The sequence below is a fragment of the Cheilinus undulatus genome, linkage group 3, assembly GCF_018320785.1.
Source record: "Cheilinus undulatus linkage group 3, ASM1832078v1, whole genome shotgun sequence".
In the NCBI taxonomy this organism is placed as follows: Eukaryota; Metazoa; Chordata; class Actinopteri; order Labriformes; family Labridae; genus Cheilinus; species Cheilinus undulatus.
In genome coordinates this window covers 50,891,053-50,952,000 of record NC_054867.1, presented here as the reverse complement: position 1 = coordinate 50,952,000, position 60,948 = coordinate 50,891,053, and the positions used below count along the sequence as shown (strand labels likewise).

The 60,948-nt window shown below is 39.4% G+C and overlaps 2 protein-coding genes across 3 annotated transcripts in view; both read left to right on the top strand.

Annotated features, from left to right (window-relative positions):
* Positions 1 to 3,551: 3,551 nt before the first annotated feature.
* Positions 3,552 to 25,728, top strand: kctd6a (potassium channel tetramerization domain containing 6a). The gene is made up of 6 exons (XM_041783988.1): positions 3,552 to 3,673; positions 8,436 to 8,549; positions 9,820 to 9,989; positions 13,914 to 14,166; positions 21,719 to 21,877; positions 24,335 to 25,728. The coding sequence occupies exons 2-6, from the start codon at positions 8,523 to 8,525 to the stop codon at positions 24,443 to 24,445; spliced, it is 720 nt and encodes a 239-aa protein (XP_041639922.1). The 5' UTR covers positions 3,552 to 3,673; positions 8,436 to 8,522; the 3' UTR covers positions 24,446 to 25,728.
* Positions 25,729 to 55,361: 29,633 nt separating this feature from the next.
* The window catches only part of ccdc71 (coiled-coil domain containing 71), a 28,621-nt gene continuing 23,034 nt past the window's right edge, over positions 55,362 to 60,948 (top strand). Inside the window, exon 1 of one of the 2 annotated variants that reach the window (XM_041783031.1) lies at positions 55,362 to 55,478. The gene's annotated coding sequence lies outside the window, so the exon portion shown is untranslated. The remainder of the gene's footprint in view (positions 55,479 to 60,948) is intronic. The other variant, XM_041783032.1, reaches the window with a different exon arrangement.

Below are 60,948 nucleotides of genomic sequence, written 5' to 3'. Positions count from 1 at the left end.
AGGTTAAGGATTTGTACTTGAAAATGGCTCACTTCAAGTGGAAAGGACAGCATTCACCAGAAGAGGGATCTTCTCCACAGTTAGTTCAATCTGTGAACCCTTATGTGCTATAAGATCCTACAGGACTTGCCATGCAAGCGCTTGGTCTGGATGCTGTTATCCCAGTATCGACGACACGGTAATGTGTAAGCTGGTTGTGGGAGCTTGCCCAGCTTGAAGATCCAAAAGTTGACAAAGGCCTGAAATCAGTGGATTTGGGGAAGTAACTGGAGCACAGTAACATCCCCTTTGCAGACGCATGTGAAAGCAGCTGTTAGATACCTGTTACTACATGACATCAACAAAGAAACCCATTGCACTTTTAACACGGAGAAGGCCACCCCATTAAAACCTGTCATTGTTCCCCGCATGGAGCCGACTGCTGGTATGATTGCAAGTCAAATGGACAAAATGTGGAGGAAGGAGCATCTGCAGGAGTGTCTTTCAGACAGATAGTCTTTAAACTGAACAATACTTCTGTACTTTAGTACATATGGAATAAGACATCAAGGTTTTGAACTTTTAGCCAACGGGGTTTCAAAGATACTTAATGTGTCTAATCCGTCTCAGTGGAGATGCACAAGCAATCCTGCGGATTTGGCCTCAAGGAGAGTCAAAATGGGGACACATTGATGTCTAGACCTCATTTCCTCGTGTCACCCAAGGAGGAATGGTCTTTAAATCCTGATGACCCCTGGGAAAATCTAAGCCCATGACCCTGAGGTCAAGTTGAGCTTGGTGGTAAATGCTGTGCAGCCTGAAGGGGAGAAAGATGCACTGTCCCACCTCTATCCCATCCATCACCTCTATTTTTGGACCCAGTTGGTTGTATACTTACGTTCAGAACCTGCTACTGCACTTTTGTTTGAATAAAAACTGATTCTGACTTTTGCTCAGTCTTGTTTGGAGAAGGACTGACAGGAAGCAGATGGCAAAGAGATGAAATGCTTCAGAACTTCAGCTGCAAGTTGCTCTCTTTTAGTGAGTCATTTTAGGGCTGCAGAACCAAAGGACCAGCCATGCTTCATAGCAAGACACGGATAGGGTTGGAAATGAGACCAGACATTGGAACAAATTGTGTGGCTGAGTATGGGTTGAGGGACACAACTGACAGATTCAATCTTACCATTATCACCCAACCTTTAGAAAGTGAAGTGTCCCTTCACTTGGTTTTTCAATCCCCATAGCAAATCACATCTTGGAAGAGAAGGGGATTGATGAGGTTGGTCAGCAGGGTCCTGAATTCCATCCTTAAGGTGCAGAACCTTGATGAGTAGAAACTTCACTTTGTTCTCTGCATACAGAAGCTATCATGACATCACTGGAGCAACCAGTGACCCCAATGACTTCAAATCTCTCACTCCTAATCATCTTCTGCTGGTGGCGACCAACCATCTTTGCCACCAGGAACGTTTCAAAAAGGTTGACATCTGTGCACATCACAGATGGAAACAGGTTCAGAACATGGCTGACTCATTCTGGAAATGTTGGATCAAGGAACACCTTCCTCTTCTTCAGGAATGCCAGAAACGGTTCAGTGTGAAGCGCAACTATAATCTTGGAGGTATCGTGTTAATACTGATGACACAACACCTTGAACTGCAACTGATGGCTTACTGGAAAGATAACTCAAACTACGAAGGACCAAGCATGGCTATCTGGATGGGCCTGTCACAAAGGTTTACCTTCTTCTGGGGGCAAAGGAGCTAAGAGAGCATGCTGACCTTCAATCTTGTCAGGCAGGGATAAGATAGTGAGGAATTATGAATTGCGACCAAACGACTCGGCCATCTGTACCCCATCTGGTGATGTTTTTGTGTATGATGCTAAAGATCATTCTGGCCTAAATGCTTTTCCTTTTGCTTATAGAAGAAAAGGAAAATTTCTGTATGAACAACGGATACATTTTAAGTTTCACTGATTTCTTGGTAGTTGGGTAATAATTATGATATAAGATTATGGGCTTGAATGTCATTAATTTAAGATGGTTGTGTTTTCTATTGTTTGTTCACAATCATGTTATTGTTGGTGGTAGGCATATTCCCCAGAGCATTCATGGGAATTAAATGAATGACACTCACCTGTTCACCTGAATTTGGCTTAGATGGAGAGAGGGAGTGAGCCTGGGAGCAGAAGCTTTCTACTGACCACCCTGCTACAACCACACTGTGATATCAGGATGTGACAGAGTAAGAAATGTAGAATCATCTGCGATCCACTAACATCGATTTTAAGCTTGTGAAAGACTAAATGTTTGGAGAATACCTCTGACATGGAGGTGGATAAGTCAGGTTTTATCTGAAGAGCTTAAATCAACATAAAATTATTTTGATAAGTTTGTGGTAGTGCTGTCACAATAAAATGTCATAATAATCAATCTCAGAAATTTCCATAGTCAGTCACAATGAATCCATTCCTTTTGGTCACAATTTTACTTTTTTGCATTTAAAATTGTTTTTGTTTTATTTTCTATTTTTATAGTGGCTTTCACTAAAGGTTATTGACTTCCTGTTTGGATACACTTGCCTTATTTTGAAAGAAAATAATGAACTTAAGGTTAATTGAAGATTATGATGCTCACTTAAATCACGGTAACCTGTTATGTGTTGAAGAAGAAAATAAGAAAACAATTACATTTTTGATTAAACAAGTTGCAGATGAATTTTTGACTTGTCTACTGAGCTGTCAGTGAGATTGTTTTTAAAATTAAAATAACACAATAAGGAGCAGTGGTGGACTTTTTTTATTTAGATCACTTTGGCTTTACCAGTTTGTTGAAAGGGGCAACAAAGATTATGATTAATGTGATTTAAAAAGTAATTTTGGACCTGAATTAAAATTCAGGCATTAACCCCTTAAAGCCTGAAAACACAAATTATAGCTGGAAAACTCTATTTTTTTGGAAATGAAATGTCTATTTCACTTTCTACTGAAATAATAATAATAATAATAATAACAAATTTCCATAAAATGTATCATATTTTTTGTATCTCATTTGATACATTAGGTGTTTTTTAGTTACTGATTATCCACTTGAGGACATTTTTGTAAAACCATTTTTCAGATTGTATTCAGAAGGTTTTTTTTTTAAATTTATGATCATATTGATTAAATACAGGTATCATTTAAGCATGTATCAAATATAATACAACAGGCTTTAAGAGGCTAATGCTGACAGACCTACTGTCTGTATTTTTTCCCTCAGACTGTATTTTTCCTTCCTGTGGATGATCTTTTTACCTTCCCCCTGATTGAGATATGCCTGATATAATTTGTTCCATAGCCTAATAGGTTTAAAATCTTTACAGCAAAATTGAAATAGGAAACAATTTTCAGGTCAAAATTGTATTTCACTTATTTCAGCTGATATTTTTGTTATCTGATGTGCTCTGCTTTCGTACAAATAAATAATTCCCTCACAATATATTTTAAATTGTAAAAAATTTTTTTTAAAAAGTCTTTTTTTTTTTTTAAATGAAAATATCTTATTTTGATAGGTATCACCGGAAGTACTTCCTTCATCAACGAGCTTGACGGGGCAGTAGTGAAAGTGAATGATGTGGATAGAGCTGTTTTCTAGGAGCCTTTTCGTTCTTCCTTTCTCATTCAACCAGTCGTGATGAGTCGTTAACAGGTAGGACTTTCGGACATTTTTAAATTTTATTTAATTTGTTAAACTGACGGCGAGACGTTTTATTAGCATAGATGCAATGCTAACGAGCTAGCTGCTAACCGCAGCTAAACTCTGATTAGCCTCATTCAATCACAGAGAGAGAGAGAGAGGTGTGAGATCATTTATACCTAATTCCTGGTAAAGAACACCTTTATACACTTCTCTTGATATCACGTATATCAAATTCTTAACAAAATATCAAAAACAGTGACGAGTGTTAACAGCATCATTAAACTAGTCCTTAAAATGAATTGAACTGCTGACAGTGAACACAACATCTGAAGATGCTGCAGTGTTTGTCTTTGTGGATTCATGTTTAGGGAAGTGAATGTTTCTGCGACTGAATTAATGCCACTAGTTGAACTCAGATATTTTTTCTTACTCTAGTGAGTAAATTAAGGTTAAAGGTCTTAGTTCTAACTTTATGATCAAAGTAAATTTTGTTTATTTACATATTTCGAGCAGGTTTGAAGGTTGCTCTTTTCTGTGTGGTGTTGGGTTGTCTGAATGATCGACCAGAAGATGAATCTAGATCCTCATACAAGGTTTAAAACTTACCATGATACCTTCTGATACCCTGTTTTTATATCAATACAAATTCCTTTATTTTAAGGATAGATAGTAGCCAACGCTTGAAACACATCACATACATTTAGTTTTAATACAAAGATACAGAGCATAGTCTTAATTCAATATTCGCTTACTGGCAACTCTTAAAGACCCTTAAAGTGAAAATAAATCTGTATTTAGGTTTGTTGTATGACAGGTCACTGTGTTATGAACCTCCAGGCCCAATTCCAGTCACATAAAACATCTCTAAATTTATGAAATTAAGCTTCAAATTCATGAAAAATAAGGCCGTCAAATCTGCTCCAGGATGGTTTGGGTGTGTCTGTTGAATTTGCTGAAGCCCCGCCCACTCAGGAGAACTACAGTCCTCTCAAATTTAAAAAATGTTACAATCTGAATTGAGGAAAGCACTCATGCCATTAGTCTGTTTCTTGACCTTTTGTTGACCTTAGAAGAAGAGACAAAGTCAGTTTTCTGGCTGAAATTATTGTTATGATGTTTTTAATGATCCATAGACCACTGTGGCAAATTTACCCCACAATGAACCAAAAAAACAGCATTTAACTGACTGTCAACCTTCAATAAAGGCAGTGACATCAGCTAACAACACACTACTGAGATGAACTGCTTTGTGATTTTATATTGTAGTGTTAGAGGGGCGGGGTTATTCCTCACTGTGGGCTTGTGACATCATGAGCCCACATATTAGCCCCGCCCACGTTAAACCAAGCTTGAAAAGAGGTGAAAAAATTTCTAACAGTCTAAATCCAGAATTCAGTCCCATGTAGATCTCAGTTTTTTCAAGTTTACAGTAACCAGATTCCAACATGTCTAGAGTGTTAGGACAAAAACTTTGGATTTCACTTTACAGGATCTTTAAGCACCAGTGTTTTTATGCAAATTACTTGTTGCAGAAGTTTGCTTGCAAAAGGGTCAGTGTATTTTCTGGCAGATCAATTTCCTGGTTGAAACCAGACTGAAAAAAACAGGATAAACTCTCGTTATTCTGTTTTATTCATTTTTGACCAAAAATGGAAAAAATGAAAAAAAAAAAACAAGCTGTTTTTCTGTTGTTCCATTTTCAGTCAAAAATGGAACAACAAGCTGTTTTTTCATTTTGGTCACAAAAACGGAAAAAAGAATTACAACATTTAGGAAAAAAAAGGGGTCCAATTTATTGTTATTATTTTTTTCAATTCCGTTATTTTGTTATCTTCATTTAATGGAATTCTTGAGGAAAAGGAAGTCATGTGATGATTGGGAAAGGTAAGCATTTCAAAATAAAAGCCTTCATGTCAAATCAATGTCCTAGTACTGCAATTTTAAAATTGCAGAAGATGCGATTTTGCTTCAACTTGAAATTGTTTCAACTAGTTTAATGCATTTTTTTCTGCAGACGTCTTGCTCTACACATCATGCAATCATTCTTGCCATTTTGTTCTAGAATTGTTCGCCAAAAAATCAACTTTCCTGGTTTTTGTGTGTTTTCTTTACTAAAAGAGATTACCTTCAGTATAAAAATTCATATTGTATCGACAATATGAGTCAAAATGATCGCAAGTAGATTTTTTTGTGTGTTGTATTGCCTATGTTTGTAAAAAAAATACACAAGATGAGGATTTTTTTAAATAATGGGAAAATTGAATCACAGCTGCAATATTGGAAAAAAAAATTTGCTATTTGATATTTTTTCCAAATTGTTCAACCCTATTTGGTGCATAGATTTTGTTGTTGTTGTTGTTGCTGCTGCTGTTTTGAAATCATTTGATTTGCTGGTCTTATATCAAAGTTTACATTTCTTGTACCATTACAACCCTTTTACCAAAACTTCAGGTTGAGGTGCAGATGACTTTAGAATTAGGCCCAGTGAACCCTATGAACTTAGGCTGTAGTTCTCTAAGTGGACTTCCTGGGTTGCTGGTGTTATTCCCTAGTGTCTCTCCCATTTTATACTCTTTCCACATCCCATTAAGTTTGAGTTAAAAGGCTAAAATAAATTGATACAAAATCTGTATCACTTTACGCTGGATTGACACACAGAAATGTTCCTTCTAAGCAGTTATTAAATTAATTGAGAACTAGATTTTTTTATATTGATGTGTTTGATGTATGTAGACATAATTTAACTGACTGCTTTACATCTTTTAATTGTGTCACCTTTGACTTTATCATGTGACCACTAGTAATCCTGTGACCTGTTGAGAACTTTTAAAGGAAGCAGCTTGGCGGCCATTTTGTAACTGCCCTGATGAAGGCCTGTAAGGCTGAAACATGTTGGCATGTTTTTGATGATTCTGTAGCCCTCATGAAATAAAGGCTTTTTATCAACAGTCCCTCTGAGTGCCTCAGATCTCCTCAAAATTTGAAGTTGGATCCCCACACTGAAGAGCACCAGAGAGACACAAAATTCTTTTTCAAGCATTTTTAAACTTGTCAAATCCCATGCAGTACTCCTTGCAACTGCTTTTTGACTGAGGCCAAAATAAATCTTCAGAAATCTTTATAATCTTGAGTACCAACTTTTGTGGAAATCCAGGGATTTCCAAAGCTTTCATGATAAGGGTCTAAAACATAAATGTAGCAAAATATTAAATTTTACTGGTAAAAAGTATGAAGAAGTGCTTGCAGTTTTTTAGGAACTTATTCCTGCCCTACCATCATTAACCATTATAACCTATCATTAAAAGAATGATGATATGAAATTGATAAACTATATATATATATATATATATATATATATATAATTTTTATTTTTATTATTATTATTTTGGGCATTCAAAAATTAAACTGAAATGATAAAATAGGAAAAAAGTCATAATCAAGCAAGGAAGGCAAGACGAACAGGAAAACCACAACACAGATAGCCTAGTGGTCTAAAGCACTACCCATGTACGTGGGTGTCCTGGGTTTGAATCTGGCCTGTGGCCCTATGCTGCATGTCTCTCCCGTTTCCAGCTCTGTCCACCATCCTCCTCTGTAGAATGAAGGCATTATAAGGCCAAAAATAAATCTTAAATATATATATATATATATATATATTCTGGGGAAAAATAACTGCTGCGTGACACCATTGTTTCTGGGGGTTTCCCAACTGCAAGAACAAACATTTTAAAGACCTTAGAAACACACATCAAATACAAAGTGTACAAGCTAACATGAAATTTGATAATAGATACTCATAAGGCAAGCCAGATAAAGCTGTGTCACATATCTGTTGCACAGGATATATTTTGCTTCCATCTGGCAACACCCAAAGGTGCTCTTTGGGAAAGATCTCAGAGGGCGATTGGATGAACATTCTGTCTGTCATACTCTTTGCGGGCCAATCGGAGCAATAAAATATGTAAATTACATAACGTGAGCTTGACAAGCAGCTGCTATCATTGTTATCGGTGGTGGAGCCAGTCAATAGATCAAACTCTTGCTGAAGCTGGTCCAGAAGAGCAAAACATCCTCTCCACCAAGAACAGCTTTCAATGCAGTTTTGCACCTCTGCACATTAAACGTCATTACTGTGTACAGACATGAAAGGTCAACAGCCGACAAGACGAAGATCATTGCTTATATATGGAAGGAAAATGAGAAAAAGAGAGATAAGTCTCAAATCTTAATGAAAACTAAAATACACTAAAAGGAAACAAAGTGATAGAATAATCTCATGTTCTGAAACTGATCGGTATGATATCATTGCATCCCTGTCAGAATTCTCATAAATGGTTAATCAGTTATAATTCAGAGCACATCTGCTCTCTGTAGTGATGTTCTGCTACGTGAGCAGCAGACAGTGCTGAGAGGGTTGTTAAGCATGATTAAAATCGACATTCAGATTTTAAAATGGAGGTACCAAGAGAGTTTTCCAGATTCCTCATTGCTCAGCTCAGTTGGATTTTTGATGTGCGATTTAATCTGAGCTTATTACATGCTGAATGGATTTCATTCATGCTTAGCGACGTTCATTCATGTGATTTAAATCTGTGGGATTTAAGAGGGGAGGTGCACGGCGCCTCGTCTTGTTTTTCACTGGCAGTTTACGGACAGATCAGGGATGCCAGACTAATCAGCCAGATGATGTCTGGGCCATGGCAACGCAGCATCAGCTGGCTGCTTGTCTCTATGGCAACCGTCTCACAAGCTGTTTGTGCTCTTGTTGCAGGTGTTGGCGTGAAAACCCCCAGATATGATCTTCACAACAGTCTGACCCTGAAGAGAACCAACACAGAGAGACGGCCCGGAGCTGCAGATGGAGAATGGAGACCTGGGTCACATGGTATGTGTCTGTCTGTGTCTGTCTGAGTCTGTGGATGCCTGCAGCCTTTGCCGGTTGAAATATGTCTGACATTAGGGATATGCCTTTCTTCTGTCTGTATGCTTATCTGTCTTTTAAAACATATTTTGGTGAGTCCTACAGACTGTTCTAAGAAATAGATGAAGTCTGTTGCTTTCAAAGGTGAAGTCAAGGTGGAAGCATTTTATCTGCATTCTCTCTTATGGCCAGCAGAGGACGACTCCACTGGCTACTAAGATAACTGCTCAGAAGCCATTGAGAATATGGCACTACCTTTATGTTGATGTCACTGAGTTTACAGCTCCAATCTGTAATTCAACATCTTCCTCAACAAAGCCTGATAATCTTTTTTTGAAGCAGTGTTTCCCCTGTCGATGTTACCCCCACCACTCAAAACGAAAGGCACAAAAAGGCCTATTTAATCTATTTACTGTACATACTTTGGGCTACTTATTCTATTTCAATAAAGCCTGGCGTCTTACACATTTGGGTTTCCTGAACCTACAGTAGACTCTGCTCTGATGCTTTCAAGCACACACACAAAGGATCATCACATATTTACCCTGACTGTCCCCACTGGCTCTGTCTACTTTAAACATGTAAGCATCTAAAACATGGTATGGTGGGTTATTTTGGTAATGTATTGAGTAAATGTATTTTTACTAACAAAACCGTCTTTTATTAGTTTCACCTGTGCAACTGTGTATATCTAGTTATGAAAGTGATTACTTGAAAAATGCATCTCTGAAAAAAACATCACGAAAAAGTTCCTCTTTTTTTGCTTTGATCTAATTCCAAAATTTAAAAATCTATATTTTCTGGATTCATCCCATACATAGTAAAATATTTCAAGACTTTTTAAACATTTTTATCTTGATGATTACTCTTGTGAAGTGTGTCAAAGATTGTCTTCTTAGACAAACATTAAGTCAACAGTCTTCTCCATGTTTCTGGTTGTGTGTACTGAACCAGAGTAAGCAAAATAAATGTCAAAATATTACACGTTTCCACAATATTCCAAAATTTTGAAATAGTGGATTTTTGTGAGCTGTAAGCCATAACCATCGAAATTAAAACATAAAAGATGTTGAAATGTTTCACTTTGTATGAGATGAATCAAAAATATATGGAAGTTTAACTTTCTGACTTAAATCACAGCAAAATATGAAAATGTCATGATACTCTATTTTTTTTAGATGCACATGTATGTCCATTGTTTTAATGATTGTCTTATTGTTCCTGCTCTGTCCAGATGGGGGAGCCAGTGAGTCTGAATGTGGGCGGCTGTGTTTACAGCACATCTCTGTCCACGCTGCAGCGATACCCAGACTCCATGCTGGGAGCCATGTTCAGAGGAGACCTCCCCACCGTCAAGGATGCACACGGGAACTACTTCATCGACCGTGACGGCCTGCTTTTTCGGTTAGTGTGTGTTTATGCAAATCCATGTGTCACGAGGATCCATTTATGAATAGCCAAATCTCAGATAGCTGATCAGAAGAAGAAGCCAAGCTTTATTAATCCCTAAGAGGCAATTCTGTTTTACATACACAGTTAGTTTCTTCTGGGTTAGGGTGAGGAAAAAACTGTGATTCATCGGTCCAAAATTATTCGGACAGTGGAACAATTTTTGTCATTTTGATTCTGTGTACCACCAATGACATGATCTTGTGAAACCTCTTATGTTAACTCTTAAGTCTACACTTCAGTCACATCTTGATTGTTTTATTTCAGATCCACTGGGTTGAGGAGTAGAAGCAAAATGTTTACAGGTCACATATTTTACCCCTTTAAGACAAGTTAATATTGGTCTCAGAGGTTCCGTGAAGTTTGTTGCTGAAAAATCACTCCAATATTGGATTTTTGCATGTCTAAAAAACCCTCTTTTTCAGCATTGCTCAGAACGGGCTGTTTCTGTGTCTGTGTCTTTAATTGTTAGTGAGCTGTCTGACTCCGCCCCTGACCCCGCCCCTCTCAGGACATCATGTGGCTTAATGGATTTTCCCTCCTGATCCTCCTCTCCGCTTGCAGCTCAGAGGAGGATCAGGAGAGGAGGGCAGAACTTTCTTCCAAGTGGGCAGGGCCAACCAAACCCGGGGGGTGGTGCTAACTTCCCACATGACATCATAGGGGGAAATTCTGACGACGTTTTTTTTTCAGTACATATTTTCTGAAAGGTGGAGAAAGAGAGGGGATGGTTTTTTTCTGAGTCTTAGGAGGTTTGTGGACAGCCCAGAGGCACATATTTTTGCTATAAAAGCCTGAAAAAGTGATTTTTGCATAATATGTGACCTTTAAGATTGTACCACTGTCCAAATGATAACACACCCAACTGTTGGTTGGAGCATAAAGTTAATACTGGGGTTTGGTTTCACATAAGCACAGGTGGTAGAGAAGAACCAGCTGATCATAGCTCAGGTTATTTGAGTTATCTTAAAGAAAATAAAGACTATTTTATGTGAGTCAAATCTACACTGTAGCTTTGCTGTAGTGGCCTATGTCAATGTGAGCACTGCATATTTCTGGGTGTTAGCATGTCTGCATTGCTCTGCAATACTCTGCCCAAATGCAAGTCTGCAGTATGGTTTTTATGCCAGCTTCTAGTCCTTCTGCTATTTTTTCCTGTTTGTTTGTGTATATAAAACCATGGCAACTGAAACTAAGTAGATTTAATTTGAGCTAGAGCTGATAAATATTGATCAGTTCCAGAGCTGGTGCTGGGGTAAAGTTGAAGCTGGTTAGCTGTTGGTTCAGTTCAAGAACCATCAGTGACCCAGTTTTCTTTTTGACGGGCTGCAACTGGCCAGGGAACCAAGTCATTACATCACTGTAAATCTCTGTAAATGTCCGTGAGCATCTACATTTTCCCAGCACCACTAGCTCTCGTTTGATGTTCTGCTGACTACAAGTGGTGCTCTTCTTGGTTATTAGAACATTCCAAGCTCACCCCCAGCCACAGACGTAAACACACAGCCCCCAGCATAAGCACACTGACCCCTACATAAACCTTTTCGTTTCCCTGGACCAGCCAGGAGCTGGTGCCACATTGGAACTGTTTTTTCTGGCCCAGGGCTATGGAAGGATAGCGTCTGGTGCAAAATTAAGCACCAGCTCTGAACAAATCCTTATGCGTAAGGTTTTTGAAAACAAGTTGGGTGAGGAACTTTAAGAATAATTACATATTTTAAGTTCACAATTGCAAAAAAAAAAATGTACCTAGAATATCTTCTCAAATTGTTCAGCCCTACCAGCAAGTAGATTTGGCCATATATCACCAACTTTAGCCAATTATCTAGAGCAGTGGTTCTCAACCTTGGAGTCAGGACCCCATTGGGGGTCGTGAGACACTGAGAGGGGGGTCAACAGATGCCTTAAAAAAAAACCTAGAATATTTTTTAAATTACACTGTTGCCACTTTACACAAATTTTACCAAATTTTAACTCTTTTTCATCACCTTTTAACACCAAATTTGCCCATTTTAGCACATTTTTGCCACTTAAAACCCATTTGTGTCAATTTTATACCCTTTCCACCACTTTATTCTGCCTGTTTTTGTCACTTCTAAACCAATTCTTGCCACTTTCTGCCTATTGTTACCTTATTATTGCCACTATAAATCACGTTTTACACCCCTTATGCCCATTTTAACTACAGTTATCCCATTTTGGACAGTTTATATCAATTTTTCATTCCAGTCCACCTAATTTACCTCAATTTTTTCACTTTAAAGCCCTTTTCAGCTGCTTTTAAATCCACTTTTACCACTTTTGCTGTCTGTTCTTGCCAATTTAATCAATTTTTGGTTATTTTTTCGCCACTGTTATGTAATTTTTGCCACTTTTAACCCATTTATGTTCTTTAAAAATCAAATTTCACCACCTTTTCCACCTTTTTTTTGCAATTATTCACTAATTTAAGCAATTTTTCACCCACCTTAAATATGTTTCTAACAAAAGTTATTTAATTTCAAGAAGGCCATTTACTACACAAATGAATATCACAGGATATCACAGCTTAACATCCCAATGGACCATGATTTTGCTGACCTCCATCGGCCCCCAGTTTGGCTGGGTCCCAGAAACCTCCCCCTTTATCCCTCCTTATGGATGGCCTTGTCTCTACATGACTGTTCTCGAACGTGCATGGCTGTTCAACCACCTTCAGGTACAGCCAGGGTCTCCGGTCTCTGGCACCTTTATTTTGGGGGTCCCGGGCTAAAAAGGTTGAGAACCACTGATCTAGGGTACACACAGTGGCCCTCATTTATCAGTCTGGAGTAGAAGGTAGCGCAGATTTGGGTGTAGCAATAACAAGGTCCACGTGTGATTTATGAAACATGTAATTGGCCAATCACAGCATATGGGTGAGTGCTGATAAATGTTCCAGCTGAAAATGAACGTAATTTAGATATCACCTATACATTTTCATGTTCAGCTGGCCTCACCCCCAGAGTTTACAACATGGAGGTACGCGGTATGACTAACGAATGATCCTTTGAATGATGAGGATTAGAGCCAATCCTTTGAGATTGATAAACGCAAGGAAAACTACTACTGAGCTGAGCAAAATGATCTAGATTTCTAACAAAATGGATTTCCCATCACGAGTAGGGCTAGATGAACACCAGCTTAGGAAACATGAGTAAGATCAGAGTTTAGTGAGCTAAATCATGAAAAAACTGGATTCAATCAAACCACTTTGTTGAAACGGACCATACATGAGTGTTGTGTGACACTGCTTGTCCTTTCTTTAGACCAGGGGTATCAAATTCATCTCCAATGAAATGTCCAGAGGGACGGACTATTTAGGCCAGGAGTGACAAAGTCAATCGCAGATTGTGACCTGTCAGTTCAGTTCCAATCATGTGTGCCCTAACCAACTGACCACCAATCATTACTGGCCAGTTTTAATGAAAAATGCATGTTTGGTAGACTGTTATCAATGCTTCTACTCACTGATTACCAAAACCAGTCACCTGTGGTTATTACTCTGGTGGCAGCAACTGAGAGAAGCACTGTGTGGGTTGAATTGTAATTAAAAAGCCAATTTGAATAGTTAGCCATTAAGTGTAAAGCATTGTGATTAAAATTTAACTGAAATGCTGCACCTTCAACTGTCAACACTTAAAATCCCCTGCTTGCTCATCTGTTGCCATTGGTCAGTCTCATCCTCTCAAAGCAGTTGTGGGAAGATACCCTAAACTTTGTCATGAGTTATTTTAGTTTGAAGTTGGCAGCAAAAAACGTAACTGGAGCATCCCTTATTAAATTCAACATGCGCTATATGCATGAATATGACTAAAGACAACATGACCACCAGTCCTGTGTTTGTTCCTTCTCTCTCAGCTACATCCTCAACTTCCTGCGGACATCAGAGCTCACGCTGCCTTGTGACTTCAAGGAGATCGAGCTGCTCAGGAAGGAGGCTGACTTCTATCAGATTGAGCCCCTGATCCAGTGCCTGGGAGACCCCAAACCCCTGCTGCCCTACCCCACAGACACCTATGAGGAAGTGGTGGAGCTGTCCAGTACGAGGAAGCTGTCCAAGTACTCCAACCCTGTTGCCGTCATCATCACCCAACTTACCATCACCACCAAGGTCAGTGTGAAGAGTTCAGGTTAGAGCTGAATCCATAAATCATCACAGATATTTTCTCTTACTGTAAAACTTATTGTCCTCTAACAAAACAGAATTACAGGCTTTGATTTTTTATTTTTATCTAACCAAAACGTCATTGAAGTGAATCTCTTTTTTGCATTGAACCCCTTCATCAAGAGTGTCCTAGCCAAGACAGATAGACCGGTTAACAAAGTTACAGACAGAGAGACATACACACTATCACAAAACCCCACAGAGTTAAGTAGAACATCTACACATCGATGTACATACCCCCAAATCACCCAGCATCCTTTTAAACATGTCCTATAACACCAAGTTAGGAAGTTTAAGGTCCTTTTGTAATTCATTCCACGCAAAAGGAGCAGCAAATTTAAAGGCCATTTTTTTCCAATTTCAGTTCTGATCTTTTGGACAGATGGTAAGAAAACCTCTTTAGATAGGTTCTAGAGCTCCTCTATTTAAATTTTCCTTAAATCACAGCTCTTGATTTGCTGACTTTGACTGGCTGACACACTAGACATTTTAACTGGTTTTAAAACCATAGGAGACTGCTGACATCAGGACAGATTTGAGTGATTTTTTTAACATTATAATCATCTACACACACTGAAATATTTTGCCAGCGGGTTAAAGTTGCCCATTATATGAGTGCAATAATTTTCATAAATAGTGTTGTTCAGATCTGGCCTGGCAACTATCAAATAAAATGAATGTCATCATCCCTGCCTGCTCCCCATCTACGTTCACACATTAGTTTACCAGACTTTACATGCAAATAATTCTGGGGTTTGAAGGGAGAAGTCTGGGTAAATTCAGGGTGAAAATTTTGGTTATTTGTGTTTGCACAAAAAATTGCCAATGTTCTGTTTTAAATATTAATGGTGGTGGAAAGTTCAATGACGCTGTGTGGATTCACCTACTGTACACCCCTGGGTGACTTTATTTTTTCTCAACATATGCCACCACTTGGTGCAATCATTCATGGCTTTTTTATCACTCCTATGCACAGCTTTTCCTATCCTATCCATCAAAAGACACAACTATCTCAAGTTCACGTGACTTCGATTGCACATGCTCTTTGATTTACCTTCTATAACAAGGGGGTCAGACCTACCTGACAGAGCATCAGCACAGCTCCTGGTACAGGCGATTATAATATCCCACATCAACTACTGTAACTCATTACTGGAAGGCCTCCCTACATGCACATTTAGTCCTCTGTAGATGATCCACAATGCAGCAGTACGTCTGGTCTTCAACCAACCCTAGACAGCTCATGTCACTCCACTCTTCATCTTGCTTCTCTGGCTTCTAGTTGCAGTGCGCATCAGATTAAAAAAAAATCATAGTTTACAAAGCAGTAGCTAAAACCACTCCCGTTTTCCTGATATTTTTCATTCAGGTCTTCTTACCCACTGTGCTCAGCCAGTGAAAGGCACCTGATACTTCAAGTGCATGATATGTAATGCATAATGTCTCTGCAGCAAAAAACCGGTATTTTGACACAAATTTCAGGCTAAGGAATCATTGCACCTTCTGTGATTTGAAAATTGCAGCAGGCCATACTGCAATTTAATCTAATTTTCGATTAATTGCCAAGCCCTGCTTTGGACCAAGGCGTTGGCTAAATGACACTGTAACAATAGCTGCATTTCCATTACCCTTAGAAATGCGCAAAATCTAAGTAGCGCAATAAAAACTGGTAATGGAAACACCTGGAATTCAAAACACCTCTCAATTATCACTAAAAAATTTATACGCTCTCATGAGGAGGTTTTTCAGGTGTTTCAATATAGACGTATATTGCAAAAGTGCAATAGAAACACTTTTTCCCCATTTAACGTCACAGGATATAGCGTACAGTGTCACATGACCAGTTCACTCCGAGACAACATGGTGCAGAAGAGGAGACCGAGACTTTTCTTAACATCATATTTACACCCTTAAACGTGTCTTTCACCATAATACAGACTTTACCTCTGAACTATCATGTGTTGCCTTTGTCTTTTGGTCAGAACTATCAAGGCAACCGCTGTAGATGTAATCATAACTGTACCAAAACGCAACAGGTTTTGTGTCTCTAGCTTCCTTGCGGCGAAGTCTCGCAAGATGAGGTTTTACAAGAATTACAAGGCTCATGCCAAAAACTTCCTTCAGTGGCAGCACATTTAAAGCTCAATTGTACTTTGTTGCAATTTAGGAAATAGTGCTTTTATTTTGTGAGAAACTGTGACAGAAACACAGCTGCTGTAGCCCCCTCTGTTGGACAGCCCACATTCAGATGATGCTTTGAGCATACTTTCTGCATTACCTCCTCCTGGCCTGGAACCACAACTGCCACTTTTTTTTTATGTAGATTGAAGGAACTTAGACTTAAAACCAGATCAGACTACACAAATTTAGCTAGATTTTGACATGATTGTGTCTCCGCAGCCTGTCATTATTGTTGTTCCAGAATATGAATGCTGGGGATGACAAACACTCTTGCAATGTGATAAAAAATGCATGTAGGAGAATGTGTCTTGAACCAGGATTCGGATCTGCAACCAGTAGAGGACTGTAGATTCTGTATATGGGGGCCTGCTCTACCAACAGAGCTAAACTGCCACCCCAAATCTGGACCTAATAAATGGTTATGAAGTCCAGTCCTCAACAAAAAACCTAATTTCCAAGATGTGTGAGCACAGTATCGATGGCGTTGACACCCTCTGTGGCTTTGAATGCAAACTAGAGAGGAAGTGGGCTGTCTCATATGTGTGGCGAACCAGTTCCCAAAAGTATTAAAGTTATTAAACTATGGCATAACTTAGAGTTTCCAAGGTCCAAGAATGATGCTGGATCTCGTAAAACAAGCGGGATTGTCTCCTGTGATGGTTAGATGTTAGGAGTGTCTTGTTTTTTGTAAACTGTTAGATATCTAATGAGGACAATCAGCTCTGCTCACCCTGACTGCATGGTTCTTCTCACCTTCTCTGTGAATACAGCTGGCTGATCAGCTGGAGGCAGAGTTGACTTGGCAGCTGATTCTTTGTTGAGGAGATCAAAGTGAACATAAAAGGAGTTAACCTCATCTGGCAGCGCGGTCTCACACATGGTTGTGGCTCTTTATTCGGCAGCCTCTGATGGTGTGGACTTCCTGATGCATCTCCTCGATGTTGTTGGTGTTAAGCCCCTCCATGGTCTCTCTTAATGAATCCACTTTGCGTCCTTGATGCTAGCTTTTAAGTCACTCTACAGTGGCACTGTTAGCCTAGTTATCAACCCTGAGTCAGTCCACTCTGAGGGCTCAGAAATTAGACCCGATTTAAGTTATGTGATTTTTTTTTTTTTTTTTTTTTCCCTGCTGATCCAACCAGGTGGATTACTTAGCATATCACAGCTGTTCAGAATAATCTCTTTTTAAAAAATAAGAGGTTTCAATGAATAAAAATGATTTGGACTGAAGGTTTCTCAGTAAAGAGCTCAGTAACCTCATTGTGAAAGGAGAAGAGTAGGTCTGCATTTCAAAACAGTTCCTTTATATGAACCTGTGTCCACAGCTGCCATTTTTTGCGCTCAGTGCTTCTCAGCAGCGTTTATTGTTGCAAGGTTTAGAAAGTTTACTTCTTCTCTCCTTTGTTGTATCTTTACCACAACATTGGTTTTAAATAGCTCTGTGCACTTCATGTTTTTCTGTTTTTACTGGAATTTTCCCAACATAAAAAACATGTTGAGGAATGCTTTCCTGGCATTTACAGCAGCTGTAGACATTGAAGCTTTTTGTTGAGAAACAAATCCAATTAGTTTCTTTTCTGCCACTGGGGGCGCAGTGAGCACAACGGCAAAGACACAACTGATGCTAAGGTCTTTTGCACCTAGGACACTGAGCACTAAAAACACTGGACCACTAATTTGTACTGAAAATTAGCAGTGCCAGTGCTGAGAAAGGTGTCTGCAAGAGCACAGGCTCTTATGCAGTGTTTTGTTTAGAAGTCCATGGCAAATGCAAGCTAATGATCCAAAGAGTGTTAGCACAGCAGTCAAAAACTGTTTGTCCATTTGCAATCACATCAAACCAGACAATCATCTATATTTTGTCCTTTAACAACCACAAGACATTCAAACATGACTTGTACTGTTTGAATCCTTAAATAAAGACTGGGGCCTTTATTGATGAGAGCACCAGGCCTGTATAAGAAGAAGGCTCTTTATTTGGAGTCAAGCCTTCATTTCTGATTATTACAGACAAATATAGCTATTAATATTTTAGTTTAAAAGAGCTATAATGTAACTTAATAAATATCAATATATGAAAAATATAAATATGTCAATGTGACTTTAATATTAACAGCCTAAAATAACATTTTTTAGGTCAGGGGTTATATTATAACAAAATAATATTAAGATGATAAAATAATTTATTAATAATCTCTTTATTTTCTTGTACACTAGCCAAGGGCTTAAAGCAAGCTACACCACGTTACAAATTATTATGAAAATTGTATTTTTCTCTGATTTTTGTAAATAGTCAATGCAAATGACAGTATAATTTTCAAGTCATCACGTTAGAGCATTTTTTTAATTGAACAATCCTCCTAATGATAACCATTGTTTTTCCAAAAATAAACTCAAAATGCACTGTTCCACATTATTATTCACAACAGACTTTCAGAACATTTTATAGGCCCTATAGAACTGAAAATGGTCATTTGTTGAATTGGCAGCATCAGGGGGTCATATTTACTGAAATCAAAGCTATTTCAATCAAAAACATCTTAACAGGCCAAGGTTCATGTTAACATAGGAGCCCATCTTTGATATCACCTTCACAATTCTTGCATCCATTGAACTTGTGAGTTTTTGGAGAGTTTCTGGTTGAATTTCTTTGCAGGATGTCAGAATATCCTCCCAGAGCTGCTGTTTTGATGTGAACTGCCTCCCACCCTAGATCTTTAGCTTGAGGATGCTCCAAAGGTTCTTAACAGGGCTGAGGTCAGGGGAGGATGGGGGCCACACCATGAGTTTCCCTCTTTTTATGCCCATAGCAGCTAATGACACAGAGGTATTCTTTGCAGCATGAGATGGTGCAGTGTCATGCATGAAGATCATTTTGCTACAGAAGACACAGTTCTTCTTTTTGTACCATGGAAGACCGTGGTCAGTCAGAAACTCTATATACTTTGCAGAGGTCATTTTCACACCTTCAGGGACCCTAAAGGGGCCTACCAGCTCTCTCCTCATGACTCCGGCCAAAAACATGACTCCGCCCCCTCCTTGCTGACATCCTAGCCTTGTTGGGACATGGTGGCCATCCATCAACCATTAACTACTCCTCCATCTGGACCATCCAGGGTTGCACGGCACTTATCAGTGAACAAGACTGTTTAAAAATGAGTCTTCATGTATTTCTGGGCCCACTGCAACCGTTTCTGCTTGTAAGCATTGGTTAGGGGTGGCTGAATAGTAGGTTTATACATGACTGCAAGCCTCTGGAGGATCCTACACCTTGAGGTTGGTGGGACTCCAGAGGCACCAGCAGCCTAAAATACCTGTTTGCTGCTTTATAATGGTATTTTAGCAGCTGTTCTCTTAATCCCATGAATTTATCTGGCAGAAACCTTCCTCATTATGCCTTTATCTGGACGAACCCGGCTGTGCTCTGAATCAGCCACAAATTTCTTCACCGTACGATGATCATGCTTAAGTTTTCGTGAAATATCTCATGTTTTCATGCCTTGTCCAAGGAATTACACTATTAGAGGCTTTTCAGCAGAGAGATCCTTATTTTTTCCCATATTGCTGAAACCTGTGGCCTGCTTAATAATGTGGAATGTCCTTCTTCAGTAGTTTTCCTTTAATTGGGCTCACCTGGCAAACTAATTATCACAGGTGTCTGAGATTGATTTCAGTGATCCAAAGAGTCCTGAGGCACAATACCATCCATGAGTTTAACTGAAAAAAAAGAATGTTTATGACACTAAAATCCAATTAGCATAATAATGTGGAACATGGTGTAGTGTTTAAAAAATGAATATTTAACCAGCTAGCAGCGGTAGGCCTCTCATACTCATAATTTCTCATTTATTTAGAGTAATGATGTTCAATTCATCTTGTAAACGTTTTAAATCTGAACTTTAACAGTGACACAAGACCTTCGCCTGTAAACAGCTTATATGTTGCTCTAAAATCAGCGTAACTTTGTGGGTCATTGAATGTGAGAGAAATCATCAGTCAGGTTGGTAGTTCGTTTATTTTCTGTTTTCAGATCAGATGTGAGTCTGGATTACTACTGAAACACGTCTGCTTTATTTTGTAGTTGTGTTTGACACATCGTTTCATTCACTGCGGTGGTATTAAAACATATGAGACAGACTGGTTTAAACCACATGTAGCGTGAGGAAGAATGAGTATTTAAAAGTCCATCCATTTTTTACATAAAGCTCTGTTTATCTCCATCTTCTTCTCATGATCAAACCTCTCTACGGTCACTGACTATGCTCTGTCTATCCCTCAGTAAACTCTCCTGTCTGCATGGCTGCTCTGTGTGCCTTTGCATTTTTCCAGTTTTGCTTTTCTGAGGAAAGTATTTGATTGGCCAAGAAGCATCACATGTGATGATCTCTACCATCATGTCAAGAAAAGCTGCGCCATATTTCCTGCACTAGAGGAAATTGTGTCAGCAGCAGTGTATAATTGGTGCCTCAGTGTGTGATTTTACATTGTGTTGCAGACAGAAAAACAGGAAGTGGGAACTTCACATACACAGGCAGAGCACTGTATATCCGTGCTGGCTTTGCTGCTCTACAGTGATCCTTCCTCACATCTGATGCTGACTCATGGGCGTTAAGACTTCCCCCCACAACCCCCCTCTTTGCTGCAGAGTTGGTATACACACATCTTACTCTGAAGTGGCTAAAAGAGGCTTAGGTTTATGGTCAGTGGGAAGTGATTTTGTTCTGCTGTTAACCTTTATCTAATGGTACCTACAAAGTGTCAAAATGTATATATTTTTTTTTATCTTTAATGACAATTAGTGACATTTTGGAAGGGTTTAATGATAATGTTTTGTAAACTGACAGCATATATAACCTTTGCAAAAAGCAACAACATCAAAGTATATGTGTGAACATGAAGTCTTTCTGTCTGCTTGTTTTGTAGATACTTATTCTGTGTTGTTTTAAAACAAGACTACTGTTGACTGATGATGTGATGCCTCTTGCCTGTCCACTTGCCTGTGGTTAGGGGCAGAGTCAGACAGCTCATTAACATTTAAAGCCACAGACACAGAAACAGCTGGTTCTGAGCAGGGCTGAAACAGAGGGGTTTTAAGATATGCAAAAATCCAATACAGGAGTGTTTTTGCAGCAGCAAACTTCACAGGCATGTTTTGGGGACCTCTGAGACCAATATAGACTTGTCTTGAAGGGGGTTAAATATGTCCCCTTTAACATTAAAAATGAAATGTGGGTAACATTGTCCAGCAAAATGAAAGAAGGATCCAGCCATTATCAATAAATTTGTAGTTACTGGACTCTCCCTTGTTTTTTTACAGGTCCATGCCATTTTGGAGTCCATCTCCAGCAGTTTCACCAAGTGGAACAAACACATGATGGACACCAGAGACTACCAGGTGTCCTTCACCTTTGGACCATGTGACCACCAACAGGAAGTCAGCCTGCGAGTCCACTTGCTTGACTTCATCTCCAAAGCTGTATGTAGCTTCTTAAAATCTTTGTCTTCTCTATATCTAAATTTTATTTTTTGTTTTATGTGAATATGAACCAAGGGTGGGCTAGGACTTAAAAAAAATCATCAATTAAAAGTAGAAATACTCACAAAATGGTAAATAAAATAGTAACTAGCTATATGCACTCAAACATAAATTAAATATTTATTGGTCTTTATGATCCTTGCAATCCATTTTTTCCAGCTCTCATCCTCTTTCTACTTTGTAAAAGTCATTTTTCATACTGTGGTTGAACTCACGGTGCAGGGATTCCTCTGGAGCCAGCGTTTTGTAAATGCCTTTTTTTATTATTAGCAGCTTTGAAAAACTTCCAAAGATATGTGTCTCTTTTACTGAGACCTTCAGGAATTTTTACAAGGTGGAGAAAGGTGAAAGAGATATCAGTTGTAATACAGATTCTCTGTGACCATCAACCCAGCTCCTCTCCACAAAGGTTTAAGATAGGGCTGTCAGCATCAATGCATTAATCGTGATGAATTAGGGTTCATTTCATGTAGTTCATTTTTAAATTGCATGCCTTATTGTCCCTTTCAACACACTTTGTTAAGCCAAGTGAGTGTCTTCCTGCAGTCACAGTGATGTAAAATAAGTCCATCGCTGCTCCTTAATGTCGCATTTCACTTTAAAACTCACAGACAGCTCAGTGGACAGAAGTCATCTGAACCTTGTGTTATCTAACATTTACCTTTTTACTATTCACTAGGGCTGAACGATTTGGGAGAATAATCTAATTGTAAAAATGTTTTTTCCCCAATATTGCGATTGCGATTTGAAATGCAATTATTTATAAAATTTCTCATCTACAAGCAATATATCATTCTATATTATACCCAACACAATATTAGATTAAGCAAGGGCTAAACAATTTTAATCTAATTTTATATCTAATCCTGATCATTTTGACTCTTATTGCAAATCAGACATAAATTCTTGGATTGAAAGGAGTGATAATTTTGATGTCATTCTCATATTCAGTAAGAAAAACTTACAAAAGAAAGTAGGATTTTTTTGTTGACTGTTCTTTACAAAATGGCATTTAAATGATTGCATGACATGTAATGCATAACGTCTCTGCTGCATAAAATAATTTAAACTGGTGTTTTGGCACAAATTTCAGGTTAAAGAAATATTGTACCTTCTGCGATTTGAAAAATGCAGTGGTCCATATCCCGATTTAATCTAATTTGTGATTAATTACCCAGCCCTACTGTTCACTTATTTCATTTTCAGTCAGTAACAAGGTCCTTTTTCAGTAGCTGAGTTAATGTCAAAATCTTTGAACTACTCAAAGGTTCTTATTTCATTTCAAAATAAAAGCAAGTTTGTTTACAATCATAAAGTCAGTTACCCTTAGATTAAGACAAATGTCCAAAATGAAACTAAGTTTTAAAAAGCAAAGAGTGGATATTCACAATGCAATAAAAAGGGAACATTAATCATGAAACAATTCTGGTATTAATGACATTTTTAAAATGTATTGATTTAGTTTCACAGTCCTAGTAAAAATGTTGGCGAGACCAGAAAAAGGATATGAAATTGGCAGAAAGCTCTCTACACTCCCTCCAACAGCAACACTAAAAACTAGAGGTGTGATGAGACACTCAGCTCATTTGACAAAATGAAAATTTACACTATTTCAACTTTGTTTACAAAATCTGTGACATGTAGTAGTCTCAAAATGCAAATCAAAATGTTTAACTATCAAGCCTCTTGTACTAATAATCACTGCCTAAATATGGTTCTACAGTTTTTACGTTGGTACAAACGGATCACAGACCAGCTCCATATCTTCACTAACTGACAAACAAACAATTGAAAGTTTTGTGGCATATTTATCAGTAGTTTCCTATTCAGTATTGGACAATTTCATAATAGCTGCCATTGTGTACACAACTTGCAGTACATCGTAATCCCCCTGTAACGATTGCAAACTCATGCCAAAGCATGTCAGCAGAAGAGCAAAAACATGCTTTCTGCCATTAAAAGCATTCAGGGCCATTCTTTGCTCTCTAGTTAATTAAGACATGTGGTCCAGTCCTGATAAAACTGCCCCCTAACTATAGCTGTGTGCTAGCCAACTGCTACACCAAAGACAGCCTATGCTTTGGCACAGACGTTGTGGATTGGAGCTTTACAAGATGGATTTGCCTGATGACAAGGTTAGGTAGCTGCTGCCCAGCATCTGCGTATCCTGTTGATCTTGTTAGACAGTTCTCAGACGTACAACTGCAAGAAATCTTGTGACATTTCAATCTTTTGAGATCATCACATCTCTGGAAACTATTTAATTTGGATGCTTTTAAACATCTTTTCTCAAATTATCTTATTGCCAAAAAGCTATTTATATCAGAATGAGACTTCTAGCAAAGTTAACATGTTTGTGTTGAGATGCTTCAGTCAGATTTTCTCATTATTTTCCAGGGTTTCACGATACGTAACACACGTGTTCACCACATGAGTGAGCGAGCCAATGAGAACACGGTGGAGCATCACTGGACCTTCTGCAGAAGAACTCACAAAGTCAACGACTGATGTAAAACTCATGGACGGCCAGAGTGTCTGCTGACAGACGGAGACTCGCTGTTGATTGTGTTGTTCTGTGTTTCTATGATGTGTTTTTTGAATCATTTCCTGTTTCCTCTGAGCTAAAGCACAATGTGAGATTACTTGAAGGCTAGCACATTAGCCACATGATATTTTTCTTGTATTTGCCTTTCCTCTACATGTACACAAGATGGCAAAAAACCTGTTGACTGCAGACTGATCTGTTTTCAAACTGAAGCCCCTTTTACATATGGACACTTGAGCATTTCTTGATAGTTTCTAGAAAATCTTAGGACAGTTTGCCCATAACGTTTTCCAGAGTTGCCCTTCAGATGTCTTTCAAATGTGAGATTTTCTCTGACAGGCAGGATAAGGAGTCTCAAGAGGATGCCCTGGATGTCACACTGTTATATTAAGAACATGACGCTATGATGACAGTTTTTGCATCAGTGCTATTTGTACCTGGAATATCACAGTATTAATGGATGAGAGGGAAAGAGCAAACAGAGGAGTACGAAACAGGCTCTCTACGTTCAGAAAGATCCTCAGGTTTCTAATATAAACATCCCACCCCCACTCACTGACTCACGCTGAATTTTCCCATCTTTGATTTTGTCGGCTGACCTTTTTCTTCTACAGTTTCTTCCTTGAGCAGACTTTTAATGGGGTTGGCAGGAAAAAAGTCCAGATAAAGTTGTGGTGAAAATATGGGCTGTTTGCACCTAAAAATTTTCAGGAGTGTAGTGTGTATGTAAAAGTGGCTTTGGTAGGATTCAAACTTAGTTTGTCAAAAGCCCTGTCCTCTTTTTATATCAGAATCAGGTCTTACTGACTTCAGGAGAGAAGCTGGATAGTTCCCAGTGAACATGCCTGAGCAGGAAGACCGTCCAGAAGAGAAATATTTGGTTGATGTGTAAGAACTCGGCAGAGGTCTGATGTGAATCCTGTCCAACATCAGGAACAATATCTGTTAGCCACACCTGATCACCAGCTCAGGTTAATGATCGTATAACTGAATGTGTGCAAGACAGGTTCAGCATCTGAAGAAGAGTTCGGGCTTTTTAACAGCAGATTAATGCCCATGGCTTTACAATCAACTCTTTCAGCATTATCACATTTAGCTGCTATGTCTGGATTAAAGTCTACATCCCTTCAGCTGCTTATTATGTGGTACAATAGGACATATCTGGCACATCAGTAGGAGTATGAATCTGTTGTACATCAATTATGATAAATTAATCTTAATTGTGAATAAAATAATCTGGAAAACATCTAACATGGTAGTTTTTGTTAAGCTTACCCTGTCTTTTCTTGCCTCTTCCTGTTCATACCAGACAGTAAGAAATCTCTTCCACTATTTTTTCCAGTGTAAGTGATGAGGGCTGTATTAACAGTCTGTATCTGTGTAAACATGCATACTGAGATTACATGTTTAAATGGAATACAGTGACTGTAATGCCTCCCAGTGGTGATCTATGAAGAGGATTTAGCTTTAATTAACATCTGCGTGAAGTGCAGCTAGCAATATTCAACAAAGCCTTGCTACACCCGGCGATTTTTATTCCAATATATGTAGAAATGTTATGATGATAATTGAAGTGTACAGGTCAATTTAGAGCTGTTAAGTTCTAATTTCTCTGTTGCCATTCATTCCAAACGGCTGTCCCCCACTTCCTGACCGCCAATGAACATTCTGGATCACGTGATTACAAAGAACCTATAGCAGTGGTTCTCAGGACCCACCACCACCTCTTTCATAACAAATGCGACCCAAATTTTTCCATAATGTTCAATCATAACTAAATGCTTTTAAAGGCCCTGTAAAGTGAAACTAAATCTGTGTTTAGGTTTGTTGTATGATAGGTAACTGTGTTATAAACACCCAGGTCAAATTTCAGTCAACTTAAACATCTCTAAGTTTATAAAGTGAAGCTTCAAAATCATGAAAAATGAGGCAGGAAAATCTGCTCCAGGATGGTGTGGGCATGTCTGTTGAATGAGATGAAGCCACGCCCACTCAGGAGAAATACGACCTTCTCAAATTAACATCTGTGACCCACTGGAAATGACTTGATTTACAGGACACTTAGTAAAAACTCATGTTGCCACAAATCAACAAGTTGCTCCTACATTTCTAACATCCATCTAACTCTATGCTGAGGTTTATTGTTGTTGTGGCTGTGTTTGTTGTGCTTCCTCCATCAGCCAGCTTGCTTCCTGATTGGCTAATGCTCCATTCCACCTAACAATCCACAGAGCACGTATTTAGCTGTGCTCTGTGTTCCGCCTACACAACAGGTTTTCTGATCGTAAAAACTGAATGTTTAATACTTATGATTTCAAATAGAGCAGCTCAACACACCTCACACCACGGGAAAACCTGAGAAGATGTTCCCTAGATTCATCAGATAATCAGGCCTACCTTTACTTTGGTCAAAGGGGGGAATCGGATTCAAAATCAGCACGATTACTCTATGCTACTTAAGACTGGCTTTGCACGAGAACATTTTCAAATCCTAAAGATTTTATTAACACGACAAACCCAAATAAGGAATTTTAATACTACAGTCCTTTGAACACGAGTCCTGGACGATTCAGCCAGCATGTGTGCAACATCCAGTTCATGATTCTCCCTGGTCTGCTAGCTCACTGGTTGTTGTGGATATTTCATTGGAGGCAGCCTGACCTAGAATCATAAATATCAAACATGTATGAGTCTGACTGGTTGGGGGCTCAGACTTGATAGGGAGCAGCTATTGACACCAACACTTTAGGATTATCTGAACAAATAATCGGTTGGGATGAGGCTTAAACTGGGTCAGCCCTCTTTCTATTAGGCTGAAATTGAGGTAAAAATCATCTAGTTCAGGGGTGTCAAACTCAACCACAGAAGGGTCCGGATTCTGAATTAAGGTCTAACCTGAGGGCTTAACAGGGTCTACATTAAACCAAACTGTCCACCTCATTTTCACCAGTAATACATTATGGGGAAAAAATAAGCACTGATGATAAATGATTTTGAGATTTAAAAAGTCAAAATGACAAGTTAAAAGGCTCAAAATCTGAGATAAAAGGTCAAACTTATTAGTGCAAAAGGTCAAAACACAAAATTAGATGATAAGATAATGCTTTTGAAAAGGCAAATACATGAAAAAAGAAAGTCACAATTATGTTTTTAAGGCCAAAATATGACGTGAAATTTAAAATTGTGAACCTAAAAGGTCAAAATATCAGATAAAAAGTCATTCATAAATAGAAAAAGGCAAAATATTAAACAAAAGTCAAAAATTATAAATTGAAAAAGTCAAAATATGAGATAAAAAAATCAAAATAATAAATTGAAAAAGCCCTAATATCAGCTAAAAGTCAAATTAATAAATATAAAAGGTCAAAATATGAGATAAATGTCAATCATAAATAGAAAAAGCCAAAATATTAGACAAAAGTCAAAATAATAAATTGAAAAAGCCTAAATATTAGCTAAAAGTACAAATAATGTAAAAGGTCAAAACACAAGATAAAAGTCCAAATGATAGATATAAGTCAAGCTGAGCGTTGAGTTTGACACCCCTGATCTAGTTTGTACAACATAATTATAATAACTATCGAATGTCCTAATGGTCAAACTCTTACGCGCTGGCATAAACTTGCATTAATGTCCAGAATAAAATAACAAGGGTGAGATTTTCCAGCATATCAAAAAATGATGAGACAGAGTACTGGAAGTGGAGTAGAGTTCTTTGGCCAAGATATTCCTGACCTTGTTTGTGACTAAGACGTCCCTCAGCAGAGGAACAGAAAGTCTGTCTTCCCCACATCTGTTCCTGAATTAGGTCTTGGTCAGCTTCAGTTTGGAGAGCCACTGTTGTCACTGGTAATGTGGTTCATACAGTGTTTTAAAGCGCTTGGTCGGGTAGGGAAGGGCACTTCACCATGTTTTGTCTACTGAGAGGGCACCTAGAGGACAGTTAATGTTTTTTTTTTTAAATGTTTTGTGTACTAGTCTGGCACCCTTGAGGATATTTTATTATGTTTGTCCTCTCGAAGGGAGGGTGCTAAATGATGTTTGTCTACTGGTTGTCACTGTTAGGTGCTTTATCTTTTGAGTACCATATGGGAATCTAGAAGGGCACTTTCTCTGCATTTTTCAAACATTAGGGCACATGCTGCCGACGCTCTTTCCACAATGTTGCTTACAATCTACAGCAGTGGTTTTCAAAGTGTGAGGCAGGCCTCCCCTGGGGCGCTTCAGGACTTTGGGGGCGTCGTGGAACAATTAACCAGAAAAAAGGAGAGGACTTGCTTTGCTAGCTTCCGTTGTGCATGGAGCTAAGTGGACCAATTTATAGTTAATGTAGAGACTTGACTGGAGTCAGCTGTTAAAATTTGGATTTTTTTTGCATTGTTCCTGATAACGCTCAACAGCCACAGTGTTTAATTTGCAAAAATGTACAAGCTAATGATAGCATACGAGAGGGACCTGGCTGCATCAGAGAACCTCCACTTCACACTGGAAGTCGGACGAGCCGCCATATCTCGTCTTCTAATACTGGAAGTCACTTGAACTGAATGTCTTCTTCATTGTTTTCTTCGTCGCCATATTAAAGGGATACTTCAACATTTTGGTAAATTGGCCCATTACCATAATTCCTATAGTCTTAGTAATAGGTTTGTTTCCTTTAGTTGTCGGTGCAAGCTGTTTTTAGATCTGGGGGGACCGATATACCAGCTGCACAGCTAACGCTATGGAAGCAGACGGTATTTTTTGCTTTCCCTCACCAAACTCATCAAATACACAATCCAACAACTCCTAAATGCTCTCGTGGACAAGTCGTGACCTGTACATTCACCATGCTATGAAATAATTATGAAACAGTATGAGACAGAGATGTTTTAAAGTTAAATGCTAAGCCGGAACTACACTCCAAACATGGCTGCTGTACTGTGTCACTCCGCCCAGTGGTTCACTCAAGAAATAGTTCAGAGTATTTGCTTCATGTGTCGTAATGTTGCATAATTATACGTTATTATTTCATAGCATGGTGACTATAGGACTATAGGAATTATGACAATGGGCGAATTTGCCAAAATGTTGAAGTATCCCTTTAATACAGGCAAGTTCTTCACATAAGGAAATAAAATTAGACAAAAAATATGTGACTTTTCAGACTAACAAGCACAGCGATTATGTAACATTACTTTTACTAAATTGATTTTTTATCCAAATTCAAGTATCACTTTGCACAGACATAATATGCGACGGGAGATTGGTTGGCAGGATGCTGACGTCGCCGCCATCGTGCCAGAGGCATGTCGCTACATCATTCAATACAGTAGACAAAGACTGTGCATGTTTTTAGAATAAAAAGCTCAAACAACTGGATTACATGGACTTTAATGAATCGTTTAATAAATGATCCATATTAAAATAATAACTGATAGTGAAATATAAGTATAAGTATATCTAAATACGTCATTAATCATTCTTTGTGCAGATGGTCCATTTTGGCAGAAGTGGTCCGGCACAATAAACGCTGAACCAGAAGTACTTCGCATAAACGCAAAAAAGGCCTATTGTGCAAGTTATCTGAATAAAAAGCTCAAACGATCAGACTAATATATAAATATACGTATATAATTCAAAATAGAAAATATCTAAACATATATGAAACTGTATTATATTTAGAATTATCTTAGTTTAAATCATGGAGTAGATCTTTTCATTTAACTGAGAAAATACAAGAAAGCGGATTCTGCCTTTATGTTTCACAGTCAGTTATTGTTTTAACATGACCATTTGTTATAAATGATTCAATAAAATTTATGCAATCTAGTCGTTTGAGCTTTTTATTCTGAAAACTTACACAATCCTTGTCTACTGTAAAGTAGCGACTTGGCTCTGGCAGCATGGCAGCAATGCCAACATCCAGCCAGCCAGTCAAATTTTTTTGTCTACTTGTTTTTCCTTACTTGGTGGACTTGCCTCTATTAACACGGTGGCGACACACGGAGAAAACAACGAAAAAGAGGTTCAGTTCAAGTGACTTCCAATATTAGAAGACGAGATACGGCGCCGATTTTCCAACTTCTGGTGTGAAGTGGAGGTCCTCGGATGCATCCAGGTACTCTTGTAGCTTACGGTGGTGCAAACCCTGGGGTCATATAGAGACACAAGGACAAAGCCTAGAGGCCAAAGCTGGGGATCTTTTTACAGGAAGTAAAAGGAATTTTGGTCACTGGAGGTAACAGAGACATTAAGCGCTGTAAACACTAAACCAGCCTCTGCTGGTGAAGGTTTTCGGCACCAACAATGATCAAAAGTGAGTACCTGGCAAGTCTGAAGATAGAGAATGCCCTCAGTTGTGCAATCCTGCATCAACTGCATAGATTCAAATTCATAGTTGCCACTAAATTAGAGCATAATAATCAGGTAGCACTGGCAAAAAGAAAAATATAAAGATTTTATAGTAAAAATGTTTCAAGAGACATAAAAGTATGAAATTATAGTTGTTTGCATTTTTACATCTTTAATATGGGTGGGGGTCCACAGAATAAATTACTTTCTCTAAGGGGAGGCTCTCTCTCCCACACTTTGAAAACTTCTGATCTAAAGCTATGAGAAACAGTTGAGTCTTGTACAGGCACATTATTGAAAATTAAGTTATTGTTATTTTTTTCCCCCCAGTATTTTAATTTATTAAGTTAAACTATCAGTCTAAAGTTAACAAAACAAAATACTTAAACTTTTTGTTTTAATCTTGATGATAACAGCTTACAGCTCATGAAAATAGAAACCTCCAATTACGTCAAAATAAACTTGGCTCAGAAAGTAAGGGCATTTGAGTTTGGTAGGTTATTTGTTTTAACAATGCTTCTTGTCAATGAATGTTATACCTTTATAAAGCCTATTTATTTCTCTGTTAAATGATGCCACATTTGTAAGGAACATGCATTTGTGGGATGAGCAGCAGAGCTGAGTATGTGGGATGCACCCATGAAAAAAAATGCCAAATTTTCTCCACCAATGCCAAACATCTTATTCTGCTGTTGCTGTTGACTCTTGTGACAAGCTTCTGGTACCCCAAGATGCTTACAATCAGGCTTGTCATGAGGCAGAATTTGGGAGTGTGTGGGATGGAATGGCCTGCCAGCAGCCCTGACCTCAACCCCATTCAACACTTGTTGGATCAGCTTGGGCGTGCTGTTCGTGCCAGAGTGACCAACACAACCACACTGGCTGACTTGTAACAAATGCTGGTTGAAGGATGGAATGCCATTCCACAGCAGTGTGTGACCAGGCTGGTGACCAGCATGAGGAGGAGGGGCCTGGTTGTTGTGGCTCTTGTTTGTTAAATGAATAAATTGTTAAATTGTTGATATGTCTTGTTTCTTCAGCCTTCATTCATCCAATCCACCAAACACCAAACAAGAGTCAATGGCAGAATCAGCTGTTTGGCATTGGCAGAGAAGATATGGTAAATTTTTCATGGCTGAACCCACATACTCAGCTCTGCTGCTCAAACTGACTTTTTCATGTTAGTCTAATTTCTTGAGATGAACCTGTATGCACAGGTAAGGTCAGGTATGGAAAAAAGTCTATACGCACATCCAAACCTAGGTGGGCAGGTGCTGAGCCGAAAAAGAGACTAACAAGGAACAGAAAGATGTCTCGCGAACTGCAGGGCTGCAAAAAAAAAAAAAAAAAAGTTATTATTGCACCAACGTGATGTTTCAAGCAGAGTTGCTCGTTTGGTGTTTCAAGCAGAGTTGCTCGAAACACCAAACACCAGACCCTCTGATGAAGAGCAACTCTGCTCAAAACATCATGTCGGTGCAATAAATAACAGGTTTTTTTGGAGCCCTGCAGTGTGTGAGACGTCTTTCTGTTCTTTGAAGGTCAGGTATGGGAGCATATGCCGGTTCAGCACTTCACTGCATCAACCTTGTTCTGTTCTGACCTCCCGGTGGCCATTGTCCAGGCCTCTCTCCAGGTATCTGCTTAGCTGACCCCTCCATGATTCACACATCTGCCACCGGTGTCTAGACCAGCCCACCAGGATCAAGCCCTGGAAAAGTGAACCAAGTGACCATAGAAGTGCAGCTACTATTTCCATGTCTGGCAGCAGGGGGGGCTGACCGAACCTGGGGGCAGGCTAACTCCCCACATGACATCATGACGGGAAAATCTGAGAATGGCTTGTTTCAGCACACATTTTCTGAAAGGTGGAGAAAGAGAGGGGGTGGATTTTTCTGGTACTTGAAGGGATTGTGGATAGGCCAGGGGCACATATTTTTGTTATAAAAGCCTGAAAAAGGGATTTTTGCATAATATGTCCCCTTTAAAGACTTTCTTTCGTCCACATTCTCAGATACAGGGTACACCACAACATCTTGCCCAGCGAACCCATCGCCCCATGTGTGAGTCCAAGTCTGTGGTTGATCTCAGCCACACATTTAGCCTTAGATGGATTACACTGCCAAGTGTCCAAGTGCCAACTTCCAAGCTCTCACTGTCCACAGACATAGATTTGATGGCAGCATCCAAGGTGTCCCCAACGCTCACATGAATAAATAATGTCTGTCTCTGGAAAAGCAACAATGTGGTCACTGCAGCCTCTCAAAGTGTAAGGCTGAAACAACTTAGAGTTGAATCAGTTCACCCTCAAGTCCATGGGCAGGACTTCCTCAATGCATTCTTGGATATTTGAGTCCACAGTGACCTTGACCTTATGTCCCCAAAGTCTAACGAGTTCATCTTTGACTCAGAATGGACATTTCTGCAAAGTCTGGGGTAAATCCCTTGCAACCTTCTTGAGATGTCATGTTTACTAGCAAGGAATGACCATGAGGCCAATGGCCTTCACTTGTTAAGGCCCATTTATACTGCCTTTACGTACGAAAATGTATACGTCCTTTTCAAACGATGCTCACATACTTCCATGTGTTCTTTACGTTGGCATGGATGTTAACCAATATATCTACCAGGGGAGCAGCCCAGAGTCAAAAGTTTATGACAACAACAAACTCATAAACAAACATGGCGACTGTGGAGGAGGTATTGATAATGTTCCTCTTGCATAAAAGACAAAAATGGAGGCAGTGTTGTAGGAGGCCTCACACAACTTTTCCTCAAAAAGTTCTTCTTGTTATTTCTTCTTGGTGTCTCACTAGTGGGTAGTGACAGCAACACTGCCCCCACGGTTTCCGGTGGTACTGCGCCGTTTGGCCCGTATCCATAAGCTTTATGGAAACGTGCAGAAATACGGATGAAATGAACTTGGAGCATGCACAGAAGGCCCCGTCCATATTTGGATTTGTATTTAATGTTGAGCATAAATGGGCTTTTACCAAGGACCTATAAAAATCAAATTAGCCATCCTTGAGGCAGAGAAGACATCTCTTCAAAGTCCGAAGAAAATCCCTCAAAGAATTCTTCAGATACCATCTTCACAGGGAGTGACAATGAGGCCCAGTGGCCTTTGTTCTTTGTCCCCCAAACTTGACATTTGTGCAAATTTTGAAGAAAGTCTTTCACAAGAATGGCCTATATGGATCTGCAAGTGTACAGATGGACCTGATAACACAAAAATTCCTCTGGCCTGGGCTATCACCCTATAGGGATAAAAGATGTTAGCCTTCCACCATGTGGTTCATCAAGACTGAGACCTCAACTAAAGGGAGAAAACTGCCCTGAACCCAGCTCCTGTTTCCATCTAACTTAAGTAGATCTACTATGGATGCTTGTTGAGAGTTCACTGGTCAAGCATTACTTTATTTTAGGCCCAAACCTCTGCATCACTGTCTCATTAAGCTGGATTATGAAGGTGCATACTCAGCTGCAGAGCTATTGGTGCTTCAAAAGTTTGGTTTAATATGGAAACAAGAGAGGGGTTTGCTGCATAATCATAAACTCATATCAGCTTATTCTCCTTTTTGCCACTTTATACACTTGGGTTGAATTTAATTTCCCATCTAGTTAAACCAATTTATCTGAAGCCTGTAGCAGTGAGTGAGTTCAGGTCTGCATCCTTCGGAGGGCACATTTGAGCCCAATTGCTCAAGCAGCGTGTCAAAGGCCATCCCGTTTCAAAGGCTCCTTCAAACACGGCCGGCAAATTTATTCTTCTTTTCTCCAGCCAACAAAGGATCCATCTGCTGCATCCTTTGTGGCCCAGAATATCCCAAGATTTATGGTGCACCAATTCAAACAAAATGGCAGACTTTCAGATGGCTGAGGATGACATTTTTAAATGCAGTAACAGGTTTTAACTCAGTTGGAAAACTAGCAATACAGATAGAAATAAAACTTAGGATTATCTTTAAACAAAAGGTCATGGCATAGTAATGGTCACATTCCTAAAAGCATCTTTGTCTACATCAGTGGTTCTCAAACTTTTCAGCCCACGACCCCCCAAAATAAAGGTGCCAGAGACCAGGGACCCCCACTGTACCTGAAGGTGGTTGAACACAGCCATATACAATTAGGAGTAGTCGTGTTCAAACAAGGCCGTCCATAAAGGGGATAAATGGGAGAGCTTTCTGGGGCCTTGCCAAACAGGGGGGCCCCAACAAAAGGTCAACTAAACCATGGTCTATTGTAAAGTTAAGCTGTGAAATCCATATTTCATATTCAACCTGAAAAAATAAACATTCTTATCGAAGAAAAAATATCCTTTTTTAATCATTTGTGTAGTAAAAAGCCTTCTTAAAAATGTAAATCCCCTTTGTTAAAAAAGAAATAATTAAAAATGGTTTCAAAATTGCTACAGTGGGTTAATAATGGCCAAAAATGGTGGAAAAGGTGGTGAAATTGGATTTTAAAAGTAGCTGAAATGGGTTAGAAGTGGCAAAAATTGGACAAAAATTGAAAAAAAATGTGTTGTGGCAACAATAGGCATAAATAGTGGCAAAAGGGAGTTAAAAGTGGCTGAAATGGCTTTAAATTGGAAAAAATGGGTGGAAATTTGGTGAAATTGGATGAAAATGGTTACAAATCTGGCAAAAAGGTTAACTGAGAAAGAAAAAATGGCACATAATGGCAGAAATTGGTTAAACTAGCAAAAATGGGCATGTAAAATGATGAAATGGGGTTAAAACGGGGAAAATGGGCATCAAAAGTGGTATAAAGGGGTTAACAGTGGCAATAATGGGTCAACAGAGGTAACAATAAGCTTAAGTGGTAAGAATTGGTTTAGAAGTGGCAAAACAAGCAGAACAAAAATGGTGGAAAGAGTTTAAAACTGACAAAAAAGTTGTTAACTAGCAAAAAGTGTGTTAAAATTGGTAGGAAAAAAAATGATGAAAAGGGGTTAAAATTTGACAAAATTGGTGTAAAGTGGAAACTGTCATTTTATAAATATTCCTAGTTTTTTAGGGCATTTAGAGACCCCCTCTCGGTGTCTTGCAACGCGGAAGGGGGTCCCGACCCCAAGGTTGAGAACCCCTGGTCTACATGACAATGCAAAAACAGACTATTACTCAAAAAAAGAGACTGCCATGTTAACAGGAGCCTGTCCTTCACTGTTTGGGTGGAGAAGCTTAAACTCGGACAGCAGTGATGTCCTTGACATGAGAAAATTTTCCCATCATTCCTCTGTGATAACCATTTTGTGTCAGAATGGTCCAACTGACCTGAACAAGGTCTCATATAAAACCTATACCCACCATTTTGTGAACTAGGACTGACAGTAATGCAAGCACCACTTAAAACAAAAGGATAGGGCAGGAACAGCTGACTATGCAAATATTAAATTCTCTGTAGACCAGACCGTCTCATTTGATCTCATTCTCAGTGGTCTACACAGACCATTAAGACTTGATCTCACGTAAATATACACATTATCTAGAGATTGCATTTGAGATTGCATTTTTAATAGTTTTCAATTTTGTCTTGTGATTAGTAAATAGGGGATCACCTTAGTGCAGTGAATGTGTCTCCTGTAATTGCAGAATAAAGACACCTGTGTCTGGAAAGTCCAGTCACTGGTTAATCACTATTACTGGCTACCATTATCCATGAAGACAAAATAACACACCAAGCAAATCAGAGGAAAGGTTGTTGAAAGTATGTTGGGGGTTGGATACAGAAACCTTTCCAAGGCACTGAACATCCCCCAGAATTCAATTGAATCAAGAAAGGGGAGGAATACAAGACGTGTAAATCTGCCTAGATCAGGCTGTCCTCACAAACTCTGATACCATGCAAAAAGGAGACTAGTGAGAGTCCACCAAAACACCTATGACCACCCTGAAGGGGTTACAAGCTTCAGCAGCTGAGATGGGAGAGACTCTGCCATCTGCTGGCTGGGTTCTTCACCAGTCAAAGCTTTATGGGAGTCTTTGCCAAAAGGCATCTGGGAGACTCCATGGTCAGTTTTCAGAACAGATTTATTGGTCTGATGAGACCAAAATGGCACTTTTGGCCATCAGACAAGACACCAAACACAGCACATCACCACAAACACACCATCCCCACTGTGAAGCACGGTGGTGGCAGCATCACACTGTGGGGATGCTTCTCGGCAGCCAGAAGGCTTGTAAAGGTAGAGGGTGAAATGAATGCGGCAAAATATTTGAAAATTCTGGAGGACAATCTTGTTTAGTCTGCAAGAGAACTACGGTTTGGGTGAAGATTTATTTTCCAGTAAGACAATGACCTGAAGCATACAGAGAAGCCAGAAATGATCTTAAGACAGCAAGGTGAATGTCACCTGCAGAGCAGAGGGGGGCTTCTTGGCCTTAAGCCCTGAATGTTTTCTCAGAAGCCCCCAATCTGTTTGGTCCAATCCAGTGATACTCAACATGTGGCTCTGGAGCCACATGTGGCTCTTTTGAAACATTATTCCCCCAGAAAACCTTAAAAAGGGAATTTTTTACCTCAGATATTACCCATTGCAAGTAACATTAATCAGTTTGTTTCCCACACTTACACAGTAGGCTTTAATTGTCAATCTCTATTTTTTGAGAAAGCGAAAAAAGGAGCACCCTCCAAACAATAAACTCCTCAAGGTGCACAACAAAAAAGACTAACTAGAAGAGCTGTCAGCACTCAAAAATGTCCTTTTAGGTAGTTTTATTTAGGCAAGGCACACCGACGCGTTTCAACTCGTGGTCTGAAGAAGACCACGAGTCGAAACGCAAATAAGACCATATTTCCATTGCCCTTATATGCAATTTTTTGCTACTTTAATTCCATTTTTACTGCTTTTAAGCCCATTTTGACACTTTTATCCAACTTTTTTGCAATTTTTTCCTCCTTTCTTTTTGTCTTTTTTGCCACTTTTCTCCCAGTGTTTGCCGCTGTAAGCCCATTTTTACCACTTTTTTTTGCCACTTTCCTCCCCTTTGTAACACTTTTATCCTTCTTTTCCCATTTTTCCCACCTTTTTTTATTTTTACCCATATTAGTCACTTTTTACTCATTTTTGTCCATGTTTTTGCAACTTCTGGAGCATTTTTTGCCAACTTTCACCCATTTTTGCCACTTTCTGCCCTTTTATGCCACTTTTCTCCCAGTGTTTGCCCCTTTTTCCACTTCTCGCCTATTTAAGCTGCCTTTAGCAATTAAATGCCATTTCTTGCCTGTTTTTCTCACCTTTTGCCCATTTTAGTCATTTTTCACTCATTTTTTGCCACTTTTAACTCATTATTTGGTCACTTCCCATCTATTATTGCCACTTTTCTCCCATTGTTTTCCACCTTTTTCCACCTTTAACTTATTTTAATTGCTGCTTTTCACCACTTAAATTGAGGCTCTTGCAAATGTATTTTTTTTTTAAATAGGCTCTTTGGTTGAGCAGGGTTGAGTAACACTGGTCTAATCTAATGATGAATTCCTTCTGTCTTGTCTGGAGTCCTCAGTGGTACAGCCGAGTCATACACCTTAACAACTTTGTTTCCTGCAAATGCAATGATATTAAAATGCCAAGAGAAATACTCACTCCTTCAATAAATAATATTGATTGTGTGTGTGAATTGGGGGTGAAGTGAATGCTCTTGTCACCGATATGCATTCTTTGGTAGATGCCAAGGCTGCGGTAGGTAAACAAAGGTTGAAGGAAGAATTGCTCAGATTTCAGTGAGAAGGTATGATTGTGTACACACCAGGAAGAAGACCGACCCAACAGAACAGCGAAGTAAACAAGACAACCATATCAGCAATAGCTAGAGCCAAAGCAAGAACCATGTTTTTGGATGCATGAGTAGTCAGTCTATGTTGGATCTGCCGAAGGAGTTGAATGAATTGGAGTACATGATGGTGACCTTTTCAAGAAGTTTCCATTGAAAAACAGGCAAAGTGCAGGAAACAGAGTGGCCAGAGTCCTGTTATTTGCCAGCGTGTTGTAAAGTCACATGGTATACAGGTGTTATACTGTCTCTGATGTGAGTAACCTCATGTCAATGTTGCTCAGGACTCATCCAGATCTACAGAAGTATTAAAACATTCGTAGGTGGTTGTACTTACACATTTGAAGTTGGCCAAATGGCTGCAACATGTGGGTGCCACAGTTACACCCACACACTTTCAGTGAAATCAGCACATGAAACAAAAACAGCCCCCTCATACATATAAAATGAGATCTTGATTTGTAACAGTATGGATCATGATGAAGAACCCAAGCAGTAACACATCAGCCACAAAGAGGCAAAGATGCAGCGCAACCATATGGAAAGAAGTGCACATTTTTGGCAGATGAGTCGTATTCCCAAAGGGCCATTGGTGATGCCAAGATCCAGATGGGAGGTTTAGATGTTGTTGATGTTGTACTGATGCTTTCTATGTTGTGAATTGACATATTTTTAATGCCATGGCCTGTGAATTCAAATCCAAAATGTGTCTTAACACTCTAGATATGTTGGAATATGGTTTCTGTAAACATGTGAAAACACTGAGAACTACATGTGACTGAATTATGTATTTAGGCTGTTAAAAAGTTTTTCACCTCTTTCCTGGCTGTGTTTAATGTGGGCAGGGCAAAAATGTGGGCTGGTGATGTCATCAGCCTTGGAATCCCTGAGGAGGAACTGGAAAATGTTGTTGGGGAGAGGGACATCTGGGCTGACTTAGTTTGCCTACTTCCACTGTGACCTGACCTCAGATAAGCAGAAGAAGATGGATGGATGTATGCATGGATGGATGTATGGATGGATGGAATTTTTAGTAGACTATAAACCAGTGGTTCTCAGCCTTTTTGGCCTGTGACCCCCAAAATAAAGGCGCCAGAGACCAGGGACCCCCACTGTACCTGAAGGTGGTTGAACACAGCCATGCACATTCAAGAATAGTCATGTGCAGACAGACTGTCCATAAGGGGGGACAAAGGGGGAGGTTTCTGGGACCCAGCCAAACTGGGGGCCCATGGAGATCAGTAAAGTGGATAGACACAGAAACAGGGAAGAGAGTGGGGAGAGCCACCCTTTAAATGGTGCCATAGGCCAGATTTGAACCCGGGCTGCCCGTAAATGGTGCGCACCTTAACCACTCAACTACAGGCACCAACGATATCATAAAAAAAATAAAATAAATAAATATATATATATATATATATAATCAAAATCATTTTTATGGTTCTGCAATGGTTAATACACCAATATGTAGAAGCTCTTCAACCCAAATGATATTTTTATTTCTAAAATATAATTACTATTGTAATCCATGAATTTTAAAAATTACTGATTTACAAAAAAACCCTGAAAAAAATAGTAAAGCACATTAATATTTCTTGATTAATATGTTAAAGTATAGTTATTTACTTGCATTCCTGAACAGAATAATGAGTTTTAGTGGTTGAATGTTATGCTTGATTCATTTCTGACTTCTCAGAGAAGCCCAGTGAGCCGGCTTAAATTTGGGTGAATTCAGTTTGAAATTCCTCATTCCTGTTCAAAATGGTAAAACGTGGAGAGCTCACTGAAAATGAAAGAGTCCGCATTAAAGCACTTCATGATGCTGGATGGTCTTTGAGACAAATATGATAGGTGGTCTAATAAATTTGTCAAGCACTGTATGTATCATTTGTGTAGTAAGTAGTCTTCTTAAAATGAAAATAAGTTTTGTTAAAAACATATTCAATATGGGTGAAAATTTGCTTTAATTAGTTAATAATGGCAAAAAATGGTGGAAAAGGTGTTGAAATTGGATTTTTAAAGAAAATGAATGGGTTAAAAGTGGCAAAAATTAGATTAAGGTGGCAAAAAAAATCCATCAAATTTGCTTAAACTTACACAAAGTGTTAAAAAAGTGCTTTAAAGTGCAAAAAAATGGGTGGAAATTAGGTGGAAAGGGATAAAAAATGATATAAACTGGCAGAAATAGGATAACTGTGGTTAAAATGGGCAAAAAGGGGTGTAAAAAGTGGTTAATAGTGGCAGTAATCGGTCAACAGAGGCAAAAATAGGCAGAAAGCGGCAAGAATTGGTTTAGAAATGACAAAAACCGGCAGAAAAAAAATGGTGATAAGGGTTTAAATTGACACAAATGGGTTTTAAGTGGCAAAAATATGCTAACATTGGTGTGGAAAAGTGATGAGAAAGGGTTAACATTTGGTGAAATTGGTGTAAAGTGGCAGCAGTGTAACTTAAATAACATTAGTAGTTTTTTTTTTTAAAGCATCTGGTGACCCCCCCCCCGTCAGTAGCTGGGTTTCCATTACAGTTTTTCAAAAAATAAAAGCGATATTTCTTAAATTTCGATTAAGTACAATTGCGCTTTGAATGCGTTTCCATTGAAGGGAGTTTTGGGCACAGGCCTTGCAGTCCTCGTAAAATCTCATCTCGTGTGAATCCGCTGCAGGGAAGCTTGATGCTCAAAACCTGTTGCTTGTTGGTACAGTTTTGGTTACATCTACGGCAGTTGCCTTGATAATTTTGAACAAAAGACGGAGGCAACGGATGATAGTTCAGAGGTAAAGTCCGTATGTATGGCAAAGCCATGTATAAGGGTTTAAGTATGATGTTAAGAAAAGTCTCGTCTCTTCTTCTGTCCACGTGTATCGCGCCATGTTGTCTCGTAGTGACTGGTCATGTGACACCATCGGTCACGTCCCGTGACTTGTAAATGCGGAAAAAGTGTTTTGAAACGCCTGAAAAACCTCCTCATGAAGGCGTAACAACTTTTTAGTGATATTTTAGTTTTTTCGAAATTCAGGTGTTTCCATTACCAGGTTTTTATTGCGCTATTTCGATTATGCCCATTTCTAAATGTAATGGACCCCCTACAAGGGGGTCCTGACCCCAAGGTTGAGAACCACTGCTATAAACTACTGCCAGAAAACTGCTAGCATTAGCATTAGCATTACTGGCTAACTCCATGATTCTATAGTTTTTCATGATAAAATTGGACAGTTAAAGTGTTTTTCTTTAATGCTTAGGCTTAAAGGTGTCAACAAGGTATGCTGACATTACAGGACACTTTTATACATTTCTAGTTGTAGTATTTAACATCATCATACCGTAAAGTAAGAAGTGGTCAAACGCTAACGTATCTATTTTCTGTCACAAGCAAGTTATCAGATATGTATATTTATCTTTATATACTGTAGGCTGTATGTCTATAAGGGTTGTGTTCCTGGTTCAGACCAGAGATGTTGACAAGAAGAGTTGAAACTTGCAACTGCTTGCACTGGGCCACTCTGTAATGTTCTGAAAGCCTGTCACTTCAGTCTGCTGCAACTGGAGGAGATAGTGTATTGTTTCCACAGCTACTACTCTCCATTCTTCAGTTTTTATTTCCACTTTTTCATGCCCCTCTTGTAGCTGCACAGAACTCATGTGAAGGAGGACAGTGACAGGGAGCTGCTGTGGTTGCAATTCTGCTTTTGTCAAAAAAAAAACGAAAAAAAACAAAAACAAAATAGAGGATCCAGACTTTGGAGCCGTCTATGGATGCTTCAGCAGAATACCCAGGGGGCTTACACCAATTTATGCCATAAGCTTGAGGTCAGAGATACTCCATCTGTTGTCAGTTTCTCCTCAGTTATTCCCAAAGCAGTTTCATCTTTTAGAGGAATTAGTGTCGCCCTTAATAAGCAGAGTAAACACTGACTACCAGTTTCACCAGGACATAGGCGTGACGAGCCTTTAGTCCAGTTCAGACCAAAGATTTTAAATGCAACAAGTCTGCTTCATAATGTCACAGGGGACAGTTGCAGCTGTGTGAACTGAGCTGTCGCAGCTTGAACCAGGCTGCAGTTCAGTTTGTCGAATCACCAACAGCTGTTGCAAGCAGATAAATGGGAAATAGAAAGAAATCTCTTCTTCAAGCCAAGCTCTGTCCTGCAAACCTAGGGTTAGGGTTATGCAAGGGGACAACTCTCAGTGTTTACCGGGGCCACGTTTGTATCCCAGGTGGCCTGACGGGATATCCCCCACATGTACACCAACCCCCATCGCCCCAAAGTATTTGCATATCTTTATTTTTAGGTGCTGAGCGACAGTCTTCTCTCTGTGACCCAGTCACAAAATTTACTTTTGCTCTGTGCTCCCAAAATTCATATTGAAATGAGTTTCAGGTATGCTGTTCCTGCAGCCTGGAATCTGCATGAGACTTTGTGTCTATAAGGCCTGGTCTTTTCAAGTCTTTTTAAAAGTGAATTAAATGTGTTAAAGAATTATGTATTTGGTTTTAGATGTTTTGAATGATGACATATTTCTCTGTGACATGGATTTGTCTGATTTGTGTCTGTAATAGTTTTTATATTCTGTCTCTAACTCTGAGATTGGGCTCTACCTGTCTTGGCCAGGCAGCTCTTGTAAAGAGATTCCTTATCTCAAGGTTTTCCTGGTTAAACAAATTTGAATTTAATAAATAAATATTTACATAATATATATGAAGTATTTGTTTAAAGCTACAATTTGTTGAATTTCTACATTGATATATCTAAAATAATTTAAAAAGTGACCCTTCCTGTATCATATATACATTTTATAAACAAATAAATTTTTTTGGCTTCCTCTCATCACCAAAGACATGCTCAGTAGGTTAATTGGTGACTCTGAACCAGAGGTAGAAAAAGTACATGGCGGTTGTACTCAAGTAAAGTACAGATACTCTAAAACAGTGGTTCTCAACCTTGGGGTCGGGACCCCCTTTGGGTTGCAAGACACAGAGAGGGGGTCTCCAGATGCCCTAAAAAACTAAGAATATTTATAAAATTACACTGTTGCCACTTTACACCAATTTTGTCAAATTTTAACCCCTTTTCATTATTTTTTCCCACCAATTTTAACACTTTTTTTTTTGCCAGTTAACAACTATTTTTGTCAATTATTAACTCTTTCCACCACTTTTGAACTGCCTTTTTTGCCACTTCTAAACCAATTCTTGCCACTTTAGCCTATTGTTACCTCTGTTGACCCATTATTGCCACTGTTTACCCCTTTATACCACTTTTGATGCCCATTTTTCCCCGTTTTAACCCCATTTCATCATTTTACATGCCCATTTTTGCTAGTTTAACCAATTTCTGCCAATATGTGCCATTTTGTCTTTCTCAATTAACCTTTTTTGCCAGATTTTTAACTATTTTTCATCCAATTTCACCAAATTTCCACCAATTTTTTCCAATTTAAAGCCATTTCAGCCACTTTGTAACTCCCTTTTGCCACTATTTATGCCTATTGTAGCCACTTTAACCCATTTTTGCCATCTTTGTCTAATTTTTGCAACTTCTAACCCATTTCAGTTACTTTTAAAATCTAATTTCATCACCTTTTTCACAATTTTTGGCCATTATTAAGCCTTTTTTTTTTTTAACCATTTTTAATTATTTCTTTTTTAACAAAGGGGATTTACATTTTTAAGAAGGCTATTTACTACACAAATTATTAAAAAAGATATTTTTTCTTTGATATGAATGTTATTTTTTTCAGGTTGAATATGAAATATGGATTTCACAACTTAACTTTACAATGGACCATGGTTTTGTTGACCTCAGTGGGCTAATTTAAGCCTAATTTAAAGGGATATTTCAGGATTTTTGAAGTCGGGTTGTATGAGGTGCTTGGCTATAGTGGTAGCATTACCCTACAGTGATTTCCGTGTAATTTGATCCTGTTGTTATTACAAGCTCTGAAAGAGCCGGCACATAGCGACTTTAGATGGGAACATGTTGTCCGCGTAAATTAACGAGTTTTATGAAAAAATGGGCCAAGAAATATGTTGGCTCGCCTGTGCTGAGTCGAAAACGTACACAGCACTTTATTTCCCCTAAAAAAACCCTCTGTGTCAGGCACTAACTTACGATGCAGCTTTCGCCATTTTGTATCCTTCCACCTCCGCTCACTGTTTACTTCACACATCTGCCGGTCAGCTGTGTCAATTGCAGTGTAGCGGGGTCAAGCATCGGTTACTACAATGCATTTTTGGGTTTTTTAATCTGTTTTCTTTAGATTCAGAAGATGCCGCATATGTGCATTTATCCAGACTGTTTAAACAAGCACACCTCCTGGACACCATACATATCAGCCATTAGAGGAAAAGGCGACAGTCATAAGCTTACCTGGATGACAAATTTCCATTTGGCCCTTCAAGTCAGGGTCTGTTTTTCCAATTTATCTTCGGAAAGTTGAAGAAGGTCCGCAAAACACCGGCGATTAGGCAGGGAATTTGGATGGAGCGTGATGCAGACTGCAGGCGTCTGTGATCCACTATCCTCTGACTCAGTTATGTCCTGAAGAAGTGTCACAACTAAGTCCAACTCATGTCAACATCAGCTCTCTGAGTGGGTTGGCATGGATTCACATTTTCCACACCTACACCACCAGGTAACTCAGGATCTCTCCTGCTGTAAAATTTCAAATGAAGGTTCTCTGGTCTCTCTTTCAGCCCGCTGTATAAATCTGGTCTGTTTCCATCTGTGTAAGTTCTTCTTCAGTGTACTCCGGTTCATACAAATATCCTCTCATATCCACAGTAAACGGCACATCATCATCACTCACACCGAAATCGCTTGTTATCTTTGTTTTAGCTTGACGGGGTGTTATTATTCCTGAAGAAGTCCGCAGACCCACACAGCTGACCGGCGGATGTGTGAAGTAAACAGTGAGTGGAGGCAGAAGGATACAAAATGGTGAAAGCTGCATCATAAGTTAGTGCCTGACACAGGGGGTTTTTTTGGGAGAAATAAAGTGCTGTGTACGTTTTCGACTCAGCACACAGGCGAGCCAACATATTTCCGTAGCCCTTTTTTGTAAAACTCTTTAATTTACACGGACAACATGTTCCCATCTACAGCCGCTATGCACCGGCTCTCTCCGAGCTTGTAATAACAACAGGATCAAATTACACGGAAATCACTGGAGGATAATGCTACCACTATAGCCAAGCACCTCATACGACCCAACTTCAAAAATCCTGAAATATTCCTTTAATGTGGCTGCGTTCAACCACCTTCAGGTACAGTGGGGGTTCCCAGTCTCTGGCACCTTTATTTTAGGGGTCTCGGGCTGAAAAGGTTGAGGACCACTGCTTTAAAATATGTTAAAACTGACTCAAGTTAAAGTAAGATTGATGGTCTATATATTTATTAAAGTAAAAATGAAAAAAGATTTAGTTTCAGGTTTACTCTAAGTACTGAGTACTAAGTAGATACTGAGGAGTTGAAGAGTAAAATATTATCTTTTCTTATTGGCAGGAACAACACGAGGAATATATCTCTAACCAGGTTGTTCAGGTAAAATCACACCTCTATAATAAAGTAAAAAACACAGAAAAACTGAATGTGTTAATTAAACTCATACAGAGTTAAATTTAACAATTTTGGTCCACAGTTTTAAACATTTTACAATGACAGAGCTGCAGTATTTTCAAAAAATCTGCGTTAAGGTGGGTTTCCTCAAAGCAAGCAGTCAACCTTAGTAAGACTATACATACTGATGCACCATGTATCAGATCACCTTAAGTTACAGGCAGCAACCCCAACTCATCAGATAACTTTATGGTGCAAATGTGTCTCACATCACTAACAACAACCCACCAGAAATATGAAGAACACCAGAGATCACATCTCAAACACATCTAAACACTCTGCCCAAGGGCATGATGGGAACTCTGCCCTTATGCTGTTCTCGGTGGCGGTAAAGGAGCATCAGATTTTGCTGTAAAAGCCATAATAAGCTCAGTAGCTTCTGCAGCACGAATCCTGTTTTGGTTCTACAGCGCATGCGGTGAAGGTGAGTTACGCTATGTGTGACGTAATCATTTCAAGAAAGATGCAGTTGGCAGATTTGTTCACTCTGGGACCCAGTTTAAAAAAGTAGTGTTTAAGGCCCCCCAAAAAGCCGTTAACTCTGATACGACAAAAAACTTTTGCGTATACTCCTGAATTAGTCTCCATGTGGACGGGGCCTCAGACTGACAAACCTATCAGGTGTCACACTGTCATACAACTTTGAAAAAACCAGAGCATTAATGATGTTTTGTTTGTCTATCTTTGCACAATTGCGCTACTTTTCTTCTATATGATGTTCTTGCAATTAAACTTTGAATAGATCTATTGCTATAATTTAAAGAGTTGTTTTAGCCTTTTTTTAACCACTTATAACTGAGGTATAAGAGAGCAGTGGGAAGTCTGCAGGAAGTTGATCTGTGCTGAGCTTTTATGAGCAAACTTGTGCCTCTGCAAATAGTGAACTGTCTCAACAGTGCTGAAGGAAGGAGCGCTCACAGTCCAAAACGGAAGTGGCCTATAAAGGAATCCTGGCCTGCAACTCAGTCATTGCACCATAGCCTTATTCACACATGAACAAAACTCCTGAACAAATCATGAATGGTTCTGGGTGAGCTGCTTGTGTAAACATAACAGATGAATTTCTCAGATTTTTATCCAGAACCCGCTGGGTTCCCGGTGTTTTCTCCCCATGTCCAAATTTCCTGCAGTGAGAGACAAAAGAGAATTACCAATTTAGGAAATAGTCAGGGCAGAGCTCCTGGAATTGTTTACATTTTCACAGTGCATGTGTGAAGACAATTCATGTTACTTATTACTGTAATATGTAACGTATTTGTCCAGTGAGTGACTGGCATGGTGATATGAAGAGGTTAGCCAGTGCTGGCATAAGCAAACATCTTACAAGTTTGCTTTCTCCTGTACCTCGCCACTTTGTCCTCCAAAAAGAAGAGGGAGTCCAGAGGCACTGCAGGTAACAAACCTTTCATTACATTTGGTGGATTGTTTAATCTCAATCATTCCAGCTTTGACATGAAAATTTAAATTGACTGACAGATTTAGAAAAATTAACAAAGGCCAAATGTCATGATGTTATAAAGCTTCTCTTTTTACTTCAGTGTTGTCTGGACCATTATGTGGTTGGGACAAGACAGCCCAAGAAGATGGCTTCTGGTTGCTAGGTATAAAAGGTGGGTAAATGGAGCATTTTAGAGCGACAGAGTCTCTCAGGAGTAAGGATGGGCAGAGGTTCAACAATTTGTGAAGAACAGCATCTGCAAAATGTAGAACTATTTCAGAAAAATGTTCTTCATTGTTAAATTGTTGAGGCTGTGAATATCCCACCATCTACAGTCCATAATAACATCAAAAGAGCTGAAGAATCTGGAGAAATCTCTGTATATGAGGGACAAGGTCAAAGGTCAATGGTGGATACTGCTGATCTTCAGGAAGGACTGCATTAAAAACAGGCAAGTCATTGTCTGTCAACTCAGTTCACTTTTGGCTGTATCATGTAAAGAAGAAGTGATAAGTGAACACAAGAAAGACCACTGACTTCTCCGAGCCAAGCTTATTTTTGATGGTCTGTGGAAAAATGGAAAACTGTTCAGATGAATCCAAATTTGTAAAAATTCTTTTGGAAACCACGGACACTGTATCCTGTGGGCTAAAGAGGAGAGGGACCATTGGGTTTGTTACCCTGGCCTGGCCAGTATTATGCCGCGTCTACACTGAGATGAATTCAGGAGTATACACTAAATTTTTTTTGTCGTATCAGTGTTTCATCTACACGGAACCGGGCCTCAGAGTGAACAAATCTGTAAATGCTTACCGTTTTGTCCCTGTGTGGACAGCCGACCTCATCTTTCTTCAAACAATTACGTCACACATAGCGTCGCCCACTTACACCGCATGCGCAAATCAAACCAAAACAACAATGGCGAATTACAGGTTTGTGTTCATGCTGCAGAAGCTACTGGGCTTATTGTGGCTTTTACAGCAGATCTAATGCTCCTTTACCACCACAGAGATCAGCACACACCAGATGTTTTAAACCCCCAGAGAAGAACAACCAGAAGGGCAACCAGGAGAAAGTTTGTGGCAGTTTTCTGCAATCTTCTTCTCTCTTTTGATGCATTCTCGTGGCAGCGTTACAGCACAAATTACAGGCTTGGCATAAATACTACAGTGTTTCCAGTCATTTTCAGTGGTTCCGTGCTTAAGCGGACATTTCCTGTGTTTACAGAAAACTTTTTAAAAACCAAACAGAAATACATTGTTTTTCTCTCTGTGTGGACAAGGCTTTAATGCACGGGCCTACCAGGGCTTGAGCCTCCAGGGTCCACCCATGGGAGAGGGCCCTGTAAGGCCATAAGAATAACAGGAATCATGTTTGCTCGATTTGACTGTTGTATGTCTTAGCTTAGGCGTGTGTAAAGGCCCAAACATACTCGAGCATACTGTGAGCGGAGTGGACTCTGCGCGGAATGTCGCAGTCATCAGAGCTTCCATAGTTGAGCGCACTGCCGCGTAGTTGTTTCCTGTGAAATTTCCATGAAATCTTACATGGCTTTGCAGGCACCACCAAGCGATGGCGGCAAGTGTGAAATGCAGGTCAGTGTAGCATTTAATGTGAGTCAATATGAGAAATACATGCCGAGCAGTGTTTTGTGTGACACTAAGATGCGGAGCTGAGTCCCGTGGTCATAAAATTTGAACTTTGTGCGCACAGGCCTTGTGGACGTCTGCTTTGAGTCTGCGGGAACCTCCGTGGATTCCAATCTGCGGATTACGTTCCGCCCAAGTATGTTTGGGCCTTAAGGGACCCTGGGGGAGGGAGCAAAAAAATCAGTTGTCTATGGCCTGAGTGAAATAATGACACTCTTTTTAAGTTAGTTGCAACCACTGATGGTTGATTATGGATAGATTATCATGCAAATTATGCCTGATATTTGGCATAATTTGATCTGATGTTTTAATTTCGTCAACTAAAACTATGACTAAAACTAGTCTTTTCTGGGGCCCAGTGTTGCTTTAATGTGGCCCTGATCCTGACACAGTTCAAAAGCCTGCACCTCTCATTGTATGGGATTGCATTAGTGCCTATGAATGGGTAGATTACACATCTGGAAAGGAACTATCAATACTGAAAGCAGAGAGAGGTTTTAGAGCAACATCTGCTCCCATGAAGACATCATCTCTTTCAGTGAAAGCCTTGCATATTTCAGCAAGATAATGCTCAACCATATACCACATGCATCACAACATCATGGCTTCACAGGAGAAGAGCCCAGGTGCTGACCTGACCTGCAGTCCATACCTGTATCAATAGAAAACATTTGGAGCATCATAAAACAATAAATCTGCCAAAGAAGACCCAGGACTGTTGAGCAGCTAGAATCTTACATCAGACAAGAATGGGACAACATTCATCTCCCAAAACTCTTGAAACAGGTCTCCTCACTTCCCAGATATTTACAGACTGTTGATAAAAAATGAGGGGATGCTACACAATGGTAAACACAGCCCTGCCTCTACTTTTTGAGGCGAGTCCTATAATTGTCCCATCTGTTTAGTTTATGGTTGTTCCTGAGGGTAGGAGGGCTGGGCAGTGATGTCACACATTAGTGAGTTGTGTCTCTTTTACCTTTGCCCTCTGACAAGCTTGTAACTCATGCCTAGCAGAGGGAAAATCTTGTCATAAAGTCGGTGATAACGAAGATTATCCACTTCGAGGAGAGGCGTGATTGGTCGATCTTGGTTTGGAATTGTTCTGTCATTTAAGCACTTAAGCCAGCCCTCCCTGCAATTCTATAATGGGCCCACCAATTACAGAGCTAATGGAAGCATAGAATTTTCCGCCTAGCAACAGCAAAAACTGAAAATTTTGATAGGATGACAAGCTGTCCTCTGTCATTTAACCCTTGAAATGCCAACTAAAACTAAGATAGTGCATTTTGACAGTTTTATTTTCTATGACATCTTTTGTTCTTATGTTGATTTGTCAATAATGAAATGACTAAAAAAACTGGAACTTTTGCCTTCTCAAATATAATCTCTTGAAATACTTAAGCCCCATTACAGCTTACCAGACATGTCAGATTCACTGTTTTACATATCTGTTGCAGGGATTGTTTCACATCCTTCTGGGAAACACCCTGTAGACAACAGACATGTTTTTTTCACCAAGACAAGCTTGTGGTGGAGTTTTTTTTTTCACCTTTTCTTCAATAAATATTGTCAAATTTTGATTAAACTACTGCTAGAGCTGCATCTATGCTAATCTCTTCACAGGCCACAGGCTTGCAGTACATCTAAACCATGCCAATAGAGGCCCCCTAGATGACATTGATTGTTCCTGCCATTCTTTGACTGATAAAAAGCATTTTTCTCTCAAACTTTGCAAGATGGATCCACCCTGATGACAGACATGGAATCTGGGCAATCCAATAGCTGGCTACGATGGTTCCTCACTGAGCCAACACAAAAATAACCAACAATGCCCTTTAGATGAACTGAAGCTAAAGTAGCAGATCTATTTGGAAAGGTTTTATGTGTGTTATGATTGTGAAAAGATGTTTGGTAATTCTGCAGATTAAATTCAGATTATAACCTGCATGAATTAAAAAGGAAGAATATCTGCTCTGTTATTTCCCTTTGCTGTCTTGTCACACTTGGGCCAAAACCTTAAGCACCACTTATTGAAACTGAACATAATTTAGAAATCATCACTTTTACCTAAACATATCAGGTGCCAGATTAGACAATGGATGATTTTGCTTGGCAAACAATATTTCCATTAGCTCCACCCAGCGGTTAACCAGGCATGCCAGATGTGTTTCACACATCCATCTGGTAAACCCCTCATAGACAGCGTTTAGGGAAGGGCAGAGCCTTCGAAAAGAAAACTCGGAGGGTGATGAACGTTCTGTCTGTCACAGCTTAACGGGCCAATCAGAGCAACAAAACACGTGATGCAGTCGCTACAGAGCTGTGCCTATGGCAACTGAAAAGAAAACAGACCAATGCTGTCCTTTGTTTTTCTTTTAACAAAGAAATGTCGTTCTGATAAAACTGGCACTTTAGCAGCATCCACGCTAAGCTCTCCCGCTATAATGCACCAGCCTCTTCTCGCTGCTTGCATACGTCACAACTCCGCCGCGCCTGAAAGTACTGCCCCTCAACGCTGATTGGTCCTGTCACTTTCTAACCGGGCCCAGACAGTTCAGATGGGAGCTTTGCAAGATGGATCTCCAGTCAGAAACACGGAAACAGGCGTATCCATCTGCTCTGTAAGGTTACCCAGCGATGACTTCAGTTTGTGGTTTGGATGGATTTTTGTTTGCATTCCTGAATCTTTGTCTGACAGGATTCATTTAATGATTTCTTTATTCAACAGGTCTTGCAGTAATTGGACCTGGGCATGGAGAGTGGAATTAATCTCAGCTTTCAAAAATGTGGGTAAATCAGAGTTAATTCATGGCAAGGGTGGCAATTCAATTTTTCAAAGGTCATGTTTTTTTCCCTTTATAAATGATATTATTTAAAAACGCCATTTTGTATTTCCTTGGATTAATTTGTATTTAATATAAAAATATGTTTAGATGATCTGAAACATCTAAGTCTGAAATATATTTTTTTCACAGTAGTATCACTAAATTATTTCTGCTAAGAAATAACAAAAGCAAAGTCCGTTTTTTTTTTTTTTACATTACTTTTTTGCCTTTGGCCAATATCTGATAGTGCTGCTGAAGAAAGACTGGAAATATTAGGAAAAAAAAGTAGGGGAGGATCTGGATTTGAAACTGTGACCTGTTCAGAAAGACTGTAGCCTTCTCCACCAACTGAGCCAAACCAACTCCAATTAAAACCAAATGAACAAGGGCCATATGCCAAACTCAAACAATCTCCTACACTGACAGCACTGGCTCTGCTTTTATATACATAAAATTAAACCAGTCCTTTGTATGGAAGAATATTTAATAAATGAGACTTAAATAAAATAGAATAAACAAACTGAAGTCCCCATTTAAACTAAACATATCAAATGTAATATGATGTCATCAGTAAGCGTATAACTGACAATAATTTTACTGATTTTACTGAGCTTTAGGCCTGGGATCTATTTTTTTGGTTTTCACTCAACATCAACATGAAGCATATCAATTAAAGAGCACTGTACCCAGTGGCTCCCAACCATTTTCCCTACTTGTATCTAAAAAAATAAGGCCCTGGGGACCCTTTTTGGTGACCCTGACAGGGGCTCTGGAACCCCAGGTTGGGAACCAGTGTTCTAACCTGACATGATATACATGTGAAATGATATATTTCACATTCATCCTCGCATACAAATCCTTTGGGAAGGACCAGTCAGATAACCTGACACGCCATCCATCTGGTAAACCTTCCATAGACAGCGTTTAGGGAAGGGCAGAGCCTTTGGGAAAAAAAAATTCAGAGGGTGACTGGATGAACGTTCTGTCTGTCACATCTGTACGGGCCAACTGGAGCAACAAAACACGTGACGTAGCCACTACAGAGCTGCACCCCTACTGAAGGAGTAAACTCCATAGAGAACTACATAATGCAAACCATGCGGATTATAGATGTCAGTACACAACTTTTTTCATTGTTTTTTTCTTTGTTCTTCTTTTAACAAAGAAATGCCGTCAAGTTCTGATAAAACTGGTGCTTTAGCAGCGTCCATGCCAATGTCTTCTGCCTCTTGTTGCTGCTTGCATACGTCACAACTCCGCCGCGCCCGAAAGTACTGCCCCTCAACGTTGATTAGTCCTGTCACTTTCTAACCAGGCCCAAACGGTTCAGATGGGAGCTCTGCAAGATGGATTTGCCAGTGAGAAACACGGAAACGGGAGTATCCATCTGCTTTGCAAGGTTACCAATCAGAGCAACGTGAAAAAATGAGTTAGTAGACATGTGCAGTTCCAGGGCTAACATGAGCTTTACAGACTAGCGCAGCCAAAGTGGAGCTTGTCTGTGGCCGGAATCATCCTGAGACATTCAAAAATATCTTCACTGTTAAGAGAGCTTTCAGTTTTGCTCTTGTTTTAATAAAGAAATGTGGTTGAGGTCTGATTAAACTGCTGCTTTTCTATAACTACAGCCAAGCTACATTGGTTGCAGACATTTTATACACATCGCTTTACAGTACAACTAAACCCCATCTGTAATGACCCCAAACTTATGCCGAAACAGGTTGGGACTAGCACTGAAGGTCTTTATTTAATGTGGTCCAGTTCCGGTAAAACCGATACTGTACTAGAGCTACATCTGAGCTAACTGCTATAATGGAATAGCTATTGGTTTCTAGTACATCTAAACCCCACCCATCACTACTGCCTTGTTCTCCTCAAATGATGCTTGTTTGTACGGACCCTTTTCAGTGAAAATGTTGTGGAATGGAGCTTTGCAAGATGGATTTTCCTGCTGACACAAATCCATGTTTAGCAAGATTAAGCAGACAAAGCCTTGTGTACCCCCCAAACATGAGAAATTTTTGTTGCTCAACCCCAGGGGGAGGTTGGGCACCAATGAGCTAACCTAATATCTCATTTGAAAAAATAATGGTTTTAGTGCTGTAGATTGGATAAACAAAGAGCGTAAATAACTACAGGCTTTGGAATTAGTTAATTGCAGAAATACACATAATATGAGAATGATAGCACTGTAAGTGGATTTAATGATAATAGAAATGAAATAATTTTAAATAATGTCCTTTTAAACAACACTGAGACTCTTAACAAGCCTTTGAAACAGTGACATTCATAATAAACAAAAAAAAAAAGTGCGTGTGTATTATTGTGGACACAAACAGGAACAAGGAGGAGAGACTGAGGGCAGATTGCCCATTTATTAATACATCTCTGATTTTTTTAAAGCTTGCAAAAGAACTATTTTGTATGTATTCTCATCACATTTTCAAAGCCAATACGGACTATTGTTTGATGATTTCAGAGCGTGATTAAAAAAATATAAATTTCTAAACTGTCCTCTTCTTCTGACTAAACAATCTAAATAAATCAGAAATTTTGACGGCACAAATTAGTCTTAAAATCCTGATATAATGCCCAGTCAGAGTTCAGAGGAGCTCCCAAATTATTGTTAATTTTACTTCAAAAGTTTTCATGAATTTTATAAAATGATGTTACACTGGCCAGTTCAGTGCCTACTGGAAAATCTGAGTAGAAATATACTTGTTTTTTCACTGGTATAGCCTAGGCCCCTTGTTTGCTGTTTAGCTTTCACCATTAGCACATAAATAGGAATAAGCTCCGCCCAGACATGGCGTCACACTGACTCATTTTTCATCCAAATGACCTCATGACTTTTATCAAATAGGTTTCACCATTGGCTAGGTGAATGCTTATAGACATTAAATTATAGTGGAAATTGTCCTGTTTAATGTTTGTGAACATGTCTGATGGAGTCCTCCTTGTTTGTTATTTACCACGAACACAAAAATAGGCATAAGCTCCGCCCAGACGTGACGTCACGGTGTTCCTTGGTGAGCAGAAGCTCTCAAAGTAACATCTTCTTTTGACGTTTTATGTTTTGTTATTGTATGATTTCATGTTTTATTCTTTCTTTTCAGATGATTTTTTTTTTTACCATAATCATCGTCGGTAAAACCTTGGATTATTTTTCAGTCACTTATGCCCGTTCCCCACCCCCACCCCTCGGCGGGGTTACCAGAGCCCGCCCCCTCCGCTCTCTCCCCGGCAGCCTCCGCCTCTCCTCCCTGGTCTGTCATCCACACCGCTGTTGTTGCAGCCATTTTACCGTGGAGCGTCGGCAACAGCGGCGACCGGAGGATGCCGAAAGAGCAGCGTTAAAAGGTAATTTCACTTTTTTTCATTTACTACCCTCAATCGCGTATGTAACCCTCACGTTACCGACTCAGCAAATCCGTCGGATAATGTGCGGTGAGCCGAGGGCCAGGCGGGCCAGAGGGCTGAGGAAGCCTCTGAACTAGTAGCTGCTCAGACAGAGGAAAGATTGCTGGGAGAGTGTTGGGCGACCAAAGCCTGTCGTTGGCAGTTCACAAGTCTGTGTAAAAATGGCGTCGCTTTTCACCAAACCACTCAAAGTTGTAAAATAGCGTCCACGCTGTGGGTACATGGGTGTATTTTCACCACAGTTGAAGAGTGCTGATTACCAACGTTTCAGAAAACAAACGTTATTGGCGCGTTCGTAAGGGGGGCGCTCGAGAGCGTCTACGTCGTAGGTTTGCGCACGTTTTTAACCCCTTATAGTCAGACCGAATTTAGCCTATCTCATGTGGTTTTTTTTTTTTCATTGTAGGAATATGAACATTTTAGGTTTCTTTGTTCTTACCAATTGTGTGAATAGTAGGTTTTAGTTCTTTTAGATTGTTCTTTTTTCCTAGCTAGCTAGCTTGTAGTAATCAAACTGACTTCGCAGTGGTAATCAGGGATTAGCTAGCTAGTCGCTGTGACTGTAACATATGGTGCCTTCTAATGGGGTCGTGTTTACCATGTTCACAAAAAGAGACCACGTGAATGCCCCCCTCAAATAGTATTTTCCCAGATCTTAAAGTCTACGGTTTGTGACATTCTTGTTAACATTTTCAGACCAAGCGGTTGCTGGACTTCAGTATGTGCCGTGTCGGGGACTAAAAGGTGCTATGTCATTCGTTAAGCAGATCGATTCCTTTGGGGCCTTGTAACCTGTTTGTCCGTACGATTTAAACCATTGAATGCAGGAAATATCTCTCGAAGCTGTAACTGAAGCTAACCTTTTGAACCAAGTTCGTGGTAGCTGCTTTATTGAAATCACTGAAAACTAACCATTAATCAGCCTATCACCAAATAGATTACAGTTAGACCTTAGGCCTCCTGACACACAGCCACACCATGCTGGCTTTTAGTCAGAATAGTCAGACCTCTACGAAAAACCTCAACCTTTTATCAACTAAAATCAAACCCCTTGTATGTACTTCTTCCTAATGTAGGAACATCAACATTTTAGGTTTCTTTGTTCTTACCAGTTGTGTAAATAGTAGTTTTTGGTGCATTTAGCTTGTCTTTTTCTAGCTAGCTAGCTTGTAGTAATCACACTGACTTTGCAGTGGTAATCAGGGATTAGCTAGCTAGTCGCTGTGACTGTAACATATGGTGCCTTCTAATGGGATTGTGTTTACCTTGTTCGCTAAAAGAGACCACGTGAACGCCCCCCTCTTATGTTAATTAGAACAAATAGTATTTTCCCAAATCTTCAAGTCTACTGTTTGTGACATTCTTGTTAACATTTTCAGACCAAGCGGTTGCTGGACTTCTGTATGTGCCATGTCGGGGACTAAAAGGTGCAATGTCATTCGTTAAGCAGATCCATTCCTTTGGGGCTTTGTTAGCCATTTGTCCATGTGGTTTAAACCATGGACTGCAGGAAATATCTCTCGAAGCCTAAATGATGTCAGCCATTTTGTAACTGAAGCTATCTTTTTGAACCAAGTTCGTGGTAGCTGCTTTATTGAAATCACTGAAAACTGACCATTAATCAGCCTAGCAATAGACAAAGAGGTTACAGTTAGACCTTAGGCCTCCTGACACACAGCTACACTAAGCTGGCTTTTAATCATATTAGTCAGACCCCTACGAAAACCTCAACCTTTTACCAACTAAAATCAACCCCCTTTTATGTTCTTTTTTCTAATGTAGGAACTTCAACATTTTAGGTTTCTTTGTTCTTACCAGTTGTGTAAATAGTAGTTGTCTTTTTCTAGCTAGCCAGCTTGTAGTAATCACACTGACTTTGCAGTGGCAACTGGGGATTAGCTAGCTAGTCTTTGTGACAGTAACGTATGGTGCCTTCTTCTAATGCTGCCAGTGTACCAAGTTCGCAAAAAGAGACCATGTGAACGCCCCCCTCTTATGGTAATTAGAACAAATAGTATTTTCCCAAATCTTCAAGTCTACAGTTTGTGACATTCTTGTTAACATTTTAAGACCAAGCGTTTGCTGGGCTTCAGTTTGTGCCATCTCAGGGACTAACAGGTGTTATGTCATTCGTTAAGCAGATCCATTCCTTTGGGGCCTCATTACCCACTTGTCCATGTGGTTTAAACCATAGACCAAAGGAAATATCTCATGAAGCCTAGTTAGCTAGCTAGCTTGTAGTTATCTCACTGACCTTGTAGTGGTAATCAGGGATTAGCTAGCTAGTTGCAGTGACTGTAACATACGGTGCCTTCTAATGCAGCCAGTGTACCTTGTTTGCAAAAAGAGACCACCTGAATGCCCTCCTCTTACGGTAATTAGAACAAATTGTGTATTCCGAAATCTTCAGGTCCTTGTTAAAATCTCATTTTTATAACATTTTCCAACCAAGTTGTGGCTGGGCTTCGTTTTTTGCTGTGTCTTAGATCAAAAGGTTTGCTGCCAAATATTGAGCGGATCTCCTCCTTATGGGCTTGTTACCTGTTTGTCCATGTGGCGTTAAAACCATAGAATGGCATCAGCCATTTTGGAACTTAAGTCACTTTTTGAACCAAATCTGCAGCGGCTGCTTTTTTGAAATCACTGAAAACTAACAATTAGTCAGCCCAGGACAAAGAGGTTAAAATGAGGCGGGCCTTAAGCCTCCTGACACCATGCTGGCTTGTTGTCATATCAGTCATGCCTGTGCGAAAACCTAAGCCTTTTACCAACTAAAATCAAACCCCTTGTATGTACTTTTTCCTAATGTAGGAGCATCAACATTTTATGTTTCATTGTTCTTACCAGTTGGGTGAAGAATAGTTTTTGGTGCATTTAGCTTGTTATTTTCTAGCTGGCTAGCTTCTAGAAATCACACTAACCTTAAAGTGGTAATCAGGGATTAGCTAGCTAGTTGTGGTAACATATTGTGCCTTCTAGTGGTTACCGTGTTTGAAAAAAGAGACCACATGAACGCCCCCCTCTTATGGTAATTAGAACAAATAGTATTTTCCCAAATCTTCAAGTCTGGGTTTGTGGCATTCTTCATAACATTTCCGACCAAGCAGTGGCTGGGCTTAGTTTTTTGCCGTATTTCCTGTTTGTCTATGTGGTTTAAACCATAGACTATAGAAAATATCAGACGAAGCCTTTAAGACATCAGCCATTTCGTAACCGAAGCTATCTTTTGAACCAAGTCCGTGGCAGCTGTTATAGTGAAATCGCTGAAGACTAAACATTAAGCAGCTCAGAAACAAAGGGGTTAAGTTGAGACAGGCCTGAAGCCTCCTGACACACACTATGCTGGCTTTTAGTCATATCAGTCATGCCCATACTAAAGCATGACTCATCTTTTAACAACCTAAATCAACCCCTGTACAGTGTCATTGGCATTAAAGACATGGACTGTTCCAACCAAACTCGTTTTTGAATCAGGCTTTAAACATGTTTATTTCTACCTTAAATAAACACTGGGTTCATTTACAACAACAGCGGTCACCAAACCAAAAAAACAATAAAATGTTCACATTTTCATAAAAAAAGCAAGCAGCAGAACAAGTTACCTTCTGACATCCATGTTGCTGTTGCCTAGCAAAGGTGTTCCCACATTCACCGCTTGAACAACAACAGTGTGTCTCAAATCCCATACTTTTGTTAGTAAACAGTAGTAGTAGTACAGAGTACTTAATCACAGCAGATTAGTATTGTCTCAAACCCTGCCCTGCGTTTTTGCACCAACAGGAGGTGACAGTTTAATGGTCTTCCACTAATTTTTAACAGCAAGGTATGAGTTGAATCTAAATTCGATGTCTATTTTCACTCAATAAGATTCATGTAACCAATGTTATTTACCAAAAGAAAATAAACTTAGTTTTCCTAAAGTGTCCTTGTCTTCATTGAAATCTGCTGATGTTGCTAATAACACGTGGCTAGCTAGTGGATGCAAGCATTAGCATGTGCACCAGCTTACTAACAGTACAGCATTTGCTACATCCCCAATATGGTGTTCGCTGAGGATGCAAAACGTTTCACTCTCAATTCTGTGACAGTTTTGAGTTTGCAAGTAATTTGAGTGAGTACGAGTTTAATTTGAATACCCCTCATCCTTGTCAAAAATCGTGTCTTGCTGAATGGAAATTACAGTTTTTAGGTCACAGCCACTGTTTACCACTGGCAGTGCTCTTTTGTCATAATAGATAGTGTACTCTCACGTTTTGTATGCCAAGTATCTGAAAATGCTAGACTAGACTTTGAGTAACATAATTGCCCTTAGGTTAAATCTGCCACACACAGGCTTTTAAATCTCAACTGTTTTTTTTTTCTTTTTTTTCCAGTTTGAAGAACCCCCACACATGGTGACAAATGATCATGGGTTTTAGTGTTTTGTTATAGAGTGGTGCAGGAATGAGTCCTAAAATGTGTAAGTGAGCTAGCATTTTAGCACTTTCCTCGTCTGAAAGTCTATGGGTTAAATGCCTGAAGAAGGTCTGTTGCGCCATATTATGTAATAACGCCCCATTATGTAATAATGTAATAAATTTTCAATTCATTATGTAGTAACGCCGCATTTTGTAAGCCACTAAGCGGTTAGGGTTAGGGCAAGGTAGTAGGGTATACCCTGGTGCCCACCTTGAGTCCTAGGGTTAAGGTTAGTTGTTAAGTCTAGAGCCCTGAAGGGGGGTTAGGTTTAGGCATAAGTCACTAAGCAGTTAGAGTTAGGGCAAGGTAGTTGGGTAGGGCATACCTTGGAGCCCACACTAAGTCCTGTGGTTAGGGTTATTACATAATGGGGCATTATTACATAATGTGGCGCTACAAGGTCTGTGGTGAACACAAGCTCAATAGATTTTAACATTTAATTTCTACAAAATGAAATACATCTGTAAAGTACTCCACTTTTGAATCAAACTCTTTTCGCGTCTTAATAAAGGCGGTTGCTAAAGGGAAGCTAAATAGGACTACAGCATTTTAATACATCATCATGCCGAGTGCAGTGCAGCAACTGAGCCTGCACTCATATCCTGAAACCAGACATAAAATGAAATGACATGAAATTCAGTCAACCATGCTGCGTTTCAGCATGACATTAGCATTTTACCTTCATCAGTTGTATTTACAAGCAAAATATGATGCTTATATTACTTATGTATGAAAATGATTTTTTATGAGCAAAATGTGTAAGATTCATAAAATTCTATTTGACATGGATCATTTTTTCTTAGCAATGATCAAGAGGCCCATTGAAAAATCCCATAAACTTGCCGCCGAGGGAACTCATGCAACGCCAGCTTTCGGGGTTTTTTTTAATTACGCCATGACTGCACCACAATTCTGATGTCCATCTAACTTTATGCTTCCTGTTAACCAGCAC

Coding starts and splice junctions, on each gene's coding strand:
- kctd6a (XM_041783988.1), top strand. CDS start 8,523: ATGGAGAATGGAGACCTGGGTCACATG. Junction 14,167..21,718: donor AACTTACCATCACCACCAAG/GTCAGTGTGAAG, acceptor GTTTTTTTACAG/GTCCATGCCATTTTGGAGTC. Junction 21,878..24,334: donor TTGACTTCATCTCCAAAGCT/GTATGTAGCTTC, acceptor ATTATTTTCCAG/GGTTTCACGATACGTAACAC.